The 72089-nt window shown below is 40.5% G+C and overlaps 3 protein-coding genes across 3 annotated transcripts; 1 reads left to right on the forward strand and 2 right to left on the reverse strand.

Annotated features, from left to right (window-relative positions):
- Window positions 1–6865: 6865 nt before the first annotated feature.
- FGFBP3 (fibroblast growth factor binding protein 3) lies at window positions 6866–13450 on the reverse strand. The gene is given in 4 exon segments (XM_075178284.1): window positions 6866–7862; window positions 7865–7959; window positions 8597–8660; window positions 13373–13450. Coding segments are annotated over 4 exon segments (987 nt in total). The 3' UTR covers window positions 6866–7112.
- Window positions 13451–14325: 875 nt separating this feature from the next.
- Window positions 14326–15717, forward strand: LOC142095332 (general transcription factor II-I repeat domain-containing protein 2-like). Its single transcript, XM_075178285.1, has one exon. It carries the CDS (start codon window positions 14326–14328, stop codon window positions 15715–15717), a length of 1392 nt encoding a protein of 463 aa, XP_075034386.1.
- Window positions 15718–18149: 2432 nt separating this feature from the next.
- LOC142160253 (SUN domain-containing protein 2-like) lies at window positions 18150–35393 on the reverse strand. The gene is made up of 11 exons (XM_075215189.1): window positions 35304–35393; window positions 35098–35150; window positions 30889–30979; window positions 29044–29093; window positions 28877–28962; window positions 27818–27858; window positions 25766–25947; window positions 25175–25290; window positions 23005–23172; window positions 19893–19985; window positions 18150–18380 (listed from the first exon to the last, which is right to left on the reverse strand). Exons 4-11 carry the CDS (start codon window positions 29057–29059, stop codon window positions 18255–18257), a joined length of 828 nt encoding a protein of 275 aa, XP_075071290.1. The 5' UTR covers window positions 29060–29093; window positions 30889–30979; window positions 35098–35150; window positions 35304–35393; the 3' UTR covers window positions 18150–18254.
- Between the last annotated feature and the right edge of the window lie 36696 nt (window positions 35394–72089).

The raw sequence follows: 72089 nt of genomic DNA on the forward strand, positions 1-72089 counted from the left end.
AAGCTAACAAACATGGTCAATATACAGTAATATAGCCATACAACAGTGAACTTTAGACAATTTTAGGTTCAAAACTTATAACGCTAGTACTAGTTTAATTACAAAGGGGAAAAATAGAGGCCCTATTGATGGTTATCAGTCTGAACACATGTACTTGACACATGGTTGGCCTAATGTGGAGCAACAGTAATGCAAGTGTCTATTTGGACACATGCCTTTATAGCAATGCTTGTGACTGGGTGTGCAGGAAACAAGGAGTTAAGCGCATGAGATTGTGCAGCTGTAATGACAGTTTTGTTGTAGAAAGAACCTTTTGGTATTGCTTAAACATAATGTATAAATAAGTTTGAAATATATAGTGATGTAACTTTTGTATTAATATGCTCTGAAATGGACATGGCAATCATATGTGTGACAAAGATAAGTATATCTTTCACAGCAGTTTTATACAAGTATTCACACAAATCATGTATTATATAAATGTGTACTGCAAAATAGTATTTTGGAAAAGTCTGCAAATCACACTACAATGCAAAGCGGATACAGTGTAAGTATCAGTCCAAATGTTTTATCTCATACTTTTAAAGGTTTCTGGTCTAGCGTTGTGATCATAGCCGGATTAAGGGGGGGACACAGGGGGCACGTGCCCCGGGCCCCCCTCTCTCCGAGGGCCCCCCGCCGCCGCATGAACTTTCCTGCTGTCAGTTCAACTGACACCAACCGCTCCGGGCCTCCCCCCTCCGTGCCCCCCTGTACGATCTAACCTGCTCCTGCTGACAGCAACTGACAGCAACTGACACCAACCGCTCCGGGCCTCCCTCTCTCCGCGCCCCCCTGTACGATCTAACCTGCTCCTGCTGACAGCAACTGACACCAACCGCTCCGGGCCTCCCTCTCTCCACACCCCCCTCTCTCCGCGCCCCCCTGTACGATCTAACCTGCTCCTGCTGACAGCAACTGACAGCAACTGACACCAACCGCTCCGGGCCTCCCTCTCTCCGCGCCCCCCGGTACGATCTAACCTGCTCCTGCTGACAGCAACTGACACCAACCGCTCCGGGCCTCCCTCTCTCCGCACCCCCCTCTCTCCGCGCCCCCCGGTACGATCTAACCTGCCCCTGCTGACAGCAACTGACACCAACCGCTCCGGGCCTCCCTCTCTCCGCGCCCCCCTGTACGATCTAACCTGCCCCTGCTGACAGCAACTGACAGCAACTGACACCAACCGCTCCGGGCCTCCCTCTCTCCGCGTTCCCCTGTACGATCTAACCTGCCCCTGCTGACAGCAACTGACACCAACCGCTCCGGGCCTCCCCCCTCCGCGCCCCCCTGTACGATCTAACCTGCCCCTGCTGACAGCAACTGACAGCAACTGACACCAACCGCTCCGGGCCTCCCTCTCTCTGCGCCCCCCTGTACGATCTAACCTGCTCCTGCTGACAGCAACTGACACCAACCGCTCCGGGCCTCCCTCTCTCCGCGCCCCTCTGTACGATCTAACCTGCTCCTGCTGACAGTAACTAACACCAACCGCTCCGGGCCTCCCTCTCTCCGCGCCCCCCTGTACGATCTAACCTGCTCCTGCTGACAGCAACTGACACCAACCGCTCCGTGCCCCTCCCCCCCTTCCGCACTGACCATGTTTTTTTTGTTATTTTTGCGGAGGGGGGGGGGGTGGGGGGAGGGTCGGGGGGTTTAGGGGCGGGTTCTGGGCTGCTCCTCTTCGTTGGTGGGGGGAGCAGGGTGGCAAAAAAATAAAATATAGATTTACTCACCTGATCGCGGCGCCGGCATCCCTCCTCCTTCCTCTCTGCTCTGTTAACACTGAATGACAGGCGTGACGTCATCAAAGCATGCCTGTCATTCAGTGAGGAGCAGCGCAGAGAGGAAGCAAGAAAAGGGAAGACAGAAGACAGAAGAGAAGAAAAGAAAGAAGCTAATAGAAAGGTAAGTAAAAAAAGGGAATTAAGCAGAAAGGCACACTATGAGGAAAAAGGATGTGAGAGAGAGGCACAGTAAGGAAAAAGGAAGGAAGAGAGGCACAGTAAGGAAAAAGGAAGGAAGAGAGGCACAGTAAGGAAAAAGGAAGGAGGAGAGAGGCACAGTAAGGAAAAAGGAAGGAGGAGAGAGGCACAGTAAGGAAAAAGGAAGGAGGAGAGAGGGGCACAGCATGAGAAAAAAGGGGGAAGAGGCACAGATTGAGGAAAAATGGGGAGATAGGCACAGTATGAGGAAAAAGGGCGGGAGAGAGGCACAATATGAGGAAAAAAGGCGGGAGAGAGGCACATTATGAGGAAAAAGGGCGGTAGAGAGGCACAGTATGAGGAAAAAGGGCGGGAGAGAGGCACAGTATGAGGAAAAAGGGGGAGAGAGGCACGGTATGAGGAAAAAGGGGGGAGAGAGGCAAACTATGGGAACTAGTGGGAACTATTAATTTAAGATGGGGTGGTTTGGGGGTGAGTTTGGGGAGAATGAGGTCTCTATTATTGATTTAACGCCGGGGCTGGCTGTTTTTTTATAAAAGTAGCCATTTTCTTTCCAAATAGGCCCTCCAACATTCCAGGATCCAGACAAGCCGCAACTAAAGAAACCTGCAGCACAGGTGGTGAAAGTGAGAAGAACAGGTAGGAGAGAGAGCAGCAGAGTCTGTGAAATGTTGTGATCCTAGTGGGACAATCAATTTTTGGTGACCGTTCAATGGTGTACACAACAATGCAGGTTTTTTGTCTGTAGGAGGTTGCATCAACACACCCATTAGCAATTTTGAATAAATATTGAATAAAATTGTAGTAATATATATATATATATATATATATATATATATATATATATATAGTCAAAATTGGCGTTCTGTTATCAATGTTTATTTTGTACGTTAGTTTTAATGTGCGGTATCATTGCTAATTTTAATGGGCATTATTAATGGTGTTTTTAATGTGCGGTATCATTGCTAGTTTAACCGTGCAGTATCATTGCTAGTTTTAGTGTACATTATCAATGGTAATTTTAATGTGCGATATCATTGCTAGTTTTAATGTGTGGTGTCAATAGCCATTTTAATGTGGTGTTTTGATGATTGTTTTAGTGTACAGTATTTTAGTTTGTGGAAGCAATGATTTTTCTTATGCAGACAACCTAGGCGAGCCCTCTGGGAGAGCTGTAAGTGTCATACTGTGGGCTGTAGGTGATGTAATGCAGGATGTGTTAGTATGCCCTTAATTTTAGATCTTAGGGGCCCCCCTGTCTTAAGTGCCCCGGGCCCCCCAAAGCCTTAATCCAGCTCTGGGTGTGATCCCAGTCAAGTTACAAATTGGAAAGGACTAATCCAGTTATGGCAGACCAGATTAATCATTACTATACGTCAGTTTAATACAATTTACCTCTAATGTATTTTTAGCATTCCAAGTAGGGGGCCCATACCAGTGATTCAATGTAACAACACACATGCTGGGCAGCTGGGTCATTGTGTGAGCGGACATCTACCAATTGCACTTTACACCATACCTGATATTAAACCTGTCAATCGTCTGGCATTTGTGCAGGGCCGGCGCTACCATTAGGCAGCCTTAGGCAGCTGCCTAGGGCGCCTGCCTCTGGGGGGCAGTACTCAGGCCGGGGACCCAATACTAATTGCTAAATGAATGCGGGCGGTGCGATCGCCCAGGGTAGATCGCCCGCCCGCAATAATGCTACAGTGCAGCACCGCATTTTAAAATCTGCCTGGCGCCCCGGCTGCCGGCTTCTGGCAGCGTTGTGACGTTACGACGTTGCCAGTGTAGAGGAGCCGACAAAGACAGAAGAAAGAAACTAGATTCGGGCAAGAAGAGAAAGGAAGAAAAATGAAGAAGCTAAGGTCAGTACAGAAAACAGAGGGGGGAGAACGGATGCTATACAAAGGGGGAGAATGGAGGCTGCGGAAAGGGGGGAGAATGGAGGCTACAGAAAGGGGGTGGATGGATTCTACAGAAGGGGGGTGGATCTTACAGAAAGGGGGGAGAATAGATGCTACAGACAGGGGAGAATGGAGGCTACAGAAAGGGAATGGATGGATCCTACAGAAAGGGGGGAGAATTGATGCTACAGACAGGGGAGAATGGAGGCTACAGAAAGGGGGGAGAATGGAGGCTACAGAAAGGGGGTGGATGGATGCTACAGAAGGGAGGGTTGGATCCTACAGAAAGGGGGGAGAATAGATGCTACAGACAGGGGAGAATGGAAGCTACAGAAAGGGGGGAGAATAGATGCTACAGACGGGAGAATGGAGGCTACAGAAAGGGGGTGGATGGATCCTACAGAAAGGGGGGGAGAATGGATGCTACAGACAGGGGAGAATGGAGGCTACAGAAAGGGGGGAGAATGGAGGCTACAGAAAGGGGGTGGATGGATCCTACAGAAAGGGGGGGAGAATGGATGCTACAGACAGGGGAGAATGGAGGCTACAGAAAGGGGGTGGATGGATCCTACAGAAAGGGGGGGAGAATGGATGCTACAGACAGGGGAGAATGGAGGCTACAGAAAGGGGGTGGATGGATCCTACAGAAAGGGGGGGAGAATGGATGCTACAGACAGGGGAGAATGGAGGCTACAGAAAGGGGGGAGAATGGAGGCTACAGAAAGGGGGGAGAATGGATGCTACAGAAAGGGGGGAGAATGGAGGCTACAGAAAGGGGGGAGAATGGAGGCTACAGAAAGGAGGGAATGGATGCTATAGAAAGGGGGTGGGATGCTATAGAAAGGGGGAGGGAGAAAGGATGCTACAGAAAAGTTAGAGACTATGGGGTCTATGTACTATATTAGTGCGGTGACAAATTGCAGCGATGCATAATGAAGAACCGCTGTTATTCACCAAGCTGGGGGTACTCTAGGAAAGTTGAGGAACCATTTATGTTTTTTACTATTTGCCCTCTATTTGGCTCTCCTTTGTTGCTTTCTATTAGCATAATTGATTTTACATCTACAGAATATATTAACAAATGCAAATAATTATAGAACGGTCTTAACTATCTATATCAATTATATTACCTTTACTTATTTACATGTGTTAGTATATTTAATATTACATCTACAGAATACATTACTAGATAGCAACAGAGGAGAGCCAAGTAGTGGGCAAATACTAAAAAAAAAAATGTTTGCTCAACCATTAAGCATTAAGATGTTTATTAAATGTTTGTAGACAAGATGGTTTGTGGAAAACAATCTGGTTCGCAAAGGGGTATGTGAGAGGAAAGCAGTTTGGCAAAGGAACGTGTTTGGAAAAAGCAGGTGGACACGGGGGGGCATTTTAAAGAAAAGCTGGTGGGCAAAAAGCTGACTAGGGCGTTTAGGATAGCTGTGTATGTGAGAGGTAAGCTGGTGGGCAGGGGGGCATATGAGTGAAGCTGGTGTTATGTGGGTAGTGACAAAAGCTGATGGGCAAGGGGTTGTATATGTGAGAATAGTTAGTGGGCAGATGGGCATGTGTGAGAAAAGTTGGTGGGCAGCCGGGACATGTCAGTGTGTAACAGGTGAGTGATGTAAAGTTTTTTTTGTTTTGTTCTGAAGTCTAACATTTGGAGCCTCCCCTCTAGATATCCTGCATTTGCTCCTGGGCAGCAGTGAAGTCTGGACAGCAATCTGCGTTGGACATCAGTGCATCTGGACATCAGTGCATCTGGACTGTAGCCTAACCTGCCAGCCATGAGGAGGTAGGAGTTATTAATTTTAGAAATGTCAAGTGTGTTAGGGACTGAGAAGAGAGATTTTTGGGGAGAAGAAGGGGGCGGAAAGTTTAAGTTTTGCCTAGGGCGCCAAGCAACCTTGCACCAGCCCCGCATTGGTGTAATTTCCCAAACCTTTACTTGTAACAAATGTGAGTGAATACACCTGTTAGTAACTGTGTTCCCCACATACTCATGTCCAGCTATCTAATAACCACTTATCTTAGATGGTAAAAAAAAAGTGGCTGGTTAAAACGTTGAAAAATAAAATCAAATTCCCAGGGGAAAAGTTAATGAAGTTTAGATAAAACCATTGGCATCAGTGTCCTCCCCAACACCTTGAACAATGCTGCTATACGCCTGATTAGCAATGATTACAATGATTAGCAATAGCACCATACAGCATATGATGCTGTTGCTAATCAATGTAGTGAACAATGACATAGCTACAGAACAAATTATTCATCTACATTGTATTTAATAACATGTATTTTTACAGCTCTGACTGTGCTTTAAAATATGGGAAAACATGTATATTTATATGAATATATATTAATACACACACACACACATACACACACACATATATATATATATATATATATATATTTATCATATATATATATATATGTATATATATATAAATCATCATTTATTTATATAGCGCCAACATATTCCGCAGCGCTATATATATATATATATATATATATATATATATATATATATATATATATATATACACACTGTGTGGTCAAAGTGGATATTTAGAAGTGGTGTCTTTAAGTAATGTTTGTAATAAACAGTCACAGATTCCCCCCCCCCCCCCGTTCCAAAACAACTGATGCTTTCTGTACTTACTAAGCAGAACTTGTGATATTTGTCTTTTTGCCTACTTTTTGTACATTTCTCAGCATCATGCTGTGTCTTGCTCTAGCATAATACTTCCAAAACAAATGATTTTCATGGTACTGAAAGTCTGTGAATGTTACCAAACGCTTTCAATGAAAACCCACTATATACCAATTGTTTTTATTTTTTATGTCAACACAATACAGTGTATGTCTAAATAAAGATAAATAGTTTAAAGACAATAAAATACAAAGCACTGACATTCTAGTTAAATCATAAACACAAGAGAGAAAAAAAAATCATAAACATAGTTCTAGTTAGAGTCAATTAATGGTTTATTAAATTAGTCCAAATAGAAAATACTGTAAATAAGATATGCCTGTAATAATATTGTGAATGCAGACAAGTCTACACTTGTATAATTTTTTTCTTTTAGTATTGGGGGATTTGTAAGTCATGTTAGGTGTCAAGCAGTCCAAAGGAATTAGCGGTGAATTCCTGCGTTAGGGTCTTGAATTAAATAGCTTTAGGCTAGTACATTTCTACCCCATGTAGAGCTTTGATTCAGCCATTCCAGAAATTGACAAAGAAAGAACACACTGAATGCCACTTTTCAGCACAGTAGGCTTCAGACAAATTTTCATTCAACTCTACAATATCATCATTAACTTCTCTGGCTGTAGTGAGTTCAGGCCCAGCTGGTGAATTGGACGGATTTGGTGTCTGACTGGATTTTGTGTCAGGTTTCTTTTTTCTGGAACTGGGTTTCTTCTCTGTGCCAACATTTGCATTCACTTCTGGATCTCTTGGTCTTCCCTCTGGACCCTTTTCAGGTTCTTTAATATGACCTTTCCCTTTGACTTTGCCTTTTTCTGTTTCTACCAGGACATCTCCACCTATTTTTACCAGCTGGGACTTAGTAGCTTCTGCCTTTTTACAGAGTCGTGACTTCAAGGTATTGTCCTCACAGGCGTTTTTCATTTTCTTAAATTTCCCGAGGATCTGTTTCCAGTACTGTTTGGCTTTCGTGGCGTACAATGGGCACTGTTGCGGCTCCCCTTCGTATGTGCAGTTGTAGCTGCTGCTGCTTGGCTGGCTACAGCTTAGTGACAGGCTTACATTTGCATCCCCAACAATTTCCCAAGTGCACTCGTGTTTGTGTTTGGTTGAGAAGAGCCCAGATCGCAGGAAGGCTTCAGATTCTCCCCTCTTGCTGGCTCTCTTGTCATTTTTGCCATGGACTCCTTGTAAAGTGCTCAGGCAGTTGACCAAAAAAATGAATGAAATAATCACACTGGAGTGCCTCATCTCATTAGGTTAGTGTTGCTGGATGGTGTGCGATTCAAGGGCGTCCGAGCATTAGTAATCAGTACCTTACTTGGAGCACAAACTATTTCGTATTCAAAAATTCCTAAAAGACAGGGACATAACACAATGGGTTAGTGAGTGAAAACATAGATTATTACTGAGGTGCTGGCTGTGTAACGTGAAATAGAAAAATAAAGGGATATTAGAAAATCACACCAATCATTCTGGAATTTAGTTCTGTAAGCTGTAGCTGAGAATGTGTAGAAACTTAATGAAAGAGAACAAAGGAGGTCTTTAAAGATTTACAAGGACATACAAATCACAAGCACAAGTAGATCTAAATAAAAAAGTATTTTGTTGTAAAAACCACACAGCGCATATCAAGGAACAAAGTAACAGATTCTCACCGGAAAAATAATGACAAATTCTCATTTATTAAATGAATCACAGAGCAAAATGCGCTAGAACACAACAAATGCAAGACGTACTGAAACCATGCTGCTATTTCTAATTGCGTTGCTTTTCTCAAGTGTACTTTATACAATTTTTTTTAAACAAGCAAATGAATGAATAACATTTAAAATAACACACCATTTAATCTTATTAAACTATATTATTGCAGCTGTGTTCCAAACCCTGCATTAAATAACACAAACTGAGAATGAAATAAATACAACTACACAGATCATCAGGTGTTTAAAATAAACATGCAAAATGCAAGAAGCATAAGCACAGCATACTTATAGCAACGTAGGCAGTCTTACCAGACACTGATGACAAGTTGGAAGGCACCTCTGGAGGACTCTAGAGAAGGGTGCATTAAGAGTGTGAGTTATCAATGGGGCAGGAGGGGCCGTGGTCACTCTCAGCCCCTCCCTGTGATTCTTCATGCACCAACACACTTTTGCAGAAGAGCAAACTATGAAAACAAAGTGAGCATCGATGTTTTGTTTGAGTTGCCTACATGTGTTTATATTCTCTCCACTGAAAACATAAATTATTATATTGACCTGCCTGTGAAATAAAAACAAATCATTGCTGTACACCAGATAGATGGCTGGACTTACAGGTTTCCCTGGTAGAAGTACAATAATTAAGAAATCAACACTGCAGCAGACACACATTTGGGCATCTCTCAAAGCCTATAATTATGACTAACATGAAATTAAATGAAGACCTCAGTGACATTAATAGATGGGCGATTGCTGTGACATATTTTCAGCAGCTTCTTCGACCTGGGCATGTCAGCATGGTGCTCCGTGGGCATCTGAGGTTAACTCTGAAAAGACAATATCTATAAATAATCTACAAGACTTTGATACCTCAAAAAAGTTATCTCCATTGTGTGTACTTGGCAGGTCCACTTTCACACACGGTAGTAAATGGCATAGGAACTGCTCACCTACTAAAAATATCAGTATACATATTTCATAGTATTATATATATATATATATATATATATATATATATATATATAATACTTATATATATATATATATAAAAAATTTAAAAACACATTGGCAACAGCATTGTGGAGCACAAGCAGCTAGTGGTAGTCCTTTTTTGTTTATGGGGGGGGGGGGGGGTTCAGCACGGTGGATAAGTGGTTAGCACTTCTGCCTTAAAGCACTGGGGTCATGAGTTACATTTTTCGACCATACCCTTATCTGTGAGGAGTTTGTATGTTCTTCCTCTGTTTGCATGGGTTTCCTCTGGGTGCTCTGGTTTCCTCCCACACTCCAAAAACATACTGGATGGTTAATCGGCTGCTAACAAATTGACCCTAGTCTGTGTGTCTGTCTGTGTGTCTGTCTGTCTGTCTGTGTGTGTGTGTGTGTTAGGGAATTTAGACTGTAAGCTCCAATGGGGCAGTGACTGGTGTGAGAGAATTCTCTGTACAGCGCTGCGGAATTAGTGGCGCTATATAAATAAATGGTGATGATGATATTCTCATTATTTATCTACATACGCCATAAGATAACATGGAGAGAGCATACCTACATGATATGCACCACTGCTTATTGAACTGTTTAGGTCAGTCTGATAGACTTCAAGTGCCGCATGTGCAGCCCCCTAACCACCACAAGTGTTGCACAATACCCTTCATCTCAGTAATAAATTAAAATAAGTTTATCAAAGAAAGACACATGCCACTCAGGCCCTCCCCACAAGCCCACACTTATTGGGGGCACCAGTGGCCATTGACTATAATTACCAATTAATGGCCACTAATAAACAATTTGCACTAATTATAACCACCTTGACCAGAAAGTCAGTCAGTCAGCTTTGAGGCTTAGGTCTGAATTATTCATTAACAATCAGAGTGGGGGCATAACGCAGGTAAGAGCTGAGGCTGCTGGTGAAGGCTCAGCAGGTCACTGGCTGCCTGCAGACTGCCTGTTGCCCATGATTAGACAGAGTGAGTTGCTTTACTGTTACTGGCATATACTTGGTGAATATAACTATAAGTCATGTGGTTATAGTGTAAAGCTCATTTCGGACAACATTTCTGTTAAGAAATTCGGGACAAAATAGGCCACACCCCAAATGCACCCAAGTCACGCCCAGATCATCGCAAACCACACCCATTACAATTGAGACTGTTCTCCTTCCTGCCAGTCCATACTCATTTCGACCAGTGAAAATCAGGATTGCCCCTAGCAGCAATTCTCCTCGGGTTACTGTAACTGGAAAACAAGTAAGACAAACAGGAGCAGACCATGGTTTATTGGTTTAAACAGCCCATGTTGGATATGATGCAATTTACTAAATGAAACTTTTTTAAAAAAGGGAAGCATAAATATTTTTAGGACTATTAAGGTTATTGCACTCGACAGGGTGCTAGGGAGATACACCAATGTTTAATGCCCACAGTAGCCCCTTTTCTCAAGGATGTTTGCTTACACCAAGGTCAGGCGCAGGCTGGCAAATTTCAGCCCGGGGGAAGGGGGGGCGCACAGGCGGCCGCATCACATGACACGCGATGCGGCCCTAACAGCGGTTGGACTGAGCGGCCCAGGGGGGCGATGACCCCCTGCCCCCCGGCCCAGCCCTGACCAAGGAAGGTTATCTGGTCTAAACTGAATCCACTGGAAAAGCACAGAATGACAGTCACTGGGATAGTTGTTAATGGCATGGGGTCATGAGTTTGACCATGGCCCTATCTGAATGTAGTTTGTATGTTCTCCCGTGTTTGCGTGGGTTTCCTTCGGGTGCTCCAGTTTCCTCCCACACTCCAAAAACATACTTGTAGGTCAATTGGCTGCTATCAAATTGACCCTAGTCTGTGTGTGTATTAGGGAATTTAGACTGTAAACTCCTATAGGACAGGGACTGATGTGAGTGACAAATATAATTTCAGCGCTGCGGATTTGGTGGAGCTATATAAATTGATTATGATGATGGTTACAAAACAAGATTGTGGTAGTAAAGGCAAAATACAAGAACAACTGACTATCAAAAACTGTGAGGAGTCAGCAGTGGTGAAGGGCTTGAATTCAGTATTCTATTATCACCTAAGTGGCCGTTACATAATTCTGCATGATCACATAATAATGAGAGAGGAATGGGCACCCGCCACACTGTTTTGCATGCGCTCTTCCTTTTTCCTTTTATAAATTTCAATTAAATATAACCCTCCACCCTTCTAAACTGCTCTACATGACGTTAAGGTTAAACCTCCTTACATCATTTTGAATTTGTGCTATTAGTTCTGGCAATGTTTCTTGTTGATTTTATTTAGCAAATTCTACTAATTTAAATTGCTTTACATATACAGTAAATAAAAAACTGAAATGATTAATAAATTGTTTGGTAACCCTTAAATCTGCTATGCAGCCTTTCATCCATTGAAGCTTAAGCAGTACTTATTGAGTTTTACCCACTATACCCGTGATGGCGAACCTGTGACACGCGGAGGCAGTTTGACTGACACACCAGGTCAAACTGCCTGTTTTAAACATGCCCAACATTTTTTTCTATACAGCAGCCGCGGACACTTCTTTCACAGCGCCGCGACTGCTGCACATCTCCACGTCGGCGAAATGGAGCTGCTGCGCATGTGCGGTCGCAGCAGCTCCTCCCTTGCATACCTCCCGGCGTTAGTTCAATGGCGCGCATCCCTGGAGCACGGTAGGGCTTGTAAAGCCTATTTATAATATTTAATTGTAAAAGTGGCTCAGATACTGGCCACCAGTAATGTTATGTATTAATAGACAAAAGCCTCCATTTCTGGTGAGCCCTGCAGGGTATGCAGAGCTGTCTGATTATATATAAATATTGTATTAAAGGATTAAAAAAGTAGAGGAATCCTCTACTTTTTTTTTTATCCTATAAATGGAGGCTTTTGTCTATTAATAAAAACAATACATAACACTGCTGGTGGCCAGTATCTGGTTTCACCCTGTAACCCACTAACAAATATATATATATATATATATATATATATATATATATATATATATATATATTAAGCCAGTATTTTGTAGTGCTACTCTTTGCTGCCATGACATCGGCATGGAATTAAAGCAGGCATGGAACTGTTAAAGCAAAAAAATTAAATCAAAACTTTGTATAAAACAAATAATATAATGTGTAAATATATATATATATATAAAAAAATGATGATGATGAGATATATATATATATATATATATATATATATATATGTCCACACTTGTGTCATGTTATCAATGTTTTTTTAATGTACACATTAGCAATGTGCGATATCATTGTTAGTTTTAATATGGAGTGTCAATACTCATTTTAATGAAGGGTTTAGTTTGATTTAATGTACAGTATCTTAGTATGTGGTAGGAATGATTTTTTTATGCTTTATTTTGCTTTCTTCAGAATTCAACTATTTGTAAACACCCCATTAAAAATTTGCCAATGGGTGGTGCGGTAAAACCTCCAGTTTCAGAGGATGCCCTTTGATTAGCTGCGCTCTGCTCCAATCCCTGGTTGTTGCATGGAGGCGTGGTGTCACCGCTAGCACAAGAGTTCTGCAGAGAACCAGTTTAAACTGGCATAAACAGCGGTTTTGTTGTTTGTCATTGCCTTAGGAAGGACCCTACAGGAGCAAAGGAGCCACAGCCCTGAAACGTGAGTCATACAGCTGTGCATCAAGACCGAACCAGGGAGACCAGCGAGGTTCACAGCCCTGCACAATCACCCCAGTTAGTCATAAACAGCGCACAAGGAGAGCACCGCAACAACCAGACACTGTACTCGCGATACGCAGCATTGCAAGTGGCTCTCCTGTAAGTGCAATTGTCTTACATAAAAATAAGATCTGCATTAACGTACTCCACTATTGTTGCCTCTTTCTGTCTTCATCATCTGCTCATAAGTTCCAACCTGAAACACTCTTTCTCACTCGTTCATTTTGGCATATGTATCCTGTATAGATACATACATACCAAAATAAAGTGTACTACCATTGTATAAGACTGTTACTATACAACACCACCTGATACTTCCTGATTCCCACCCGTGTCTCACATCACAAAAATTACCCATATAACTTGCCTCCAGAGCACCTCTTGCAGTTCCTGCTTCGAGAGAGTGTTCTCACTATCCTCAAAGAGCACCATACAACCCCCCCAATTTCTAAAACACCACCCAAAAAAACAACCCTTATTTTGGCCTTCATCTTGACTTTTATCTTTATCCTGGCAGGGTTCTTCTTCTTTGGAGGCTGTGTTTCCCTGTCCTGCCATCTGGAGCCTCTTCTACTGTTCCAAGCCCTGCCTAGTTCCTGCTCCACAGACTTGCTGAGTTCTGCCAACAGTGCTGCAGGTACGCGCCTGCCTACTGCTAGTTACAGAAGGGAGTACGTAGTGTAGTGCTTTCAATTATTTTGTACAGGAGTCTGTCCAACAACACCGTTACAGAGGTAATAAAGCGGTCAATAGGTTTTTAATTACCTCTGTAACAGTGTTGTTGGACTGACTCCTGGTACAAAATAATGCAAGTTAATTTATGAATTAACTTTTTATAGAAAATGCCCTGATTTTTATTTATGTATTGTTGCAGCCCTGAGATGGAGAAACCAAAACATAAAAAAGCAAGTATGAATGATAAAGAGAGTGGTAGTAGCAGTAGCAGACCCTTTCAAGACATATGGACAGAGATATATGGCATTATAGACAGAAAAAACAGATCATTGTGCATACTATGTAATGAGACAGTAGTAAGCAGAACGTGGAACATAAATAGACATTTTGAAACTAAACATCGCCAGCTCTTGGAAAAAAGTCTGGATGAAAGGAAGGAATACATTTCTAGACAGTTACACCTCTATAAGAGCCAATAAAATTCCCTCCTTAAATTTGTAAGAGGCTCTACAAATTTAACATCAGCAAGTTTATGCGTTGCTCACTCCATAGCTCAGCATGGAAAAGCCCTCAGTGAAGGAGAATTTATTAAAGAAACTCTTCTAAGGTGTGCACCAATTTTATTTCACGATATGCCAAATAAAAATGCTATTATAAAGCGAATTTCTGACTTACCAATCAGTAGAAATGTCATCGAAGACAGAATAATGAGATTGAACACAAACATACAGCATCAATTAAAAGGAGACTTAGATAATTGTAAATATTTTTCAATTTCTCTTGATGAAACTACTGATGTCACATCAAATGCTCGGTTGGCCATTATTGCTAGATATTCAGATGGTCTCACAATGAGAGAAGAGTTGATAAAGTTAGAATCAGTGCCAATAAGTACATCAGGGAAGGAAATATGTAAGGTTGTTATACAAACATTCCGTGACCTAAGCATTGATATGTGTAAAGTTGTCTCAGTGACGACAGATGGGGCACCCAATATGGTGGGAAAAAGTGTAGGATTTGTGAAGTTGTTTATGGAAGCTATTGGACGTCCACTTGTGCCTTTTCATTGTATTATCCATCAGGAGGTGTTGTGTGCCAAGGCAGGATTCACAGAATTAAATGATTTAATGTCAGTTGTAACAAAAATAGTGAATTTCATAGCTGCTCGACCACTTCACAAGCGAGAATTTACTGCACTTTTACAGGAAGTTGATTCAACCTACAGTGGACTGCTGATGTTCAATAATGTGAGGTGGCTAAGCCGAGGGAAAGTACTTGAGCGATTTGTGGAGTGCTTTTCAGAAATTAAGGTTTTTCTGGAGAATAAGGATCTTGCAAACTTTCCTCAGCTCAATGATCATAAGTGGGTCAACTCATTGATGTTTTTCACAGATATCTCTGTTCATATGAATGAGCTAAACTTACAATTACAAGGTTTTGGCAAAAGTATTGATGTTATGTTTGGATACATCAAAGCCTTTCAAAGTAAACTTCAAATCTTTAAGCGAGATATAGAAAGTAAAACTTATAAGTATTTTCCTCGAGTAAAAAAGTATTTTGAGAACAACAGTACAACTGTACAAAATGAAATAGAGCCCATGCACATGAAGTACCAGCATATTGTGAACTCGTTACTTGACCAGTTTGGTGAAAGATTTAATCAATTTCGAAACCTGGAACAGACCATCAAAATAATTAAGTATCCGGATTTAGTAGTTTACAGTACTTTAGAATTAAATAGTTTTGAATGGATGCAAATAGATGATTTGGAGATGCAACTTGCTGAATTTCAAGCCAGCATCTGGATTCAAGTGTTTGTCGATTTGGAGAATGAAGAAGACTGCCCCTACGAACAGGAAATTTGGAGTGCTTGGAACAGATTACCAGACACTTTTAGCACCCTGAAAAATCTAGGAATGGCTTTGCTCACAATTTTTCCCTCAACATACTTTTGTGAGACTTTATTCTCAGCATTAAATAATATTAAAACAAATAAAAGAAACAGACTGACAGATGAAAGTTAGCAGCGCTTGCTTGGCCCTGAAGTGCACAAAATACAAACCTGCAATTGAAGATCTTTCAAATGCAATTCAGCAACAGAAAAGTCACTAAGGTAAATCATTATTTGTTTTTGCTTTTCCAACTAATAAATAGTACAAATATATTAAAAATATAACTCTCTCTTTATTAGGGCTGTAAATATCACCAAATTATGAAAATTTCTTGAAGTGACACACGACCCAAGGACGGCAACACTTTTTTCCGATTTTCGACACACCAAGCTGAAAAGGTTATCCATCACTGCACTATACAGTACATGCCTATTTAGTTGTCTGCTTGCTCTCTGCTGCCCCCTAGAGTTTAAAAATGCAATGTACAAGAAACAGATTGAAATAAATAGTAAACAAAAGTTTTTGCTTAATTAACTTCTCTGATAGTCACTGTGGGGAGCTCTGTTAAAATGTAATGAGGGGAATGCCAGGAGCAGTATGGCAAAAGCCTAAGTTCATTTTTAAATGTAATTTAATATATTTTACGTTTTTTCCTTATGTACGGGATGCTGTGTCATCAGATAAATAATGATACATATTGTTATGTAAGATTTCAGCTAATCGCATAGGCATACATTATTCTGTATTAAGGAATAAAGGACTTTTATCTGCATATGCTCATTAATGTGAAAGGAAAATTCTTATTACCACATTTGAGTTTGTTAGCACCTTTTTGTTAATATTCTTTATCTTTATCTTATTCCGATGTCCACAGTAGGAGGGGATACAACTAGCTGCTGATGAGATCAGAAGAATGCTCACAGCAGCACAGAATATTTCAGATAGGCAGTGCCCTGCCCTGGTGGGAGGCAATGAGCTGTTCAATTGTGTAATTGTGTGAGGACAAGGTGGCATGCGACGGGCACAGTGACATGAGAAAGGAGGTGAGGGTGAAACCACAATCTGAGAGCGAGTGTAAGAAACATGGTCCCCTAAGAGCAGAGGATATGAGGTACTATCAAAATTATTACATCCATGTTGTTACTGAAATAGCATCATTATACTCCAATGGAATTGAACAACCAATGCCACATATGTGTCAGACTTATGCTAAAGGCCCACTCTAGACACAGAAATGCATAAGGAATGAAGTAAACAGGTTAACACCACAAGCAAAAATATCCCAGAGGCAGTATATTACATATAGAAGCAGTACTGGTAACGTACAATGTTCCAGGATGGACTATCTAGGTCTTTCCTTCATCAAATGTGACTTCCTTGCCAAATTAACATAGAAAATGGTGGAGAGCCCTAAACAATTACCAATTATATGGAAACACTTTTTAAATATCTGCTAAGTGATCTTTGCATGCAGCTGAAAAGCTACACCCCCTTTTATTGCTTCTCTTTAGGATAGGGTTAAAGTAGAATTTGACCCTAAAGTATACAGTTAACCCTCTTCCCCACAAGCTGGCAGATCTGTGTATCTAGGGTGTACTGGAACCCATTTGATCATCGATACTCACAACACTATCACCTCTTGTGTGTAGAGCAGTGATGGGCAAACTACGGGCCGCGGGCCAGATCCGGCCCACTTAGAGGTTCTATCTGGCCCGCCAATATTTTAAAACATTTCATTAAAATATGCATAAAATTATTAAAATATTATTATTTGTTTTTACATTTAAATAAAAAAATAGATACGAGGAACTTATAGAAATGCAGTCACAGCTTCATTCATCACATTAGTTTAATAAAAATTTGTATTATATATTTCGATATTTGAGTTTTTTAATAAATTATATTGGCTTGCCTAAAGTTTTTCTTTTTTATTTGGCCCGCTCCTGAAAAAGTTTGCCCATCACTGGTCTAGAGTAATGAGGTGCGAGATTACAATCTGTTATATCACTTATTATGGCTTCATATTGCCTATCTCTAGGAGTGGTTGAAAAGTGAAAGCTGAATACTAACATGGCTCAGTAACATTTGTAGCTATGTTATATTTGTATTCCTTCCTTTGAAGTGCAAAATAGACAACAAAGATAAAGCCAGACCATGCCCGTCAGTCATTTGTTGGGCAACATGGCTATGTGACTATTTGGTTTTTTAAAGCCCTCAATGATCTTAATGTATAATATCACTATTAGCTGAGAGTGTATAAATACTGGCTTTGCCACTGCATACAATACTGCCCTGTGCACAGCAATTGCTTTGGATGTTCTATGACCTAGGTATGATTAGTGACTGTCTGATTTCTTTTCATCCATTATTTCTTCCATGCTTTTCCAGGGATCCTTTGACAGCCTTGTGCTTGTAGCAATGGAAATGATTATGTCTTATTTCATATTTAATTACTTGACACTGGTATAGTAACAGAGCATTGGATGATGTATTGAGTTACAACACCCAGTCTACACTTGGAAAAACATTATTTCTTATCGTGCAAACAAAGAAGAAAGACAACACGCTGTTGAATATATTTATTATATTGCTGTGTGACGTGTTATAAAATGATTGAGGTGATAACAATATCTCTGTGAAATCATGATCGTCAGGTGCCAGGGTCTCCTCTAGCTGTACAGCTGTCTGGGTATCTCCTGGTGCACCCGGAAACGGTATATGCATGTAAATTCAGCATTACCCCAGTTGTTTACGATTTTAAGTTGGACATATCTAAATTTCTTTGCATGTTTATTCTATAAATAAAATAGAGAAACTATTAAGTATATATATATATATATATAACACAATTTCCAAGAAAAGAAAATTAAAGAACAATAATTGCGTCTTGCACAGTTATATCAACTATTTCCAAAATATACTCCTGCATCCCTATTAACCTGGTTTTGGGTTTCTTAGATCAGTTTCTTAAACCTGCTCCTCAGAACCCCTAACAGTGCATGTTTTCCATATCTCCTTGCTTTAGCACAGGTGTATTTATTACTGGCTGACACATTGTAATAGAGCCACAGGTGGTATAATTATTTCCCTTGTCACCTGGAAAACCTGCACTGTTAGGGGCCCTGAGGACTGGGTTTGAGAAACACTGTATTAGATAGATGATGGTCTTTTGATGATATCAATTTGTAATTAGCAACAGTTTATCTGCTTGTTAAACTGTCTCATGGAATCAATTCTATAAATTAGTAATTTGGCATTTATGACCTGAGAAACATTGGCCATGTTGGCTGTTGGCAGCAAGCAAGGAGAAGGTATGATTTGTCTGGATGCTACAATAATTTCAGACAATGTTACCATCCAGCATACGTACTCATCGAGCCATGTAAGCCACTTTGTGTTATTTTATTATACATTTTATTTAAGTTTATTTCTTCTTGATAATTACAGGTACCACTGGAAAACAAATAACTAAAGTGGGATTTTTACATCAGGTTATCTGGAACAGAGGTAGTGTAAGTACAATAACTGTGGGCAACAGAGAGACGCTGGCATGAACAGAATCATGTTGGACAAGCCTAGGAACCTTTCACTTATGTTGAAACGTAACAAAAGAATTGTGGCAATGTATTGCTCTTTATTTTCTCCTGCCTCTGTGGGCCTCATCTAAGGTCTCATTTAGAGCTAGGAGCAAAATAAAGAATAAAAAGGAGTAAATTTGTATCTTGGCATAACTATGTTACACTGTAGGGGGAGCCAAATGGGCATGTTCTAGCTCAACCCTAAGTTGCAGTGTAAAAATAAAACTGTCCGTATTTGTGTGCTGTATGCAAAAACAGACGTTTATTTCCTGCATGTAAAAATAATAAAAATAAATGCATTTACACCACTTGCAGTACAACATGGTTTGTGCAGGAGCAAATTTGCTCTTCTCTTTTGCTTTGCTCCTAAATGAGGTCCTATATGCTGTTTTGTGATTCTGTTACCATACATGAGAAGAGAGAATTCTTATGTACATAACTACAAAGTCTAATAATAAATTGAAAATCAAGATTCAGTTGACAGTTAATATTAATTAAAAAAATATTGCAGTATTATTGTATTCTAACTCTGTCAGAATATCCCAATGTTTTTCTTCTCTTAGCTATAAATGTATCTACTGATCACATATTTTTAATTTCAATTTTTTTTTGTCTGTAGAATGTTAGAACAGAGTGTTTTAGGGCAGAGACGTTCCAGGTACCATCCTAGAAAACCACAGTGGTTCATGTACAAATACCCTATATGTAGAAATTGGTATTGGTGCTCACTCGAAGCCTGAAGCTCTGGATCAGCTGTATTATAGGATCATATGTGAATTGTCCCAGATTTTCACCTGTGGCATCCACTTCATTATTAAAGCCCTGCAAGATAAATGTTGAATTTTTATTTTAAAAAAATCTTAAGCAGGTTAAATATAATGTTGCTGATAGAAATACATTTACATAATAAGTACATAACTAATAGATAAGCAAACTGAGTGAGCAGGATAATTCATTGGAATGTTAGTCTTTAAAACACACTTTTCTCCTAAACACAGTGAATGTAATTTATGAAGCGCGCTCAATACAGGCTGCAAACGCCGTACACCTGTGTGCCTCGCTAGTCCGCCAAGTACATCTGCTTTCTGGAGAAGGTTCTACAAAGTGCCTTTAGGTGTGAGGATAGCCAGAAAAATCAGAAGTGTAAACATAAGGTCCATCATCCTACCACTTTACCACCTCTTTCATTAAACTAAACGTTTCCATTTTTCTACTAAAATACTGCTTGGTTTAGAGAAGGATTGTGCGCCCTGCTGGCAAGGAATGCACTTTAAATGCACCCTCTTTGCCTAATTGAAATAATATTATCCTGCAAAGCAAAGTCTTCTTTTTGCATGTGGGTACAACTGTTGGCGCACTCATGCACCTGACTCGCACTCTGCAAGTAATGCCACCAATCTGCCCATATAAGGCAGTGCAAGCCTTTGGACCCTTGCAGATGTGGTTATCTTGGCTTGCAAATCCATGTTCTTACCTATAAAAATTAACACATTTGTACAAAAGCAGGCACAGAAGTTAAAAAAACAGAATTTTCATAGCACTTCCGCACATTTGAAAAAAAGTTTAAGTATTTCGGGAAAGTCCACAATTTTGTTTGTTGATGATGTAAAACACTAGTGAGTGAGTGAACAGAACACTTGGTTTAGCATCATTTATGGTTTAATGTAATTATCAAAGTGTCTTATTACATGTGGCATATTTGGGTTTTTAAAGCTTTGGTTTACTTTAGACAAATTGCACCTAGAAAAGTGTTTCTCTGCCTAAGAGCACCTGGAAGGCGCAATATGCGTCACACTGAAAGGATATAATGAGACTCAAACTTCACCAGCTCAGAGCAAGTGCAAAGGAGAGGAAGTTGCTATGTGCTCCTTCACAATGCAAGAAATGCAACTAAAATGTGCCCCCTTATCTTGTTTCAGTAATCAGTCTGTAAATTGAAATGTTGTTTTCTGTATCATCTGATTGGCTCCTGCTGTCTGCTGTGATTGGCCAAAGTGCATAGGTTTATAGAGCAAGGTGGTAGCGGTTGTTGAGCAGAAGAAGCTTCCACAGAGCATGGGGAGGAGGTGGGCTGGGTGAGAGCAGGCCCTGATCAACCAATTAGCTGACCCCGCTGCAGCCTGGGGCGCTGGGATCTGGGGAGCGTATCACCGGCAGCATTTAAGATTTATTTTAATTTATTTTTTTTACAGTTGATTATGTACACACGGAGCTGCCCCTCCCCCTTCCTCCACACAGTCGCTCCCTCCTCCCCTCTCCTCCTCCCCACTCCTCCTGACTGTGTCAGTGAGGAGCTGGAGTGAGAGGAGCTGACTGCCGCCGGAAGAGAACAAGACAGGTAAGTAGATTTGTGTTTATGCAAGGAGACAGCGTGCAGAAAGGGGGGACAGAGTGTGTTCTGGGGGGATAGCGTGCAGAAAAGGGGGACAAAGTGTGTTCTGAGGGGGACATAATGTGTGTTTTGAAGGGGGACAGAGTGTGTGTAGAAAGGGAGACAGAGTGTGTACAGAAAGGAGGACAGAGTGTGTTCTGAGGGGTACAGCATGCAGAAAGGGGAACAGCATGCTGAAAGGGGGTCAAAGTGTGTTCTGAGGGGTATAGCATGCAGAAAGGGAGGGCAGAGTGTGTTCTGAAGGGGACAGATTGTGTTCTGAGAGGGACAGAGTGCAGAAGTGGGGCAGAGTGTGTTCTGAGGAGGACAGTGTGCAGGGGAGTCATGAATTGGCGGCTGCAATTATTATTATTATTATTATTTTTTATTTATAGGGCGCCACTAGCTATCTGCAGCGCCGTACAGGGACAGACAGTGTGATGAAATGGCTGGGGGTCATGAATTGGCCGCTTGTGGGGGAGGTATGATCTCTGTATTGTGTGGTGCTCATGAGGATGCTCTCTAAAGAGCCTAATCAGTGAGGGTTTGTAATGTTTGCACATTTTCAAAACAGGACCCCAACTTTCCTGAACACAGCTTAACGACAACAAAGCTGCAAGAACAAGCAAGAAATAACAGCAAGGTAAGAGAATCTGTCTAAATTTGTTTGCTGGAAAATACTCCTGAATTCTCCTTTAATGATTTGGGGGGGGAAATGCTACAGTTGTATTAGCCTAAAGGGGCCAGGACCCTTAATCAGGCCCTGGATGAGGGTGCTTTAGTAGAGGATGGGGTAAGCACACTGCTGTGCCTACTTTTGCAAAGATTTCATTTAGTGGAGTGAGATCATTTAAATGCGATAAAGGGGTGATGAGGGCGCATTATTCGGGGTATTCCATGCTGTATACAGGTGACCTGTTTTTCAACTTGTAAAAGGATTTTGCAAGGATCAGAGCTAGGAATATAAGGGTCTCGTCCTATACTTTTAATGAGACCCATTTTGCGTCTTTCTGTTGCATTCGAGATGCCTGTAATACCAAACATTACAACAAAGAAAGTGACACATGTTAAGCACAGTCCCACTGTCCTCTCACCTCTTAAATTAAGCAATAAATAAAGCTAAAAGGAACAGTATTTTAGGAGAAAACGGAGCTGTTTAAGTTAATGAAAAGGCTGGTTCTAAACTGGTAGGAGGATGGACTTTGATGTGGCATTTACAATTTTGCTCAGTACACCTTTCAGATTTACACATCTAGTTTGCAGAGGTATCTCCTGAGAGCAGAGAACAGGCGTGCACCTTAAAGTCAGACATCCAAGCGCACCATTGCATAATCAAGGTGCTTTGTGGTGCTCTTCACACTTTGTGTCTACTCTATGGGTGCACTTTAAATCAGTATAACCCACAGATGAGTATAGGCAGCCGGATTTTTTAACATTCTTTTCATGATTAGGAAAACTGAAATAACTCACAAAAACTTCAAAGTCTCGGGGAGCGCTGCTGAAATCCTTTATCTGCGATATAGCCCGGGGCACATGTTGGATGGTGACTGCTCTTGGGATAATTGTATCAGCCAGTCGAATCAAAGCATGACCCGCCTTGCCTGTAAAAGCCCAGCAATTGCCTGGATAAATATCAGGCTGCAAAAGATAAGACAAAGGTAAAATGATTGCAGTTATATAAATGCCCTTACAAGGAGGCCGTAGAATCATTACAACAGTTTTTCATATATATATATAGTTTATTTCTAGACTCATCATCAATAAAATAAATGAGCAATCATTTTACACAGATATAAAATTCTGTATATTTGTATTTCTTAATACAAGTGGCAGCTGCCTTATAGCTTATTGGTCTTGATAAGTATATATGCCAGCTATGATCTCCACTGGAACCGTGCCCCTTCTGGTCAAATGGACCTGGAAGCGATGGACTACTTGCTTGGTTTTACCAAGAACTAACGTTTGTGTCAAGCACATATTGGACATTTGAGCAAGTGAATGCATTTTCATTACAGATGAGTCATGCAGAGAAAATGGGAAAACAATAAGAATGCTGAGTGTGTGAGAAGCAATAATGGCAAAGGGAGGAGCTAAAGTGAAACTAAGTATAAAAGTATTTGATGTTGAGGGTTAATTACACAGATCAGCTTTTTATATTTGGTACTTGAAGCTACAATATTGCTGAGCGAGTCCTACCTCACTGACATGAAGAAATAGACTGCTTGTTTAGTTCAATGTATGCTACAATAGACCTATATATATATAATTTTTTAACATTTGCATTAATTGGGTATTATTCCTTGTTCTCAGAACATATAACACAGAATTGCTCACTTATCTTAGCAGCACTCAATGGGCCTGAGTCATGCGGGAATGTAAGGCAAATAAAGGAGTAAATGTTCTCTGGGACAAACCATGTTATAATGCAAGGGGTGAAAATTGGTTTATTATTTTGCACATAAGTTAAATACTGGCTGTTTTTTCATCAAGCATACAAATACGTGATAGCTTTATTTTTACACTGAAATGTAAAGCTGATCTAGGACATGCCCTACCTCAACTATAAATCTCTCTCAACCTTTTAAATTTACCTCTCCCTCTAATGCAACATGGTTTTGCCCAGGTGCAAAGTTGCTCCTTTTTTTATGCTTTGCTCTTCTTAATGACTCAGACCCAATGAGTTTTTATAGCCTATATAAGTTAGTGTATACTAACAATTTATTACTTTCAGGTGCTCAGTTCTTAGTTTTATATATGTTTTAGGGGGTAGGAGTTGGGGTTAGTGGCACATTAAAGCCGCATTTACTAGATACATTTTACTTTCCTTCTCCTTATCCTAGCAGGAGCACCTGGGGTTGCTCCATGTATCCAAAATTTGCCAGTTCTGTGTTAGAGAACCGGAAGAGCTCTGTAAAAAAACGTCTTCATGGAGATGAACCCAGTGCTCTGACTAGGGCAAGAAGAAGGTTGGTAAGATTTATCAAGCAGGCGGTGGTGCAGCTTTAAAAAAAAAAGAAGAGGCAAAAAACTTTGTCACTGCACACAAGCCAAGAGGGGTCACCTTCCATCGGAATTTACTAACATGCCTGACAATGAACCAATCAATTCACTTGTATTGATGAATGAAATATTTATATCACAATACAAAGATTTGGGGCGGAGTTATGCAGTGCTCAGTTTTCTTTTTACAATTGTGGGAATGTACATGACACAACCTTATTTAAGCATCTATGTCATACTTGCCGACATTTTATAATTTACGTCCGGGAGATGCAAGGGGGAGGTGGGCGTGTAGGGGGCGCGGCTTCGAAATTCGCGTCATTTTAGCCCCGCCCCCGTGACGTGATGACGCAAATCGCGTCATTTTACAGCGGGGGCAGGGCCAAACGCCGCGATTCCCGGTGAATCGCGGCGTTTGAACCGAATTCTGCCCACTTCACTAGGAAGTGGGCAGATCAGGGAGATTGCCATACTCTCCCGGGAGTCCGGGAGACTCTCGCGAAATGCGGGAGTCTCCCGGACATTCCGGGAGAGTTGGCAAGCATGATCTATGTATTCACTGACTTGACTTGCTTATCTGTTCCTAACCATGTGCTTTTCAGGTTCACTCTACACTTCCATTTAAGGTCATATATTTTACCTGAAGCATAATCTCGGGAATTAGGGAGTACCTCCAGTGAATGCTGTTAAATAACATCCAGTTAAGATGGTCTGTCTGGTAAGCTTCGCTGGTTCTGCTTTTGATGATGCTTGCACCTGTCAAGTCAAGCTGCAGATTATTCATCTAAAATCATTTTTATTGATATTAAAGCAGGAAAGATGAAATTAAAAAGATGATTTTGATAATAAGTTGTGGGTGTTTAGTTTGTTTTAATAACAGAGTATTAAATTTGGCATTTAGTAAGTCTGACAGCTTTAATTGCTGAATAGGTTACAGATGCAGAGGGGGTTTAATAAAGCAGGACTTTTTTTGACCGGTATATTAAAAGGCTTTTTATGCACTTTTTGTGTCAGTGACGTTGCCAGGATCATGATGTCTTCTCTATGTGAAATAACTTTTTACGGTGTCTATATTCTTTAAATAAGAGGAGCTTAGAGGATCGTTCCTCTATGGCTCTTAATCTGGCCATATCCTGCCATGTAAACATGCATTTATATCCACTAGACTGCAATAGATCTGCCGGTTGGGATACTCACTAGTCATGACTGTGTTACTTAGCACTCTACGTACCTGCAGACTGCATGGCATAGTCTGTAACTTGAACATGATCTTCTTTAAATTTTCTTATTTCAGATGTTATTATATCCACAATGTCACTTTCGGTAATCTTTCCCATCTCATACTGAGACATGGACTGCTTGATTGTGTTCACCTGGTCTTTGATTAGCTTCACTTGGTCCTTAGTTTCTTTCCTGAAGAAGTATATAATATAACATTGTTTTTCTTTACTGTACTTGACCTACATGTAAGACCCAAAATAACAATCGCAATACCCAATGTAGAAAAACAAGTGTGAGTATCAGAGACTGTCACTAGGTAGTTCAAGTTTGGGTGGATCACTGGCGAACCAGCCTTATCCCAATTTATTTATTGTGAAGACACGGTCTGGGGTGTACCCATGTGGGTACAAATTGCAATAAGTGAAATAAGTGTGTGTATGAGAGAGAGTGTGCGTCAGGGTGTCTATGAAATGTGTGTGTGTATTAGAGAGGGAGTGTGTGTGTATGAGCCAAGCTGTGCAAAATAGTCCCCCCTCCCTGCTTTCAGGTACCTCTGTTACCCCCCCACTCCCTGCTGACAGATACCCTATCTGTCACACCCCCACTCCTTGCTGCCAGACACCCCACTCTCACTCTCCTGCTTCCGGGCACCCCCATTGTCACATTCCCCCTCTCTGGAGCCAGACACCCCATCTATCACACTCCCCCATCCCTGCTTCCAGGCTCCCCCGTTGCATTGCCACATTCCCCCTCCCTGGAGCCAGACACTTCATCTACCACACATCCACTCTCCTGCTTCCAGGCTCCCCCACTGCCACACTCTCCCTCCCTACTACACACCTATCACAATCTTTCCCCTGCTGCCAGACACACTATCTGTCACACCTCCCCTCCCTGATTCCAGACGCCCCATCTGCTACACTCTCTGCTGCCAGATACCCCATCTACCACTCCCCCTCCTCCCTTCTTCCAGGCACCCCCTCTGCCAAATTACCACTCCCCCTGCAGCCAGACACCCCATCTACCACACTGCCTCTCCCTGCTGTGAGAGAGAGAGAGAGAGAGAAAGAGAGAGAGAAAGAGAGAGAGAGAGAAATTTCTAATTCCACGGACATCACTGTAGCTCATGAGCACTGTGCTGCTTCTTACAATAGAGCTGCTGTATGCAAACCTTCCACTGCCTGGCTCATGTGGTGACTTAATCACAAACTTGAGACCAGCAGAAGGGAATTTGAAAGTAGTGTCTGGCCTTGACTCTCTGGTGGCTACACACACAATATTTCATGGGCCACTATCACTGCATTCCCCCGGTGGGCCTTTCATAGCCCACCAGGGGAATGCAGTGGTAGTGGCATGTCTATGGGTAACATGCATGTCTATGGTTCTTATTTTACATAAGTATGCCTAGAAATGTGGTTTTCTGCAAAAGTGTAACTGTAGGGTGCAAAATGCTGTCCACTGAAAGGATAGGATGATGCTTTATGGCACATCAGAAGGAGTGGAAATATTAAGCCCATTTGCGGGGAGAAAAGGGTTGTGCGTCCTCCCGGCAAGAAATGCACCTTAAATGCACCCTCTTCACCACTTTGTCTCATTGAAATAATTATCCTGCAAAGCAAAGTCTTGTTTTTGCATGTGGGTACAACTGTAGGCGCACTCTGCAAGTAATGCCACCAATCTGCCCATATTAGGCAGTGCAAGCCTTTGTACCCTTGCAGATGTGGTTATCTTGGCTTGAAAATCCATATTCTTACCTATAAAAATAAACACATTTGTGCAGAAGTAGTCACAGGAAGTGAAAAAAACTGAATTTTCATAGCACTTCCGCACATTCGAAAAAAATCCTTAGTATGTTGGGAAAATCCACAATTTTGCTTGTTTATGATGTAAAACACAAGTGAGTGAGTGAACAGAACAGAACCAAAGCAAACACTACTGGTCCTGGAGGTGGATTCACTCCTTAACATAAATACCTGCTTTCTTTTCTCCTAATGCATGTGACTGCACTTATTTAGGTATTGTAGAATATACATTATTACTGAAATACTGAAATGCTACATACCTCATTTCTTTTATGCTGTTGCAAAAGATCTTGTACTTGTTCTGTCAAAATAATTAAGATTAGATTTACTGTACTTTTTCAGAGTATATTTTTAACTGGCTTTGTTGTGTACTCAGCAGTAATTTTTTCTCTGTAAGCAAAACAATCAAGTTACAGTAAATTTTAACACATAGTTGCCTACTCTCCAAGAATCCAGGGAACCTGTTAGGGGAAGATGAGACCTCCTGGATTCCCAAGAGAGCAGACAATTTTACCTGATGGGTGCCTTTCTGCCTATGCCCGTGTGGGGGAATGCGATGGAATGACGCAAGGTGTGTCTTCAAGCCCCCTCCACCCCAATGAACACTTGAGTGATTAATGGCATGATTAGGGAATTAGCATCATCATATGCATTTGAAGTCCAACCTCTTTCTCTCATACCTCCCCTTCGCATCTCCTGGAACCGAGGTACATTTAAACATAAATGCCAACAAGGGCTACGGTTAGTCTCTAAGTTTCACCAATAACGTGTCAATCTTTTGTGCCACATGCATTTATGTGCAAGATCAGAGGCTCCTAGGCCAAGATTGTAGAGATCATAGTCTTTGCAATCTGTGTGCAATAGATTTAAGCACGACATCAAAGCAGCCACAGTGAATAGAGTTTGTAGCGTTAAACTGAAAACATAGATTCCTCTTGCACTCAGCTACATGTTGCCTAAATCTGCATAAAAAATTGTCTACACCTCTGGACCAAAATTACCCTGAGATGGCGATAGCGAAAGAAGAACAGAGGCAGTAAATATTCTTCTCCATTCTTAGCAAAGATTTTTCTGGGGGGGTTCTAGCCTTTTATAGCTAGGAAGAATCCCTAATAAGGGCCTTTCTCACCTTCTTAAATAGCCCCTCCCCCAGGGTGCATAATACAGGGTGTATGGAGAGGTGTAGATGTCATATTATTAGTTGAAACTATTTTAAAAACACAGGTGTAACATCTTGATACCACTAAGTAGTTGAGCACACAAATGATCTAGACACTGTCACAGTGAATGTGATATTTCATACGGTATATTTTACTTGCCTTTATTTCTTTGTCAAGTTCACCTTTAACTTGGTTATTATATTGTTCCATAATGTTCATCACTGGGTTCCACCTTATCCACGTAACTGTAAAGAGTTGAAAATAATTATGGGAGAAAATACAATGGGTGATTGCAGGTTTGGCAGGTAAAGATGGAAATATCTTACCAGTGAGGATCAGCATGATAAGAAACAGAAATTTATTTTCCCATGTGTTTCTGCAAGTTGAGAAAACAAAAATGTTATTACTGCAATACAAATTTGCCTTAATAAATGTATAGTTTCCTGTAAATAATATCAGTATAAACCATTCCTAGTGATGTAATCACTTTACCACTAGAAACTATTACTGATTGTAACATGCTAATTGATTTAACAAACCACTATCTGTGGCCCTTAGGCTTTTCTTAGCCTCAATGTGATATGTGGCCCAAGGAAACATTATAACTAGCCAAATTTCTGATATCATATAATTTTTCCTGCAATAATGCTAAAATTAGTTCAGATAGACATTTTATAGCAAATAATTGAAAAAGTGTAAAGCTGGGTACACACTACACTGTTTTCGTCCAATAGTCGTCCAAACAGCCGACATACGACCGCTCGTTCAAAAGTCGGGTCAGTGTGTGCAGTGACACGATGGTTGAAAGTCTGCCCAAATGGACGATTATCGCCTCATTTGGTTGGTCGTACCATTTAATATTTTCGTTCCAATCTCGTTTCCGCTGTGTAGTGTGTATAAACTTCCGACCGATCTACAACAGTGAGTACGAAATTACAGTCGTTGCTCACGACAACATGGCTGTAAAAAGTCGCTAAAGGGACGTCCGCTCTTCCCTTTATCGTTCTAAACAAGGCTAGTGTGTATGCAGTCCATGGACCGAGCGATCGGACCATCGATCGCATGTAAAATCGCTCGGCATAAAAAGTTGGTCGAAATTTCTGTAGTGTGTACCCAGCTTTATAAACGTATGAAAACAATGATGAGCTGAGTGTCTGTAACCTGTGCAGTGATTTGCAAAACAAATGTTTGTATAAAGCTTCTATGGGTGATTTGATGGAGGGAGAAATGGACCAGCCAAGTGTGTCCAGTGACACAGTGACACATTTTTAAGTTTTGTTCATGGAAATTTTTGTTGCAGAAAATGTCAACCACATACTACACAACATGCTATTCCTACAATTATGCTTCTCACTGGGCATCTGACCGGCTCAATGGTCCCTTTTCATTCTATAGTCAGGGCCATGTTTTCTATGAGGCTCAGTGAGTAATTGTGCGTAAAAGTATTATCTGAGGCAAGGTTTAGAGGCAATGGATATCGCCCTTTTCAAAGTCTTCCAATGCTGGTTGGTGGATGTCAGTGGGCTGTATCATGCTAACAATTCATCTCAAAGCACTAACCAGTCATCTGCCACCTAGATCTTCAATCATCATCACCATTTATTTATATAGCGCCACTGATTCCACAGCGCTGTACAGAGAACTCATTCACATCAGTCCCTGCCCCATTGGAGCTTACAGTCTAAATTTTCTAACACACAGCAATAGAGAGAGAGAGAGAGAGAGAGAGAGAGAGAGAGACTAGGTTCAATTGGATAGCAGCCAATTAACCTACTAGTATGTTTTTGGAGTGTGGGAGGAAACCGGAGCACCCGGAAGAAACCCACGCAAACATGATGAGAACATACAAACTCCACACAGATAAGGCCATGGTCGGGAATTGAACTCATGACCCCAGTGATGACAGCTGCACTAGACATTTGGGTCATAGATGGGGATGGCCTATTAGCCCACCTCACAAAACCTCCCTAAGAGAACTCTGTTAATGGTCCACCTACCATGGCTTCACTGTTGGTGAGGAAGTTGAGCTAACAATTCTCAGGCTGTCTGAGTGATGTCAGTGATCTGAATACAGACAGCCCAAGCAAAGTGTAGCTGAGGCGAAGCTGAGTGAGGTAGGCTGGCAGCTATAAATTGGAGTTGGTGAGATAAAAACATCAATCCACACTCACCTCAGAAGTAGCAATAAGGACTTGTGTAACAGGGAGCCACTAGATATAATAAAATGAATTATACATGACCATGAAAAGATGCCAATGAAAGCTGAAAAGAAAAAGACATTCAGAATGAGATTTCATATTTTAACTTCATTTTTTTTTTTGTTTGCTAAGATGCAACATCAAAATCATAAAACACAATTTCTGATCATTTATGACTGTTATATACCGTACTGTACCTTTAGAACGATCAAAAGCAAATACTAGGTTAAGAAAGATTTAATGATCACAGCTTGTCAGTGTACGGTAACTTGTTAGAAATATACATTTTGTCTAAAAGAACGCCTCTGTGTGTAGTGGTAGCAATAGAAATGACACAATTAATTATCTAGGTTTTTTGATCCAACGTCCCAGTCTTTAGGTGATGTTTTTCAGCCTCCATCAGAGAATTGTAGAATCTTACTGGAGTCATTTACCAAGTTTTTCAGATACTTTATAATGTATAATTAGGACGATTCTTACATACAGCTATCTGATGGAATCATAGTCATCTATACTACACAGGAAAAGGATTACAAAAAAACTTAAACCTTTGGAAAATAACTAAGTTCATATCTCACATGAAGACAAACAATATAATAAAGAATATAGATTGCCCATAGATATGAAACAGGAAGCTATACGAGACATTTCATTCCACCATCAGGAATGTGCTTACAATGAGGCTAATAGGGGTACTTGGTAAATATACCCCCAACTAGCAGATTGCCTCAGACAACTTAAGAGTTGACCTCAATCATTGGTCTGCTAGACATACAAGAAAACCCACAGGTGCATTATTTATTAAATATCATTTTTGTATAAGACTTACTCCTAACGTTATCTCCATTTCAGGAAGGAGATAGCAGGGGGAACATACAGTATTTATTTACTTAAATAAAGTCTTTCTCTTGAAGCTCATTCTTTCTTTCTGGAAGCTCATTCTCAGACATACCCTTCACTGGCTGGTGAAGCAGTAATAGTCTTCGTTCCGCTTCCAGCCAGTGTCTCCAGGAGCTGATCACTGTTCAGCTGCCCCAGTGACATTTAAATAGTAAATAGCGGCAGAACTAAGATGCTCTCTCGCTGCGATAAGTAGCAATAAAAAAAAAATCTGTGTTTTCACTGCTGGATAATAAATAAACCCCTTTAACTTGTAAAGCAGGGTAGATCAGGTTGTTCTAAATAGAATATGGGGGGCCATAATGTGCCCATTGTGTACAGAAATGCAAATACAAGATATTTATTGAAAGATATTGTAATTCAATTCCATGGGTGGAGACTTTGTATATCTGTGTTAGGAGATCAGCGCTATTCTCTGTCTCCGACTTTGTCCCCGGTGGTCTAGAGACGGGAGAGCAACACTGCCGGGTTCGGTCTGCATCGACCTACTGAGCATGTGCAGAGGTCTTTGTTCAAGTTCCCTCTCTATATATCCATCCTGTGTTAATAAGCAGCGTGTACGCTGTGTACAGTATATACCTACTATAACAACACTAGTGCATGGATGTGCAGTGTCTGATCCACATGTGCTGAATAGGTAATAGTACTACACGGATGTGCACTGTCTGATCCACATGTGCTAGATAGGTAATAGTACTACACGGATGTGCATTGTCTAATCCACATGTCCTGTATAGGTAATAGTACTACACGGATGTGCATTGTCTAATCCACATGTCCTGTATAGGTAATAGTACTACATGGATGTGCATTGTCTAATCCACATATGCTGAATAGGTAATAGTACTACACGGATGTGCATTGTCTAATCCACATGTGCTGAATAGGTAATAGTACTACACGGATGTGCATTGTCTAATCCACATATGCTGAATAGGTAATAGTACTACACGGATGTCCAGTGTCTGATCCACATGTGCTGAATAGGTAATAGTACTACACGGATGTCCAGTGTCTGATCCACATGTGCTGAATAGGTAATAGTACTACACGGATGTGCAGTGTCTGATCCACATGTGCTGAATAGGTAATAGTACTACACGGATGTGCAGAGTCTAATCCACATGTCCTGTATAGGTAATAGTACTACACGGATGTGCAGTGTCTGATCCACATATGCTGAATAGGTAATAGTACTACACGGATGTGCAGTGTCTGATCCACATGTGCTGTATAGGTAATAGTACTACACGGATGTGCATTGTCTAATCCACATGTGTTGTATAGGTAATAGTACTACACGGATGTGCATTGTCTAATCCACATATGCTGTATAGGTAATAGTACTACACGGATGTGCAGTGTCTGATCCACATGTGCTGAATAGGTAATAGTACTTCACGGATGTGCATTGTCTAATCCACATGTGCTGAATAGGTAATAGTACTTCACGGATGTGCATTGTCTAATCCACATGTGCTGTATAGGTAATAGTACTACACGGATGTGCATTGTCTAATTCACATGTGCTGTATAGGTAATAGTACTACACGGATGTGCATTGTCTAATCCACATATGCTGAATAGGTAATAGTACTACACAGATGTGCATTGTCTAATCCACATGTGCTGAATAGGTAATAGTACTACACGGATGTGCATTGTCTAATCCACATGTGCTGTATAGGTAATAGTACTACACGGATGTGCATTGTCTAATCCACATGTGCTGTATAGGTAATAGTACTACACGGATGTGCATTGTCTAATCCACATATGCTGAATAGGTAATAGTACTACACGGATGTGCAGTACATTAGTTCTAGTGACATATCTGTAATATACTTATGCCTGGGTTGCACAATAGGGCCTGCTGTTTATTTACTTAACAGTATCCTGTATTCTGCAGTTACTTCTCTGTATCCTGTTATAAATAAACCAATGTTCCTGGTTACATTTACAACGTGTGGCCTAACCTCCTTCCCACATTCTGCCTGACACCTATTACAAGCATCCGCCAATAGGTTATGCCAATAATCTGGAGATCCGTATTTAGCTGATATTTTGTCTTCAGCTTTTAGCTTTACAAATTGGCAAAGCAGTAATTAGTCTGTATCTAGATATATTTTATAAACATACATAAACCAAAATAAATTCCATGGTAAACGATTTCAATGGGGAATGAACAAGTTTATACATCAGTCCTCAGACTCATTCTTTGAATGAGCAGTATGACAGCTATTACAGGGGTGCTGATTTATTTTATGTAAGTTTTTATTTGAAAGAAAAAAAAATCAATCTCTATCTCTATAAATATATAAATTAACTTGTGGCAGCAAATAAATGAATAAAAGCACGCAGACATGGTCAAGAGGTTCAGTTTTTGATCAGACAAAACATCCAGATGGTGAAGAAATGTGGTCTAAGTGACTTTGACCGTGGAATGATTATTGGGTTGGATATCTCAGAAATTGCTGATCTCCTGGGATTTTCATGTCCAACAGTCTCTAGAGTTTCCAGAGAATGATGCACAAAATTATAAAACACCCAGTGAGCGGCAGTTCTGTGGTTGAAAATGCCTTATTAATAAGAAAGATTAGTGGAGAATGGCCAGACTGGTTCAAGCTGAAATGATGTTGACAGTAACTCAAATAATCATGCGTTACAGCAGTGGTATGGAGAAGACCATCTAGCACGTTGAACCATGAAGCAGCAGAAGACCCCACTTGGTACACTCCTGTCAGCTAAGAGCAGGAAACTGAGGGCACAAGCACACCAAAACTGGAAGACCGATACCTGGTCTGAGGAATCTCAATTTTTGCTGCAACATGCAGATGGTAGGGTCAGAATTTGCCATAACAATACGAACCTTTGGATCCACCCTACCAAATGTCAATGGTGCAAGTTGGTAGTGGTGGTGCAATGGTGCCATGGTACGGGGAATGTTTTCTTGGCACAAATTAGTTCTCTTAATCATTATTTAAATGCCACAGCCTATATGTTGCTGAAATAGAGCACCTTGGGTATGTGGTGGAATATATATATATATATAGTAGAAAGGTACATTGTTGCCCACTGCTTCTTAGTTAAATAGTTGTTTGTAGTGAAAATAATCTTTGAATACAAAACTTTGATGCCTCAGAACAGTTATCTCCACTGTGTGTACTTGTCAGGTCCACTTTCACACAAGGTGGTAAATGGCATAGCAGCTGCTCAGCTACTATAAATATCAGTATACATATTTCATAGTTCATAGTTTGCAAAATATTTTGAAACTCTCACCTAGAAAGCTGAATATCCTGATTATTTTGAATTCATTGTTTCCAGGTCTTTCACTAAGGAAAATGACAATATCATTAGGAAAACACAACCACCAATTAAAACATTCTTTACATAAACTTCATCATTTCTTTGTAGTTCCTCATTTTCTAGGAAGACAATACAACTTACAGCTGAATTTATTAAACCCTAAAATACAGCTTTCTTACATTAGGTTCCTTGATTCACTTCTCTCTCTTTCTCTTCCATTGTCTTTCTTTTCATTGTCACCCGCAGTAGTGATTCTAAGTGCTATGTTCTTCCGAAGCCTCCTACTCATGGCCCATCGTCTGGAGCACTACCGTGTTATGCAGGAGAATCCTGACGGATAGAAGGTATTATGTGTTCTATGTGTGACATCACAATGGATGCAGGAAGAGTCAATAGAATACAGCAACATCGCGATCATTTTAATGGGTGTGTTAACACATAGGGGCCGATGCCTCTTTGATTATTGTAAAATATGCTACTTTGCACTGTCCATACGTCCATATCCAGAGTTGGTAGCATCTGGCACTTATTTGCAGCAAAGGAAAAAAAAGCACCAGGTAATCCATACACTTCCTCACAGATATATATGACGATCTAGCTTTAATAGCATTAAATATACACCTTGAGGACAGGTGCATCCGATCATTATATAAGTGAGCCCTAATAGGGCTCACTTATATTTAGAATCACACAGAGGCTCCAAGTAAATAATCAAACACTCTATCCTTATACATATGGCATTGTCTCCTTAACAAGTAAGGAGATAAGTTTGGCTGTACTACTCAATGATTCCAAGAGGTTGATTGGAGGCCAATATAACTAACCAGAGAATAAGGCAATTATATTAACTACTGTAATCAATCCTATGAAATATGTGTATGTAAATTAGAATATGTTCAGTAGTCTGTTGGAGTAGTATCGTGGCTGGACAATTAACACTGTCTATTTTATCAGTTTTATTTGTAATCAGTTTGATTCATTACTCACTTTTTATATTTCGCTATTAGGGGCATATTCAATTGTTGGCGGAAACGCTGAAAATCTTGCGCTCGTCGCACTATTACCGTTACTACGGTAATAGTGCGCGTAAAAACAGTTAATACAGTAATTTTCTCGCTGGATTTCCACTCGCAACTCCCTGAGCCGCGAGCTGAAATCCAGCTATCTATTACCGTATTAACGGTAATAGTTTTTCCGCGGAGCGGAAAAGAAACAATTGAATATGCCCCTTAGAATGTTTTAATAATTGTAACAAATAAAGGTTTATTTACCAGAATTTAATAAATCATAATACAAAAAAACAAATTTTTGTCCATTTTGAGTGCCCCATAAGATCATCTCTTTTCTCTTTTCTCTACTATGTTCCTAAGCATCTGGCACTCGCAGTCTTACCACTAAAGAGGCAGAGCAGGGGAGGCAAGGGACAAACAAAAGTTAGTGCAGTAAAAGTGTAATTGAGAATGATGCTGACCTGCAGGGACACACACAGATACACCTGTCAGTAACTGTATCTTTTGCGAGTGCCTGAGGACTGGTGCAAAGATTTTTGCTGTTGAGGCTGAATTCAATACAAGTGACAGCATACCCATGGCTGCCAGAGTGTACTGGCACTTGTAGAACTATAAACACCAGCATGCCCTGGCATGCAGGCCCGCTATGACCTGAAGCTCCTGTCATGGGGTAAGTGATTGTGCACCTGCTCCCTGATACCAGCCGCCACTGCCATATACTAACAAAGGGACACAATCTGGGGACTGATAAAGCAGACACCTGCTCTGTTCATACACAATTCACAGTATTTTTGGACAGTATGCACAAACTTGGATAAAAGTGTTACTTACTTCATCATAAACATTTTGGAAACCACACTTGTCAGCACCTCCACAACAGGTTATTGTTCCCAGCAGATCCTGCCTTACATCAACTGTGGCTGTACAGGATTGGGATTATTAAGACAGTACACATTGTGGAATTTATGGTGACCCAAGACTGTTCTATTATCATTGCTGTGTCACTCAGCTTCTATCAATTATTAAGTCTAAATAAAATCTGTTGTTTGAGCAAATCATTCACTTGTTTTCAGTTTAACCCATTGGGTAAATATTATATTTATCTACCTGCATATACTTATTTTATCAGTACACTGATGTTGTTATGATATGTTTTGGTTGTAATATATAACCATTGAGATTTCAGCCGTCTGTGCATTTGCACCTAATATTCAATACTCATTCAACATCCAATTTGCTCTGGCACCTAGGGTTTTTTCTGTACCACCATGACCTGTATTGCACCTGCAAATAAATACTCTAAAACAAACATGCCAACTTTTAAAATTTCTCCCCGGGGGAATTCTTCTCCGGGGGAGAAGTCATGTGACAGGGAGTAGGAGGGGCATGGTGACGTTGTTGCATGACCATAGCCCCCCCCACCTACTATAAAATGCAGATATTCACGGTATTGAATAGCGGGGGCGGGGCATAATGACGTGATTAAGGGGCGGAACAGCCCACAAAACAAGACAGATGCAAGCGCTAAGCTCAGAAATATTATATTTTCTGTAAATAATATATGTGTGTGTATTCTCCTCTGCTGCTGTTTAAATAGAACAATGCCTCTACCTTACATACAGAAAAAACTTTCAACAAAGAGGAAAACAACACTGAAAAGTGGCAAATTAAAGGCAGTTGCTTCAAAACACATCTATTAACTTTAATGATATCACTTAAAAAAACAAATAGACTACAGATAAACAATAATTTTAGATATAAAAGTATTCTAAATTCAGTAGTTTACTCACAATTACCCTTGAAACGTTAACACTATATTGTCTTTACAACACAAGGAATGGATACTTCCAATTGCACTATAACATGCAAATCTAATCAGGGACCTCACTCAAGGTCAATATAAATTAGAATCTTATAATCCCCAAAGGAAACCTATTTAACACTATGTTCCAAGTTCCAGTAGTTTAAGCAAACAGTCAATAGATCACCCGGATACTTTGATATTGATCATAGGCTGTGCACGGATAAAAACTCCAAGCAACACTGTCACAGTTTAAAGTAACATGATTAGTATTGGATCAGACTGCTGGCATTTAGTAATCAGCACTAAGACATTTAGGCAACAGACTGTGAAAACTGAGCCTTAAAGTATTTACTCTTTGCTGGCCACCTGTTTGCAGGGTTTTAATGCTTTTATTCCTCCTATGAAGAAGTGTGCTCTGTTGTTATTATTATTTATTTATTTATAAGGCGCTACAGATTCCTTAGCTCCAGATACATAAGCACGTAACAAATAGATGAAGACATACATGTCAGTAGCACAGGTGAGTGTGAGTAATGCTATGAGGACTGTCAAAGTCGTATAATTGGATGAACGAAAGTATATTGGTTTAATATTGGTTTGCCGTGCGTATTGCGAAGCACACACTCGCATTACAACAGTTAGTTATTTATATAATTTCATATTGGTTCTGTTACACTGTAATTCAGGAGCAGATAGTATTCGGTTTATTATTAGTCTATATATATATATATATATATTGAAGTCCTAATCATCAGCAGCTGTCCGGTGCAGTCGGCGAAGAGATCGCACATTGCATACTTTAGTTATTGATATTAGAGAGTAAACTTTTGTATGATACTTGCTATGAAAAGGAGCAGACCCCCTGGAGAGAAGACCCCCACCTTTGGATTCCTTAGATTGAATCAACCTATTACCTGTCTGGCCTGGACCCACCCAACGTCTGGACCTATAGAAACAATCTACGTCATCTCTATTGTTCACAATGAAACACTGACTGTATATATATTAGCTGCATCACACTGGGGCTTTAGTCAACTCTGACACAATATTCTATACAGAATATTGTCCATCGGGTCCCGTGGTTGCGCAGCGTGCGCAAGCGATTGCAGCGGTATGTATGTACTTAACATTTGGTATTGGCTGTGCTGTACTGTACTTTTATCATGATATAATAATGTATTGAATTGTTGACTATTTACATCTGTTAAAATAAATCACTTTGTGCTTTGGACACACATTCAATTGATTGGGCAATGCTTATTTTAAAACGATAAAATTACTTTAATAGGACTCTCACAGAGTGCAGCAAAATACGTGACAGGACGTACAAAGGACAGTAGACAGACGTGGGACAATTGTTAGGCTGCTGGTCTGATCACCAACCCACAGAACTAGATGACGCAGGTTTTCACCTATAGCAGCCGCCTTTCCCTTAGAGCTAGCTGAGCTCACCGGTACTCAGATGCCCCCAGGACTTAGCTGCAGATGTAGTGTGGGTTGGTCATGCAGACAACAGTGGTAGGCCAGGAGACTGGATAGAAAGCAGTGGATAGTCAAACTGCAGCCGAGGTCAAGGGTCACAGGCAAGCAGGGTAGTCCATAAACACACCAAAGGTCGGGGTCACAGGCAAAGTAGCAGAGTCCAAGATACAGGCCAAAGGGTTAGGGTAATGAGCAAACAGGCAGAGTCCAAAGTACAGGCAGGGGTCATACACAGAAAATCCAACAGAGTATCCACAGGACAGGGTACATCAAACAGACACAGGTCAGCAAGACTTGGTCAGAAACGCTATAACCGGCAGTGAGGCTCAGTCCTCACTGCCTTAAATACATAGAGCAACCAATCAGGGCTAAGCCCTGCAACAATACACATGCCTGGATTAATTAATCAAAGCCACATTAATCAGCCCACATGCTGGGGAGAATTCAGCGCCTGTACCCGGCTGTGCTGTTTGCTGGGGCGCTCTGTGCAGGGAATCGGCATCCGGCCGTTGTCGTGGCAATGGTCGGACCAGCTGGCGGAAGGGACTTCCCGGTCACTAAGGAGAGGGCCGGGACCCTCAGTGGAGTAATAGATGAGTCACGGCGGTGCCTGTAGCCGCGGCGGCTCCTAACAACAATAGACAGAGATGACCCTGTCCGCGAGGGCTTACATTCTATTACTATTACTACTCACTACATTTCATCCCAGGAATGTAATGAGTAGTAATACAGTGACGTTTTTCTTCTAGATTAACTAGACTTTATCAAAGCTGTATAATTATCTGCAGCATGGCCTTAAATAAAACTATGAAGATACACACCCCTTCTACGTCATATAATTAATTAATGCACTCCTGTAATAAACCTGTTAGGGCCTGATTAAGGGTTCAGGCCGCAATAGGCTAATACGCTCGTAGAGCCCCCAAGCCTTCTATGCCAGACTAATATGCATGCGTTAAAAACAAACTCATCCTTATTTTAAAATCCTTCCTTCATCTGCGCCCACCACCACCATCAATGTTTATGTTCCTGTATTTCTGAAACAGCTTCACTTGGCTTTTTAAAAAGGTCACGGACATTTTTGTCATTCATTTAGTTTCCATTAAAATCTGAACTGCAGAGCAGAACGGACACATGAACCAGCGCTACTGAGTGTGAAGTTGGGGGGGGGGGGGCTGTCACATCTGCCGTCTGGGGGCTGTCATGTCAGACATTTTACAAAGTATTTATATAAATATATAAACAAAATGTTTTCCTTATCAAAGTAAAGGAGTAAACATGAAACAGCAGGGGAATAAGTTGTTTTTTATTTTTAGAAAAAATTGCCACAGATATACAGACAATAGGAGAACTAAGCATAAGAACTACTATTCCCCAACTATATATATTTAACATAAGCAGAAAGGTCCAATTAGAAGACTATGTAATGTTACTGGAAAAACCATCAAACCCATCATCCCCTACTCTTCTATTGCTTGGTATTTTCTGCCAACCTAAAAATCTATATTTTTTTGTAGCAATTGGCTTTCTAAGTGTGTTGCCACTAATCAGTGTTGTTTTCCTTATTGTTGAGCCCCATGGTAAAATTTAAGTAGGGGCCTGGCAAAGCAATTCTTCCCCCCTGGAACCCAGTCCTGCTCTCCATAGGGCCTCTCCCGAGCATGGCAAGTGTGCATGCACTGAAGCAATGAATGCTTAGAAGAGGTCTCCACTCTGCTCTTTTGAGAGTAGAGTGGGAGCCTCAGGGGAAAGCAGGTCCTCAGAGGTGAGGTGGTTAAACCAGGACCGGATCCTGCAGCAGCTGTACTCCCTGCACCCACTGTAGTTCCGCACCTGCACATACATGGTTATTTGATCCAATATAATACCAAATGAAAGACATATCACTTCTGAACAAAACAATGTTACATTTAATTGGTCTAACAAGTTAAGGCATAAAATACCACTAATCAGAGGCGGAACCAGCGAGCTGTGGGTCCCAGTGCAGGGAAGCGGGGAGGAGGGATTCGAGGCTCACAGCTGGCTAGTTCCCCATGCAGTGGGCCTATTATCTCTACGGGCCCTGGTGCAGGGAAGTGGGCAGGAGGGATCCGAGGTCCACAGCTCGCTAGTTCCCCGTGCAGTGGGCCCATTATCTCTATGGGCCCTGGTGCACTTCTCCTGCTGCACCAATGGTAGTTCTGCCACTGCAACAAATCATTAAAGGAATAATTGTTGTTAGTAGTTTGTTTAATATTTTCTGTATATAATTTGAGCACAGAAACAGTTTATAAATGGGATTTGCATTTATAGAAAAGAGAACATTTGCATATTCAATTTCTTTATAATAACCAATTAAAAGCCAACAATATTTAAACAAATGTACAAATAAAAATCTTGATTAACATTGATGTTTGAATTTTACTACATTGCCAGGATAATTTCCAAATAAGAGAAACACATTTTGGTCAAAGATATTTTAAGTGAATGTCCTTGACTCCCAACAGTTGGCCATAGGTGAAAAGAGGAAAAAGAAGTTCTAATATTGGAGGCACATTATTTATATTTATTACCAGTATTGAGATACTAAAATTTCATATTCTAACTTCTATCGTTATTAATATAATTTTTTATTTATCATTATAAAAACCATCTCTTATAAGTTGATATAGTGTCATATCGTCCCAAGCGAAATATTTAAAATATAAGTTTTTGAAAGAATTTAAAATTATTTGTGAAAGAGTTTGGAGGAGAAGAAATTCCCCATGTTGAATAACAGATGGTCTCTATATTTCTTGTCTTTAATTTTGATAAATTTATTTCATATATGATAATTTTAAAAAGACACTAGCACAGGGGTGGGCAAACCAGTCCTCAAGGGCCATATAACAGTTCATGTTTTTAGGATTTCTGTCTGTAGAAACAGCTGGGATAATTACTGACCCAGCCAAATAGATTAACTCAGCTGTGCATGATTAAAGAAATCCTAAAAACATGAACTGTTATATGGCCCTTGAGGACTGGTTTGCCCACCCCTGCACTAGCATAATGTACGGCTTAAAATCACATACCTGAGAGATGTGACGGATGTGTGTAGGCTCAACCTTGGCACGCACTTACTATGCATTGACTATGTGTATATCCTTCCCTCCCATTTTGCCCTTCAAATCATAGGCAGTAGTAAGTGTCATTTGTGTTCAAAGATGAATTTCATGCACTTGTGTTTACTGGCGTATAATCTGGTTCTGAACAAGCGCAGAGCAATATACGCAGGCTCGGACTGGCCTGCAGGGCAGCAGGACTATCCACCGGTAGGCCCCTCCACATTATAGCCACGCCCCCTCCATTGTTAGGGAGGAGCTAAGAAAACAGCTGACTCCCGACTTGCATACAATTCATCTTTTGGACATATGCGAGAACAGGAAGGGACAGATGCGTTCCACAGTGGAACGCAGGCACCTTCCTCTCCAACAGTAACAAGCACGGACCACGAGAAACATCCTCTGATTTCAGCACACTGGGTACCCGGCCACCATCTCTATATACATCGAAACTGCAAGTAAACAAAGTTAAATTTGAAAGCATCGCAGCAATAACCATGTGATATATGTGGACAGTGATCTGAATATTTATATTGCACTAGCAGAGACTTAAAGAAATACCAATTCCCATCTACTGGACTTGTATGCTATGAACATTATTTTATTGAGATATCAGTGACTGTGTTATATCTGGATCAATGCAGCATTTATACCCACTGCCATTTGCCTCCCAGTAGCTAAACTAGTCCAGGTATATATACCTAGGTTTGTCTAATTTTTTATGTATGTTCAATTGATGCCATACCATATGTATGTATATAGAATTCAATGCCTCATAATATAAATACTGTGGTTTAATTGGAGTATTTTATTTGTCTATATTAATGTATTTTTATGTATTTTAACCAGGATTCAATAAATTGTGATAAAACTAACATTAAATGTTATCCCACTAATTGAACCGAGCCTCTTGCTCACAGCCTAATACAAGATCTAGAAAAATACGAATTGTATTCAAGATAAAAGAATACAAATTTTATTATTAGCATTACACTTGGAATAATACATAAGTCAATGAGCGCTTAACTTTCAGTATATTATTAGTTCGTAGAGAGGGATAACCTGTGTTAATGCTGCTCTTGCAACAGTAGGGGTAGAGCGCAACTCCTCCCCCCCCTCCCCGTTTTTGCCAAACACTCCCGTTAAACACACTACCACACAGGTGCAGAGAGTCGCGTCTGGGCTCTCTGAACCTGCGCGGTAGTGTGTTTTTCACTTTGAGCAGGGCAGATGAGAGTAGGAGTTCCGGATATCCAACCGCCCAGAGGAGCATAAGCAGGTTAGTAACTAAGTGCGCAGTCAGCCTGTCATTTTAAAAGAGAAGGATGAGCACACTACATTCTTTATATACTACACTATGGTGCTAGCTGTCCTTCGTGGGCTGACCACTCTCCCTTTAGTGTCTGGTCTCGCCTCTATGATGGCTGGCCACACCCCCTCTGGTGGGACCCTAGCGTTGCAGTCCCCCGGTGGGCCCTTCATGCCCCAGTCCGACACTGAATATACGGCACGTATCAGCATTTACATGTCTTAATAAATCAGGCCCACTATGTCTTCTATTTTGTGGCAGAGTCCTGAAAATTATGCAGTACCTCTAACTTTTGCATACAAAGTTATATATGACATGTGACTCCTTTATAACCAAATCAGCATGGGAAGGAGCAAGTGGCATGTCATTACATGCCGAATGCACATTCTACTAAATGACATGTTCAGCTTAATATGCATTTGAAGACCTTCCTATGTAAATTAAGTCCTCTTTTGGATTAAATTAGATGATGATTCAGTTCTCCTCCATTCGCAGACCCATTGGAGCCATTTTAAGATTGCTTGAACTGCCATAGGTTCTACTTCAATGGCAAAAAAAATGTACAAGCTATCAACAATTTTACTAAATCAATAAAAAAAGTTCTTATAGTTGTAAAGCTTAGAACCACTTCTAGGTGACATCTGCCTCTGGGTGTGCTTGGGAACCAATATATAGGCTTTCCAGGTATTTCATATGAATTGCTTAATCTCAATAATTGTCATCTTTCCAAGAAGTAAATGGAAACATAACTTGTTTTTTTAAAGAAAAACTTAATGTATTTAACATTACTATTTTTCAAAAACAATTTCTTAACTTCTTGTTATAAGCCAAGCTCCACCCTTTTTTCATATATAATACTATATATTTATATATAATACTAACTATTTCTCTTAGATTTCCTATCTATACTATACACACAACTACCGTAGTTATAAGTTGTATACTTATTATCAGAAGGCATTGACAACATACTGAGAACATTTATATTCCGTTTAGGAGTATTTTTCCCCTTAACCATAGAAACAATTAACAAATTTAATTTAAAATTTGCATCCAAATTCAATGTTTTGCATGATAAACTAGATGGTAAAGTGGCAGATGAAATATATTGTAGATAAATGTAGGCATTTACGCTGTGACAGAAGCACTGGCAAATTAGTAAATCACAGATATATATGTCCCAGACTTTCTGTCTTATGTACTCTAAAGCCCCAGGGAGATTGTTTGTGGTTGGGAAAAAATACAGAGAGTGTGTGTTTAGCTTTAGATAATGCTTGTAAGGGTCCCTGGGGTATAAATGGAGAGAGAAGGGTGGGCTACATTTTTAAGACCCATTTCAGGTTTTCCAATCAGCAAGCAAGTGCTGGTAATCAGGAGTTGCACCTGCAAAGTGCTGATAAAAAGCTGCTAGGCAGTTTCCTCACTCTCTCAGACCTGTGGAGGAGGACGGAGGCCTCCTGATAAACAATGCAAACTGTGACCAGTAAATCCTGTATTTTGTATGTGTGTGGGACACAAAGTCCCTCACTTGAGAGAAGGAGTTGCAGTTGCTGTGCCTTAGTAAGAAGTCAGACATTCAAGGTGTTTTTGTTTTTGTTTGTTTTGAACATGGTGAGTAAAATTAGCTGTGGCTAGTTAAACCAAAAGATTTGACTGGTGTGATATCCTTGGCTGATATGTCTGAAGTGCAGCCCTCTTCCCTTAGAAGATGGTAACTTAAAATTAATCTTATGACAGCACCTAGACAATAGTAATAAATATTGATCAGTAAATTGAATTGAATTGGGATAAATGGTGACATGCGAAGGCAAAATCTGGGATGTAAAACTATGCAGGCTGTAAACATAGTCCACATCTTCAAGACTGGGTACAGTTTTTTCATCTCACTGTAAGAAGTACAGAATGTGAGGGTGGTAAGAGGTAGGCAAACTCATTAACTTTAGAAATAGAAATATGGAACGGCACTCAACCCCAACCCGGCAAGAGCAGCAATACTCAGGAATCCCTTCCTGTGAAAAGACCAAATACAAAAACCAACGTATCGCGCTCAATTGCCTAAGGTACACTGATAGTTGAATGAAAAAAGGGGGGGGGGATGTTATTGGTGAATATGAAGATCTGGTGTGATGCAATAGTGCAAAAACTGAATCCCTTCTTGCATAACCAGGGATAAACATATATCATTATATAGTGCACAAATGACTGAAGTGCATAGGTCTATGATTAATTATGAAAATGCAGCTATAAGGATAGAAGTATGTATCAATGGATATATTGCAACCATACAAAAAAAGCTTCCAGTAAGTGGATTTGATAGCTAAACAAACAGTACAAACACCTAAATTAAACTAAAAACAACAGAGTAGATAATTAAAATATCTTGGTGCTAAATGTCCACAATAAAAAGGGCTATCACAGGCAATCCTCAATACAAGAAAAAATTGTCCATATAAACTGTCCATATAAAATCCTCGACATCCCAATTACACGAATAGTGTCAACTGCAACTGTTTGGAGGAATTACCGCAATTGATTAATGCCACTCTACACGCGGCGATTTCAGTCGGGATATAGATATACAGTCTTGTACCTGATACCAATGAGTTATCCAGGGCGGGTTGCGGTATAAACGAAGCGGTGGCTAGCGGTGGAGCTCGTATCCCTAGATGTCAGCTCGTTCCTAGCAGTAGTGGTGCACGGAAGAAGCACGAAGATGGCGTGTGTTCCAGAATGTAATGCAAACCGGAAGTCCTGTGTAATTTGGCGGAAGTGGATGTGACCCAACGCGTTTCATCTGCAGGGCAGATTTCCTCAGGGGTTGTCAGTTGCTGTGCTTTAGTAAGAAGTCAGACATTCAAGGTGTTTTTGTTTTTGTTTGTTTTGAACATGGTGAGTAAAGTGCAGCCCTCTTCCCTTAGAAGATGGTAACCTAAAATTAATCTTATGACAGCACCTAGACAATAGTAATAATTGATCAGTAAATTGAATTGAATTGGGATAAATGGTGACATGCAAAGGCAAAATCTGGGATGTAAAACTATGCAGGCTGTAAACATAGTCCACATCTTCAAGACTGGGTACAGTTTTTGGCATCTTACTGTAAGAAGTACAGAATGTGAGGGTGTTAAGAGGTAGGCAAACTCATTAACTAAAGAAATGAAAAAAGTTAAAGTACTCAGACGTTAAAAAAACTAGGTTTGTATTCATTGGGGAAAAAAAGATTGTAAGTTTGTCTTACAAACTTTTTCGTAACAAGGACCATGCAAAAGACAAAGGTCATATCAATTAAGAATGGAATAAAGACTGTTTTTCTATGAGGATACTTTACTGTTCTTTACCAGCCTCTTTGGGGCATATTCAATTGTTAGCGAGACGGGTGAAAATCCCGCGCTCGTAAAAAAAAAAAAAAGGCGCTCGTTTTTTCCTGTTCGAGCGCTCGTTTTAAAAAAAACCCGCTCAATTCAATTGTTAACACTGCATCCACCCCCTCGCGCTTTATTATTGGTCCTAGCGAGTTTGAAATGAGGAGTGGTTAAGGCAGTCATTTTAGTATAAAAAAATAAAAGAAAATTAATGCAATCAAGAAGGGCCCCAGCACTGCAAGCAACAATGCCCCCCCGCCTGGACAGCAGATACAAGTAGGTACATTTTTTGCCATTTACAAACATTTCGTGAACACTGGCCAAACATGGACATTTTTAAGGTACAAATATTTGTTGGGACTTTGCGTAAATGAGTGTGTGTAGGTAAAGCATCAGAAAACTGAGGATTTCGTCCATGGTGAGTATTATGTTTTCTTTTGTTTTTAATTAAAATCTATGGTGTACATGAGGGTGTTTACTGTATTTCTTGGGGTTTTATTACTTTTAATAAAGATTTGTGGTTGTAATGAGGGTGTTGTGCTTTAATTTAACATTTTGCTTTGTGGAACTACAGATCACAGCCAGTCGTGGGTGTAAGAGCATTTTGGCACTTGTGGTTCTACAAGTGCAAACATGCCCTGGGTGCCATGGGTACGCTGGTGCTTGTAGTTAGACAAGTAGCAGCATGCCCACACTATTTAGGCCAACATGGCTGGCTGGGACATGTAGTTCCACAAATCAAAATTTATTTTTATTTTATTTTTTTTTCATACAAAATCCCCATTTATTACCCTACTACCCACAGCCCAGGGGTAGTAGGAAGAGCCCTAGTGCTATTGGCACTGGGCTGGGTGTCCCTAGGGGGGTGGCCCGCTTACATTTTTCAACGGACCACACTCCCTAGGGAATCCAGGCCAGCGCTGAACAATCTGTGGGTGTTTAGTCATTATGGCCGTGGGACCCAAACTGCGTTTCCCCCCCTGCTATAGTGCCTATCACCCCGGCTGGTTTGCCTAGTGCTGGTTCAATTAAAATAGGGGGAACCCTACGCAAAAATTTCAAAGATTTTAACACACACAGCAATAGTCTGCCAGCACTAGGGTTAAGACTAAATAGAGTGGGGAGCAAACGCTTTTGGTTTTAAAAAATAAATAAATAACATGCTACTTTTCACCGAGAGCTGACTGAGGTCAGGCACAACCACCCCCCCCCCCCCCCCTTAAAAAAAATGAAGTTTAAATACATGCACCACTAATGTTTTTTTCTAAAGGGGGAACTTTCCAAAAATTATTAATTATTATTACACTTTTTTAAGTACTTTTCAGTGTTTAGGTTATTTTTATGAACTTTTACACCTATTTTTTCAGTTTAATGTATATTTTTCTTAACTTAATAAAAAAAAAAATTCTTTGAGCAGACCAAGGAGGTGCGAGATGAAACAGCAGATTTGCCTGTTTCACCCACAGCGCTAAAAAACAATTGAATAGCTTTTTCTGCTGAGGGTTCGCATCCAGCCTATACTTTAACATTGACAAACGGTTGGAGTGCGATAACACCGTTTCGGTAAAAAAAAAAAAAGATTATAATTGCGGGAGAAGTTTCCGCGCTCGAAAATAAGGAAAAAAAAAAACAAAAAATGACTTAACGCGCTAGAACTTCTAAACTCGCTAACAATTGAATATGCCCCTTTAAGTTTAAGGCATGACGTTTCTGTTAATGTGCTGGTATGGGATTTTGGTAGGTTGTGTATTAAGTTTAGTCTACTAGAGCTAACCAAAACCTCACCCAACTGCCTTATTTAAAAAAAAAACAAAAACATCTACTGAGAGGCTGGGTGAACCAATGAGTGGAGAGTTTAAACTCAATATTTCCTGACTCAAAAATATATTATTGCTATATTCAGGAAATATTATAACTACATGTGTGCTATTCTGTGTCAGATGTGCCTTAAAGAAGTCCTACTCTGCTGGTACATTGCACATTTTGAATACTTTGGCAATAAAGAACTATGTTATGGGCATTTGAAGTCACTGAGTACAGTTTCCTCGATTTAAGATGCAGGTACCCTTAGTGTTGTTGCTTTTTAGTTCTTTAGCTTGATATTTTTATGTAGACTATTTTATATGTCGATAGTATCAAAAAAACAGGGGCGCTTCCATAGTGTATTATCCAAGTAAAATGTTTTATTCCAAACATTAAAATAGCACGTACCAGATGGTAAAGGTATTCAGGCATAAATAGTACAACAGTTCAATTCTGATATTCACATACGAACGGCACTATTTGAAGCAGCTCGAAGTCAGAGAGTCTCCACGATCACCTCTACGCGTTTCATCCCTTAGGACTTCGTCAGGAGAAGTGGATCATTGGATCACAATTCACCTATTTCTAGGGAGTGACTGATTTATTCACAGGTGGAACACTCTCCACTAATTTGATATTATTTCTTAGTAAGTGCACAAATTAACAATCATTTCAAGATCTATTATATAACAGGCTAATATACCAATTCGTACATACGCAATTTAAAACAATATAATATAACTTATTAAAAATAGCCATAGTAATAAAAAATAGCCATAATAATAAAAATAATAAAAGGATTTCTTGAAAGGAATTAGTAAGTGCACAAATTAACAATCATTTCAAGATCTATTATATAACAGGCTAATATACCAAAAAAAACAGAAGACAGAAAACAACCGGCGGGCCACAAAAAAGACACATTACTTTCAGATATTTTAGAGGGCAATTTAAACAGATGAAAATTCATAGAAATGGTGTTATTTCACATCCTTCGTTTAATCCCCAAGGTGTAAATGTATTAAGTGTATAAATCCAGAAGGTCTCCCTCTGGGCTAATTTTAACAATCGGTCTCCTCCTCTAACATCCATTTCTACATGTTCGATTGCCTTAAACCGTAATGATTCAGAGTTAGCACTGTGACAGGAATAAAAATGTTTCGGTACACTATGATTATCAATCTTGTGCTGAATATTTTACATGTCGCACTGTTATATTTTGACAATTTTTAAAAGAGATGACATAACTAAAACCATATAATAAATCAATAGCTATATTTAATATTAGCATACTTCTGTTCCTGCACTGCTCAATATCCTGTTTCACAGGGTTCAGTTGTGTTTCTGGGACATAAAATGGTTAAGAACAAACTATTTACTACAGGTGAAGATGGGATGTTCTGATCTTTTAACTATATCTCTATAATTTGATTCCTTCACAAGGTTCTGTTTCAATGAGTCTTGTTGTTTCTGTTTATGTCAACAATACCATGTTAATTTCCTTTGTTGACCTTTATAAACATATCCTAATCTGCATCCATTACTTCACAGACTGCATCATTTCTAGTTTATTACCGTTATATTGGACAGCTCCTACAAGGTAAAATATTGTTAAATTGTCAAAGTGGTCAAATCCTTTTCAAAAAATGTCTCCAGTAAATACAACTCCCCACAGCGGACTGGATGACATGTAATGTACTTGCTTCTTCTTCAGCATTGCTTAAAATTAGCAGCACTACATGCAGATCAGCCTTTGGCCTCTTTTGCTATATAGAGTTGGCATGTAACCACAGTAAAACTCAACAATACGAATATGACAGCGCGAATAAGAGGCATCCAAAGGGTCATATGTAATAAGGAATATCCATTAAGAATTCTCAACTGGACATATAATCTACATTGATTGCAAAAGATAAATGCAAAATTGCATAAAATCAAATGTTTAATATACAAAATAAAACCTGATACATATAATCACCAATAACAAATGGTATAAAATCATATATAATAAGTATTTGACTCAGTATCAATTACTATAATTGAATCTTGTGTAGTAAACACATATGCAGCGTTGTACCCAGATATATGTCTTTTAGACCGTCAAATAATCCAAATGTCCAGTACATAATAATAATAATATCAGTTTGCCAAGATAAATGCCCGATAAAATTTACAGAGTGAAGTGGTTACTTGGTGATATTCCTCTTGTTGAGTATTGATGCACTTGTTCTGTGGATAAGTTCTGAAGTAGTTTGTCCTCAACCTTGCACAGGGATGTAACTGCAGCAACCACAATTAAACATCACCACTGCTTTGCAACCTTGCAAATTTGTATACAATGTTATTGGAGTCAATAAATTAAAATACGTTTTTGTTAAGCACACCTTTGGTTATGAACACAAGATTTCATTATTTTCATTGGCTTACTGGTGTACATGAAGGCTAACTTTCCCTCTGTGCATGTAGACAACTTTATGAGGCTGTATTGTGTTTATATAATTCTCTCTTCTTTTTCTGCATAGTATTGCTTACATAGATGTAAATGTAGCTGTCCATGTTCTGCTACCACTGGTGTGGTATCAGCTTCCAATCATTGCCACCAGCATTGTCATGAGCTATTAGGCGCACAGCATGAACAAGTCATCTGACCTCTAATTAAATGATTCTGCCCTTTGAACAATGATTGAACAAAGAATTCTGAACCTTACTGTCACTTTCTGAATGTCTCTACTCCCTTTTTAAATTACTGTGTACAGAATTGGCTTCTTCAACTATGTTACATTGCTTGCGACAATTGCTTGTTATTCCACTTATTACTTCTGATACAGGGCATTGACTTTGGATTAAATTCTTATTTTGCACCTGAGCTGCCAGCCCTGATCTTGGCCTGTTGCTCTGTAAGCAGTCACCTAGTAAGACTAGCAGGGGGCCGTGACCTGTGGTTTACCTGCAGCTAAGTACATCACTCTCCTGCGGTGTTCTCTATTGAAAACGTTATCTTCCTATTAAACTCTGTGCTCTGAGTTTAGCTAGCACCAATTACTAATGGTATATCGAGTCCTCATATGAACCCCCATTGTGACACTGGCCTATCCGAATAAGGGTTACTGTTGTGGTTTATAAACTCAGTCTTACATTTCAGTGGATGCAGGGAAAGTATGATCTTAACTGCATTTATTGATCGTTCTAGTATATTTATGTGGATCTAGTATAGTAGAGGTTGATGACCTGTAATGCTGTAGCCGGCTAACATATGACCCTAATAGTCCATGTTTTCAATTTACTAGATATTTATTTATATTGGCCAGTATAGGCACCTTTTCTCTTTTTTTTTGTCTCTATTGCCCAAAAGTAAACTGCCCCTTTAGAAAAGTAGCATGACTACATCAACCATAATTAAACATCATCTCACCTTTGTAAACGTGTAAAGCTGCATACAGTGTTCTTGCACTTAATAAACATACTTTATTTATTCTTTACCATGTATAAAACGTAAATCTTAGTACACAAAAGTGGATTTTAAGAACGCACAGAAAAGATAAAAAATGAATTAATGTCACCTGTTGATAATATTAGCATTAATGATAATACATAAAAAAAAAAGTATTCCCCCCAATGAAATACATTTATTTTTGGATATTTTTAAAGTCTACTGACCATAAAATACATTTCACAGTTGGATACATCTCTGAGAGGAATTCCACTGTTCTTCTGTACTGAACTTACACATGCACGTCCTGACCCGCCTATCCAAGGGCACATTCAGTGGCGCACGCAGGGGGGGTTTCTGAGTCTCCAGAAACCCCCCCTGCGCTAACTCAGTGCCCACCATATCGGCACTGTCCTATACAGCAGCCGTGGCGCTGTCAAAGAAGCGTCCGCGGCGGTGCTGTATTGTATACAGCACCGCCGTGGACGCTTCTTTGGCAGCGCCGCGGCTGCTGTATAGGACAGCGCTGCCGAAACGGAGCTGCTGCGCATGCACAGCAGCTCTCTCTCGTGGTTGTTTTTATTTTTTTTTTGGTCAGGGGGGAAGGGAAACCCCACCCTGACAATCCTGCGTGCGCCCCTGACATGGACACAAGTATTATATGTGCTCAACTTAGTTACAAATTTTATGGAAGTCATATTTTTATAGGGCACAAGTGGACTAATGTCCAACTTTAAAACAGCCCCTAAATGTGAAATGCAGGAATGGTTAATGTAAATGATCAAATAACTTATTTTTGTGAAATAGTCAAGTAGCACTACAAATAAATAGTTCCACACTTTGTTCTGCTTTACTTGAGTTACTTTTTCTAAAAGTAACATAAGGTCACATCACAGCTCTATTTGATCTGTATTTTCCTTTTTTAATAGTGCAATTAGGTGTTCTCTACCAGCCTTGTACAGACAGAGAATGAGGACAAACCTGTAATTTCAACTATTTCACAGTGTGTTTGGAGCATCAGGGTGATTAGGATATAAAATCAGGATTCTGTTTTTTTACCACATACTCAGTCATTATTAGAAATAACACATTTTTGGCTCAACCCAATTCTCTATTTTGGTTATTGTAGTTGGTGTTTTTTTAAAGCTTTTTTAATGTAATAAATAGTGTTGGATTATAAACTAGTAAGACATAATAGAGGAAATTTTGCAAACAAACTGGAGCTTTGATAACAATATATAATGAGTTGGCATCAAATATATATCTTTTAGTACACATTGTGGAGGTCATTTCTGCAGCGCATAGGTCCTGATTCAGAGTGACGCATACGTCCGTTTCATAATGTTTTCTTTGCATTTTTGCTCACTGCGCATGCTCAGAAATTGAACCTGCGCAACTGCAGCTATTCAGACCTTAGATTTTTAGGCACTTACAGCTCTGTGTTCGAGCAAATGTGTGCAGATTCAGACGGGGATGTAGCCGCAGATAAGTTTGAGAAAGCGGGTTTATTCGCAGTTGTTCAGGGGCAGGTGTAAGTAACGTATATTCATCATCATTATCACCATTTATTTATATAACGCCACTAATTCCGCAGCGCTGTACAGAGAACTCATTCACATCAGTCCCTGCCCCATTGGAGCTTACAGTCTAAATTCCCTAATATAGACACACGGATGATGATAACCACCCGAACTAGCTAACCGCTTGTATTTAGAGGTTTGCGAATGATTGGCAGATCATTTTTGAGACTTTAGAAGTCGCTTGGCCATAGATAAGGATTTGCTGAATATGTCGTAGCAAAGATAAAAAAAAAAATAAAAAAAAATTCTAAGCTTATCAGGAAGCTGTTCCTGCTGTAATAGCAAAGTTCTTTAAGTTTAATTGATGCTTCATAGCAATTGAGTTTGTAACACAATAAAAGGTTTTTGTATATGTTCGCAAGTTGGACGTTAGTGTCTGAGGGGTCTGTGTGTTATCAACCAGACGTATCTGCTACTCTTTCAGACTTGGACACATCTTCATCTTTGAGTACATATGCATACACTTGTGTGTGATTTTTTTTCAGTTGCAAGTCACGCTTTTGCAGATTTGCTACTTTGGATCCATCCATCCACTTGCACAGATGCTGCTAGATCTCCAACACACCCATAGGTGTATATAGAGAGATGGCGGCATTTGTAGAAGAGCAGAAGTTTGCACAGGAGGGGAGGAGTTGGGTTGAGTGCGGATGTTTCTTGGAAAGTATTAAGTAAGTGCCACAGTATAACTTGTTTTATAGAGCTTTCTGATATTTTATTTTTTTGGGTCGTGATTATTGAAATGAGATAAAAGGGTGCATTTTTAGTAGAGGTGCTCAGGATTAGTTTTCTGAAAACCTAACCCACCCGAACTTAGGGGATCCGAGTAGGCTCGCGAGCCGGCTCGGTACTTTCGCACATCCTCGGATCTGAATCGAGGCAAAGCGTCATTGTTGTGTTGTCAGATCTCGTGGGTTTTGGATTCCATAAGTACCTCCCTCCCCACTAGATCCAGTGCCATTGCTCACACAGAAACAGGAGTAGCAGTGTTCTTGTCACTCTCCATTCTCCAGTGACATTGCTCAGTGCCATTGCTCACACAGAAACAGGAGGGGTAGCAGTGTTCTTGTCAATCTCAATTCTCCAGTGACATTGCTCAGTGTCATTGCTCACACAGAAACAAGGGTAGCACTGTTCTTGTCACTCTCCAGTCTCCAGTGACATTGCTCAGTGCCATTGCTCACACAGAAACAGGAGTAGCACTGTTCTTGTCACTCTCCAGTCTCCAGTGACATTGTTTAGTACCATTGCTCACACAGAAACAGGGGTAGCAGTGTTCTTGTCAATCTCCATTCTGCAGTGCCATTGCTCAGTGCCATTGCTCACACAGAAACAGGGGTAACAGTGTTCTTGTCAATCTCCATTCTGCAGTGCCATTGCTCAGTGCCATTGCTCATACAGAAACAGGAGTAGCACTGTTCTTGTCACTCTCCAGTCTCCAGTGATATTGCTCAGTGCCATTGCTCATACAGAAACAGGAGGGGTAGCAGTGTTCTTGTCACTTGACAAAAATTGACTGGAAATTACTGGAAATTAATTTTATTGATGTTAATAATAATGTAGGAACAAAAAAAGAGCCACATTATGTGATTTTAGCAAAAAGAACAACTCGGGGAATTGAATTCCCCCCAAAATCTAGATTATCTTTCATTTGCATTTGTCTATTGAATAACTGAGCTTCAGACATCTCTGATGTTGCTGACTGAATTCCATCAGTTGAATCCCCCCCTATATGCCTATTATTTCTTTAGGTGTAGCACCTCAGCTCTATTAGACAGCAAATAAGGTAAAAATCCCTGATAGGAGACTAAACAATATTATTGAGCAGTGTTTGTTTACAATGCTATTAAATGTCTAAGGGTAATTCTGTGAGGTGGTTCATCAATTTTCTAATGTAGTAAATGCAAATGAAAACAAGAAGCAGTTTAGAAACCGTGCCTCTTAGCAATGCAGACTTCTCGAGTCCTCAATCACAGACTTCACACAGCTAGAAAGGAGCGGTGCTGGGAACATTATGCAGCAGCAGAGGTGATGCTGCTGGGTGAGATAAACCAGGAAGGTCTGGAGACTGAATGGGAATGGATAGTTTACTAATTTATAGATTGTGCAGCAGGGGCAAGTGTCAATCATAGAAATCAGTCCAAGGTTACGATATAACTAGTCAAAAGCTGGTAAATGAGAAATCGGGAAACAAAATTTTTGAAATATCAAATGGAAACTCAATATACAGGGAAACCTTTATTAACATGTAGGACTTCCTGAGCAAGCATTAAATTGATTAACCCTTTACTGACAATAATGGCTTTTATGGCTTCTGATTCTAACAGGTAAACCTTTTCTATCAAAAGTAGCTTTCACAGCTTCAGATCCTAACACCAGTGTGATAACCACTTCTAGATTCTGCCAACAGCCATCAGAAGACCAGATGCAAACAGCGCTATGTTAGTTTCAGTATGGATTGCTCTTTGAATATGAACTTCTTAGGGACTATCAATTTTGGTAGGAGAAGCATTACAACCCTGGTAGTGGTGAATTTTTCCCAAACTGAGTGGTTCCGGGAAGGAGAGACATTTTCAGATTCTCCAACTGAAGCTGGTTTTTAGAAGGGCCCCTCTTTTTATTATTTATTATTTATATGTACATTACTCTAACAGTTCACCGCCATCTATCAATGTTCTCTATCAGATTTATACTTGCCCTAGATCCTTTGACAATGTTACTTGTACATCTCCCTGTTCCAGCACCGCGATCTCCGCAGTCCTGGCTCTCACTTCTGGGTATCAGCAATAGTCACATGATTGCGCGGCGGGGCGGGGAATTCAAATCCACTCTCAGTTTAAACCTTGATCTGACGCTTTGTCAGCGTCAGAGCAACTTCTGTATTCCTGACTCTGTGCCTGCACTGAGCTTCTCTAGTCCTCCTGTGTACCAGTTCTCTTTGCTGACCATTCCTCGCTCTCCTATCCTTGTGTACCACACTCGGCTTCCTGACTACAAGTATCTGCTGTCTTACCTGTGTACCAGACTCCGGCTTACCTGATCACGAGTATATGCTGTCATACCTGTGTACCAGACCCCGGCTTACCTGACCACGAGCACCTGCTGTCATTCTTTGGTTTACTAGACCTTGAATATCTCCCTCACCTCACCTCATATTGGGTGTCTTGAACTTGTACACAACATAATGAAATCTTGAGATTACAAGCTATTTTGGTGCACAATGTTGAACCCAGTGTCAGAAAACTGGATCTCCATCGAAGGTCGTGGGTTTGTCATCAGGACAATTACCCGAAACTTACTTCTAAATCCTTTAGAACACCTGTGGAGAGATCTGAAAACTGCAGTTGGAAGAAGGCACCTTCATATATGGAAGAACTGGAACAATTTGCACAAGAAGAGTGGGAAGGAGCAGGTAGCTCAACTATGTTTTGTTAGGAACCCCAACAGCCAGCACCACAAAACCCGGAGTCTTCTCCGAAAGTCTAGTTTTCACTCTTGCCCCTAGTGGTGGGGACAGACTTGGCTGCAGACAAATGGAGGGTCGTGAGATGGGAACTGGCTGCGGAGAACCCAGGAAGGCGGAGTGAGGTACAGGCGAGGGTCAAGGGCCGGCAGCAGACAGCGTATCCAGTAAACAATCCGAGGTCAGAGGTCACAGGCAAAACAGCAACGTAAGAGCCCAGGCAATAGGTCAAGGGGCACAGGCAGTCAATCGTAGTCAAATATCCAGGCAAGGGTCGGCAATAATAAACAGGTACAATGAAAAGCAGGTACAGAGAGAGCAGGCTAAAGCACTGGAGCAGGAACTATAACCGGCAGGAAGGGCTTGTCCTTATAAACATGCAGGGGCCAATGAACAGTGCCCTGCACAGCAGGGAATACTTAGCCCAGCTGGACTATAATTATATTGAATATGCGCACGCGCCCGACTGCCCTAGATGCCGGGACGCGGCGATGAGAACTGAGGGTGTGCCGACCTTTGCCTAGGCAACGGCCGGTGGCAGCAGGAAATGACGTCCCGGTCATCATGACGACGGCCGGGACTCTGAGGCTGGGCAGGAAGCTAGTCGCGGCGGTGCCCGGAGCCGCCGCGGCTCGTAACATGTCTATAGGAAGTTATTTTGGTCAAAGGCTGTGTTACCAATATTAAGTCTAAGGTGTTATTAATGTTGTCAATGTAATTTCTTTGATTTGAAAGTATATACAGTATTAAAATGAGTATAATTTTTTTTATTTTATTTTGATGTAGCTATTGCAGTACCTCTGTTCTATCAGAAGTACTGCTTTTGTGAGCTTTGGACCTTTGCATTGTATCTGTAGGAGTCACTAGACATCCTTTATCTTGCTCATCTGCACCTACTTCCCTGACTTAATATTTGTGCCTCTAACGCTGCACTTTTCTGGTCATTAATTGTTACGTGTGAACAGTGTTCTGCTGATAATCCACCCTCTTGCTATTCTGAACAGTGTTCCTGTGTTTTGGACATTTTGTGATACAGTTTCCTGTTTACCTTGAGTTTCTCTTGTGGTCCTGGCTGTTACTATCATATCAAGCTCACCGTTTCTCTGCAACTTCCAACATTCTAAGTGTGCAGCTCCTCCTGTTAATTTGGCTGCTGCTCATTGTGTATTACCTGCCATTCAGAGACTGTGATTCTATGCATATCCTGCCACAGCCTGATTGTGCTACCTTGTATACCTTTATCCTGTTACCTAATGTTTTATCCTGGACAATACACTGTTCATCATTATTTATGTCCTGTTCCACTGTCCAGCCTCAGTGTGAGTTTGTATAGAAACAAACTGCATAATATTTCACCTACTTCTGACTTTTCATCAATTATTACAAACTTACAGTTTATTATCGCACTCAGGTTCTGTACAGTAACAGAGAAAGAATTGTGGAGACCAAATACTGTTGTTTATTTCACCTTATATTTAGTGGAAGTTGTGAGTTATTTGAAAAAAGCTCAAGGGTGACAACAGCTGTATATTATTACCCTTCACAATACTTAATTGACATTTCCCTTTGGACTGATTCAGGGATGAAGATTCACATTTGATTTCTAAAAGGGTAAAAAGCACATGTGAAGGTGTTTGTAATTATTTTTATTTTATATTGAAAATGTGGCATTCACATTTATTACCTGCCAAGACAGTATTCTCTCTTGTGTATCTGACATGTCATTACATTATTACATTGTGTATAATTAGGGTAATGCCACTTTAGCCCTTACTGCTAAGACTGTTAAGCCAAATCTCTATGCTACCCTTAGGTGTAAGTATACACAATGGTACGATTGCCATACACCTGGAGCAAATACTACTTCTTCTTGAGCTGGACACATCTTGAGATGCATCCAACGTGAATAAGTATTATTTTTTTCTTTTCTTCTTTTCCTATGTACGTTCCGAGTACAAGTGCATCCATCCACCTCTAATTGAGCCTCTTAGCGTCTCTCCCACTCTGACGGAATTATTATTATTATTATTATTATTAATTTTTATTTATAGGGCGCCACAAAGTATCCGTAGCGCCATACAAGGACAAACAATGGCACAGTACAAGGTGAAACAGCACAGTACAAGTAACAGTAAGCACTATAACTCTGGGGGCTCAGGCACAGCATGAAAGAGAGGGAGGGGAAAAGTGTGTATAGGCAGGTAACTATGACCCAAGAGGGTGGGCACGGATGACAGGTTGAGAGTCACTGAGGGGAGCGGAGAGAAGCGAGAGGAGACAGAGGGCAGAGGGACTGAGAGGAGGGGAGCTGAGTAGCTGGAGAGCGCAGTTAAAAGTGATGGAAACAAAAGGTAGGAGAGCCCTGCTCAAAGGAGCGAACAATCTAAAGGGAGGGGAAGACAGACAGACACATGGATGAGACGGAGAGACAGGAGAAACGGAGACGGAGTCGAGGAAGGGGGAGAAGGGAAGAAGGGATGAGAAAGAGAGGTAGCCGACCGGTGGGAGTTTAGGCATGAGACTGGAAGGTTAGTTCTGCCAATTTTAAATTTATATTTGTTTTCAGTTTATTTCAACTCGAGTAATTAGTTTATTACTTTTGGTTTTATTTCGCTACTAGTAGTACTATGGTACTAATTTGGGACTCTAACACAGTTTTTAAATGAATCAATAAAAAGTATGTTTTATATCAATAAATAATCAAGAGTGCCCCTACTAGACATGTTTTCCTTTCTCTCTACCTTTATATGCGGATACTAGTTTCACATGTGTAGGGTGCACCAACCCAGCTAAATTGACGATATATATAAATAACAATAGACTGGGTATTTGATTACCTGGTGCGTCGGTATATCTTTCTTCTACATGAGACTGGAAGGCTTTAAGGAAAAGGTGGGTTTTTAATGTTCGTTTGAAAGAGGACAGATTAGGGGAATTTCTGATGGAGCGGGGGAGCTTGTTCCAATGGAGGGGAGCGGCGCGGGAGAAGTCTTGAATACTTCAAGGCTCTGTGCTAAGTCCTCGTCTCTTTTTAATATACAATATTTTCCTGTGATTTCTAGTACTACCATTGTGCTGACAATGCAAATCCATTTCTATATTGCACAGTTCATTCATTCCTTACCATTCTGTATTTTTGAATGGTAAAATTCCGTGCCAGTTAGGTTGTCCCACCAGCATCCAAAGCACAACTGGTTATGTGCCTCATCTCCCTGAATTTTCTATTGCTGACCACATCACAATCATGTCAACTATTTCTGATGCACATTTTACGAGGGTCATTCTAAATACTAACTTCTATTATGCAATATGTCTAAATAGTTCCCTTTCTGACACACAATGCCATCAAGTCCATGGATTTATATCAGCTTGACTACTCTAAGTCTCTTAACTGTACTTCCTTTCCATATTCTGTCCATACTCTGGCCCATTATACATGCCACTGCCAAAAGTATTCACCTCAACAACTCCACAGCCTCAGTTGCCCTTCTCTGTCACTCCTTGCACTAGCTCTAAGGATCACATTAAATGTATTGTACATAATCTATAAAGAAATCCAATTTTTTTCCCACACTTCATATTCAACCTCACTTCAAAGTACTCTACCAACTGCACACACTTTGCTTGTTCTAACACGTGTTACTCATCTGCTATCTTGTTTCTGCTGATCCTTGGAATACTGTATAATAATCAAGAAACTGATCTGTTTCAATGTTAAACTAATTGTTTCTCAATATAAACAGAAAGAAATTGGGAGTTTAAAGAAATACAATGTATCCTTTAAGAGAACACATTCCTGACCTGACACATTGGGCGCATAATTGTTGAGGAAAATGTAGTGCTAAGCTAGTGCTCTCCTTAGGTGCCCTTTACAGACCGTTTCTTTTTGGGCACCTGCAGAATGTATTCAAGTTATAACATGTATCAGGGGCTTCTATAAAGAAAGAATGACTAAAGTCACATTTATTTGGAAATAAGGGATGTATTCATGTATTCAGGAGAGTATTCAAACTAGCATAAATTCATCATGCCGATAACTGAAGATTCTTCCATTGAGAGGTACCATCCTGAATATCAATGCCCATTCACACATAAGATCACATATTTAATTAAGCACATTCCCCTATGCAACTACATAATTTCTTCCAGCAACAAGTACTGATTGTGTCAGTAAACATACATACTCATTTCATTTTTGAAGGTTTGACTTCAGCATTCTTATCTTTTAAGCCTTTTCTAAGCCTTCTTGGCTTAACGTAATTGAATTTATTTTATAAACTGTAATTTATATAGCACCTACACATCATGCAGCACTTTACAGAGAATATGTAACCATTTAGTCCCTGACCCAGTGAGGTTTACAATCTATATTCCCTACTAGACACTCACACCTTAACTTCATTAGAAGCCAATAAGTCAGTATGTCTTTGAATGGGGGAAGAAACTCAAACAAACATGGGGAGAACATAAAAGCTCCACACAGATAGGGACCTGGTAGGAATCAAACCCATGGCCCAAGTGCTGTGAGGGTTCAATGATAACCAAAGTGCCACCATGCTACAATTAGGAAGTTAATTAACATGCCTAATTGCAGGATCTATATATATCCTAGATGGTAGCATCCTGACCAGTCTGTTGATATCCATAAGTAAACTTTTGCTTTGTAAATAAAATGATATCCCTGGCAAGTATCTATTCTTTGGGCTAAATCGTAAAAATATCATTTAGATTGGTCCCCACAGAGATCTTGATAGGAGCTGGCATGGCTCTGATTAGCAGTTGCCCATATGAAGAGAGCCGCTGCCATCTGCTTCTTTGTTCCGACTGCCATTGCTAAGCAGCGGAGAAACGTCTTCTGGGTCTGCCAGTGGGTCACAAGACCACAATACAGTTACTGCTCTTGGGGAGGGCTTGCTTCTTTTGAGCGTTCTGATTGGATCCTATGGATTTAAAAGGCAAGGCATAGTCTCCCTGCCGGTGATAGTGTCCATGCTGTGTGTTACATAGCATTGTCTCTGCTGAACCTCTGCTTGTTTTTACTGTTCTCCTGGTTTCTGAACTCTGCTGTTTTCCCTGTGTTTTTCTGTGTGCTGCCTTTGTTGATCCTTGGCTAATTTATCGGATTCTCCTTGCTGGCAGCCCATCCTGACCTTTGGCTTGTATACTGGATACCCTTTGCTCACTGCCTATGCCAACCCATGGACTGTTCCCATATTCTTTTGCTAAGTTGACATTCAGATTTGTCCATTCTGCCTTGAGCTCAAGTCCTGGGGGCATCCTAGTACCTGTGAACATACAGGAATGGTGGCTTGCTATAGGCTAAGAGCTCATATATCCCATCATGTTAGTTCTATGAATTTATTTTGTTTCTAGCAATACCTATAACAGACATTACATAGGCTCTCCGTATAAAGATTGACACCTGATATTGCTCTGCATATTAGATTTGGCAGAATAAATGGCTCTGCGTATTATAATAAGTTATCGGTTATCACTCAATTTAGTATACTTGACAACAGTTGTGGCTTCACTTTGTTTAGTTGACTCTACATATTATACCTGGCAGAAGTAGGGCTTTGAATGTGTTGGCTTATAACTTTTGGGACTGGCCCTTACATTTTTAGGCATATTTGTCAATGGCTTTTTTGCATTGCAATTGTCTTAAACCATCCCTAGAAAGAAGGGATGTTGAGATGTGTGACATTCAAACATTATATCAATGTAATTGTCTTGGTTAGGTAAGACTGAAGCTCTGGGAGAGAGAAAAATCAGAAAGCTGAAACAGATTAAACTTCACAATAACCTACTGTATAGAAAAGACTTGTGGATATTACTCCATCCTAAATGTTTGACATATATAAAAGCTGATGACACTGGAAAGAGCAGATGACTCATACAGCAGAACTTTCGTTTGCAATCACAATAATATAATCTAGGTCTCCATTATTTTATCCTTGAAGAGTGCTACAATCACGCATAATGACCACCAAGTGCAGTCTACCTTCAAAATGAAAAGGATAGAATCTCCATATAAAGTCTTAAATAAGTTGTTAGAAACCATTTCTCATTCACGCAAGTGGTCTATTTTGAGAACCTCAATCATAAGAAAGATAATGGCATTGCCATATTTTAACCTTTATATATCTCATTTCAACAGCTGTTTTGATAGAAAGAGACAGTAGATTATTAAAACCAACATTTCTGTATAACTGGTGAAAATAGAGCTGTGATTGAAAAGATCTCACTGACAACAAATTGATTTATTTGAAGGTATGACTTGGGCAGTTTGTCTCCTGAAAAGGTATTTCTTTCTCCTTTCAGTTTCCTTACACTCTTCAGTAGTCTAATGCATTTCGGTAGTAATTTTAGATGTGTTTGACTGAATGGATTCAGAGCACCTACTGTACCAGAGATAAAATAGACCTTATTAGAACAACCATAAACCAATCACAGCTTTAGAATGTTATTGGCACTCAAAGATATATTTCAGCTCAGTCAATTACTGGGTGTCAATCTGTAGGCAGGTTTGAAGTAGGATTGCCAACATGTTACCAAATTGAGCGTCTAAATGTTTGTATCACAAATCAGTATGGTCCTGTCAAAGCTAAGCTGGAAAATACATCCAACTTGCCCTGCAGTGCTAAACTGCTGCTGCTCTCATATTCATCTGTGTTGCTGTCTATCTAATGTGATGTTTGGGGGATAATGCACATTTTAAAGATCCAAAATATTGCTGTGCAATGTAACATAATTTCCTATAATGATTGATCTCATTTAAGAGAGTAAAGATACAGTCACTTCCAAAGAAATTGTTATGACCTGTGTATTTTATAGAATATACTGCTGATGTACTTGTGGTGTTGTGTATTCTTTTGTACTCATATGCAGTGCGTCGATAAAGTATTCAGCCCACATTTCTTTTTTATTGCCTACGGCATCCCCCAACTTGTTTTTTTAAAAATTTGTAAATCACACAATCATATTCCAGAGTGCCCTTATCTCCAAATAAAATAGATAATGGGACACCATAAAATGATTAAAAAAAAATGCAATAAATAGGTATTCATTCCCATTGGTCAATAAGAAATTGAACCACTGCTGCATGCTGTTACAGCAAGTAATCTTTTGGGCTAAGTCGGTATTAACTTTGAATACCAATATTTTTTTTACAATTCTTGTTTGCAAAATTACACAGGCTGTGTTAGGATGGTTGGACTAAGACAATGGGCAGCAAGTTTGATGTATTGCCACAGACTTTTAGTGGTATAAGGTAGAGACGAGGGATTTGCATTTAGGGGAAATCCGACAGATACGAATTTTAGAGTCATGACTCGGTTTCTTGTGCCAAAATCATATGTGAAAATGAGGAAAGACTTTGTTTCTGGAAAAATGTCAAATTTGCAAGTTTTGGATCGATATCTTCTGTTATCAGACCTCCCACTTATTCTCAGGTGCCATTTTGGAATTGATAGCTTGTGGGTAATACGTTTACAAGTTCATGCTTGCAGCAGAAGGTTGGACAGGGTGAAATAGGAAATGTATATTGAAATAGATGTGATTTTACTGCACAGATGTTAACAGTTTAATTACAGATCAGTCTGCTGGGAATGTGTGCTGATGAATTGGGTGTGAGAGTGAAGAGTAGACAATCAGTGACTATTGGTAGTAATTATGTACTCGTAAACTAATTAGGAGTGGACAAAAAAATTTTTTTTTAGCTTTTAAATCAAAGAGCTTCAATCTAAAGATAGCTGTGCAAGGGTCAGTATCACTGACATCTGAACTAATTAATGGCCAAAAAAAACAGGATAGTCAATGGCATTTTCTAGGGACTGAATTATTGTTTAACCTCCTTGTTCAGCTCAGGAATTGCTTTTTGGAAGAAATGGAATCTAGATGGAATTTGGTAGCTTGGATACATGGGGGTAAATGTATCAAGCTGAGAGTTTTCTGGCGGGTTTGAAAAGTGGAGATGTTGCCTATAGCAACCAATCAGATTTTAGCTATCGTTTTGTAGAATATACTAAATAATTGATAGCTCGAATCTGATTGGTTTTTGAAACCCAACGGCAAACTCTCAGCTTGATACATTTACCCCATGATCTTAACTATTCTGCTAAAACCTAATGCATTGATGGCGGAAATTGGAAGCACATCCAATGCTAACATAGGTGTCATCTCTTTAGTGATCAGCTGTGCAACAGTATCCTAGTTGTCATACTTGGTTCCTCTTGCAAACACTTGCTTCACAGACAATCGTGGTTTAAATCTATGCTTACTCTTCTTGGTCCCCTTCTGTATAGAAGTTTCACTCCCAGCAGCAGCAGCAGCAGCAGCACCACCACCACCAGAGGTGCTATTGTGCCTTTTTTCATTTGTCATTACTAGGGTTTAACCTGTGTCACTAATTATCTCCTGCACCTGATGATTCCCTATTTATACCTACCTCTCTCTATTACCTGTGCTGGTCATTGTTGTTTTGTTGCCTTTCTTTATGGTTTTGTTCTCCTGCTTCTCTTGTGCTCCTGGACTTACACATACTGCTGCTGACATCACTACTCTGGATATTTCTCCATTTAACCATTCTACCTGCATCCGCGGTATTCCTTGCTGCCAGTATTCAGCCTTCTCACAAATCTCTGCGCAGTATCAGCAATATTTGGATCATACTATTTTTCTGTATTTTCTGATCAATAAACACCTTTATTCTTTCATCACATCCCGGGCTCCATAGCTGTGATTTACATTAAATCATGACAGTACCTTAGATAAGCCCAAAGCTTGAATGGGGACTGTTGTGTGCACTCAAGCTTGGCACCCCCTTACTGTAAATTGACTATGTGTATATTCCCATTTCCCTCCTGGTTCCGACCTTGAAATCGTAGGCTGACATAAGTGCCCTTTGCGCTTGAAGATTAATTGTTCTCTGGGGTATAGTTAATTTTTGCGTATGCGCAGAGAAATTTCACACAAAATACGGCAAATGTCAGCATTTATATTCCTTAATGATGAACAATTGTGTAGCGCACTGGGTAAGCCCACTGAACTAGTGATATATTATTTTGTCATCAATACCATATGGTTTATTATATAATCCTCTATTGATTCAATATCACTGGTAGAGGTGCACCCTCACATGTAATACCATGTAGCACTAAGAGGAAGAGATAAGAATATGTGTAGCAGGGCACTCAAAGGGCTAATTACATGCTGGCGTCTCTGTGCATGTTGTTCTTTCGCCAGTCACATTTTTCACCCAGCGTCTTCAATAGACTATTATAGCTATTAGACAGACGCTGTTTCTGACCAAGCAATCTATGTTCATTGAAGAGTATGTGCTTGAGATATTATATTGCAGGTCACAGCGCAAAACTATTATATCAGCGAGTTCTTTTCTGGGGGTGACTGATTAATTGCACATGATATTTTAGCTGGCAGCAATAGGATTTAACCTATGAGGTACTAGATAAACACAGTACTTAGCGTCTAACATTAAACACCAGAATGACCTCCTTCGGGAATGAGTGATTATTTTTAACTCGCATATATGACACTTATACTAGTAACCTATCTGCAATATCTAAAATATATAGAGATATTATTATTATAATCAAATGGAAAATTGAATATAAGGTCCAGTTATGATCAGCCGATTCTTAGGGTGTGATATGTCATTCTAACTGGTTTGAATTCCAGTAGATTAAGGTTTATTCCTCAAATCTGGGAATTAGTGATAAATAGACTGGACAGAAATAACTGGTAATTCACGGGTAAACAGCGGCACAGTCTAGAATTAATCTCCTACTTTTAGCTGTATTTGATTACCTGGTTCATGTATCTTTACTTGTGATTTTAATATTTCGCTAATAATGTTGATTTCCAATGAAGATTCTAGTTCTTATTGAACATAAACTATAATTTTAATAAAATTATCAATAAAGTGTTTTTTTTTTTAATTGGAATTAGCCCTTTGAGTGCCCTACTACACATATTCTTATATCTTCCTCTTAGTACTACATGTACCTTAATGAATCTGGCCCAGTGTGTGCATTACAGCTGGGTGAATTTCAACGCATACCAAGCATTGCACACACAATTAACTTGGCTGTTCAGGATATCTTAAAAAATGAGAAGTCGGTGCAGTCGATGCTGTCTGTGGGAGTAAAATTTCTGGGCATTTTATCCATTCAGTGGCTGCATGTAGATCATTGCAGCACTTGCAAAAAATGACCTGCCATGCCACCAACTGAAGCAACAGGCAGCAACGAGGATTCCACACTTTATATGCTCCAGCGACTGGAAGAACAACAACAAGCCAAGATCAACACATCAAGCCATGGGATAGGGAGGGGGACATGTTACGTTTCTACTGCACACTGGAGAATCCTTTTCAGATTTTGGGCTTTGGCCACCTTAATGTGTCTTCTTTTTTAAAATTACAATTACAATTTATTACTGTCCCTCTTCAGTGTGTTGCACATATTGTCCAACGTTGGGAATAACAAATGCGTTCATTGTCTTTTTCAAACTATTTCCCTTCTGGGTGAGGCCACATTGGTCTATCTTCTTTTCTAAAATTACCTTTCATCAGGAAGCTTTAGCTCATTTTTGCACTGGGGTATACAGCAGGCACGGGACATCACCGGATTGCTCCTTACTTAGACGACTTCCTTATTATTGGTAGAGCAGGATCATGACAGTGTAGTGTCATTTTACATGCATCCAAATCATACAGTGCTAGGGGTTCCCATCGCCCACGACAAGACGGAGGGCCAAGTAGAGAGGTTGTCTTTTCTCGGGATCGAGATCGACACCACAACCGGTGTTTGCCATCTTCCGTTAGATAAAATAGAGAATATGAAGGAAGCTATAGCTGCCGTTCAGAGTGCTCAGTGCACCCAGTTGCCTAAAGTACAATCCCTCCTAGGCCTTTTTAATTTTGCATGTAGAATTATAACCATGGGCCGGGTTTTCTACAGAAAACTCAAAGAGCTATAGTGGGCAGATCAATACCTCATTCATCGATTCGTTTGTCTCAAGAAATTAGAGAGGACTTTACGATTTTAACGGTAAATGAATTTGGCCCACCCTCCGGCCCTAATCGACAACTAGAATTGTTTACGACGCATTGAGATCACTAGGTTTTGGCGCTTATTGGAATGTGAAGTGGTGCGCAGCGCACTGGCCAGAATCGTGGCACCGATGTGGCATTGTAACAACTTATTAGTCCTGGAGCTCTTTCCAATAATCGTAGCATTAGAATTATGGGCCCCAATGTTATGCAATCAGCAAATAGTTTTTTGGTATGACAATATCGGTGTAGTTCATGGGTTAATAAACATGGGTTTATAAACAGAGCGCTACCTCCCCTAATACCATTGCCTTGATTCGCCATTTAGTTCTCCGCTGCCTAGAATATGACATCTCGTTCGGGGACGTGTTGTGCTCTGGAGATAATACCGACATTGCAGACTCTCAGTCACGTTTTCAATGACGTCAAATTAGGACCTTAGCACCACAGGCAAATCTTACAGGGACCCTGTGTCCCTCTTGTGCTTGGCAGATTATCAAGCCAGCATAATAGGATTGGCGGAGCGAGACCTGGCCCCGGCAACAAGACAAACTTATCAGGCGGATTGGAGTCAATGGTCCAATTTTCTGAATATTAGGGACCCGCTACACTCAGGTCAGATGGACGCCATCGCAGCTTTCATGTGGGAGCGACATGTGCGGGGACATCTAAGACAGCCATGGCCTTCACGTTAGCTGGAATATCATTCATGTCGCGACTATATGGAAGGGTATATATAACAAAGAGCTTTATTATAGCCAAAGCTCTGAAAGGACGGGAGGCGCGACAAACCATTAACTGAAGACACTAGGAGTCCAGTAGATGGCCAGATGTTGCGAAAATTGTTTCACGTGATAGCCACAAGTTATTGATTTTTAGGACAGCCTTTGCGCTAGCAGTTTTTGACGTTTTCAGATGATCGGAACTGGTAGCACAGTCTAGGCAAAGAACCTTCTCAGGACTATTAGCTCGTCACGTGATAATTCAAGAGTGTCAGATATTATGTAAATTCTCCAGGTCTATGACGGACCAAGCCGGTAGAGGCTCATGGGTTCACATTCTGCCAAATGCAGATCCAGAAATTTGTCCCCTAACACTTGCAAGACAATTTCATAGTACTAGACCCACTATTTTTAGTTCACAGTGACCATTCAGCTCTCACCAGATTTCAATTCCATTGTCACGGGCACTAGGAGTCTTTACCCAGGGATCACCAGGTGATAGGCTTACCAGAGCAGTATAGGTGGTAATATGGTACTCTGGTAGCAGGGTGATCACGGAACAGGAAATAGCAGATGATGAGATGCTCAGGAAAGTCTATGACTAGCAGCACAGGCAATATGGAGGTAGTAATACACGAGGAACTGTATGGACAAAGGACACGTGAAGGTAGTCAGTGGTCTGCGGTAGCAAGTTGTACCACTGCTATAGTGAGGAGGAATGTCCAACAGAAACGAGGAGGTGATGAGAGTCAGCGGTCTGCGGATAGCAAGTTGTACCGCTGTCAGAGTGAAGGAATGGAATCCAAGTGGAGGTATCCGGGGAGTCAGTGGTCTGCGTTAGCAAGATGTACCACTGCTATGTGAGAGGATACTGGAACAGGTGAAACTGTAAACAGGGGTCAGTGGTCTGCCACTAGCAAGTTGTACTACTGAATATATATGTGAGGAGGTGCACGGGGAGAGGCTGCAACACAACATATACACGGGCACCTTGACTTTGATCCACAGTAATATGCACAATATAAATGTATAAATGACTGAACAACACTGCCAATATAGAAAGTCTCTTGAAGTAATCCGGCATAAGATAACACAGTCAATGATGGCAGTAGAGTCAGCAGATAGTACACTCCAGAGGAGAACCAACACAGTCCAGCAAGGTATGCAATACACAGCACAGTCAATGGGAAGTATGCATACCGTGGTTCAGGAGAAGGCAGTCAGACAGGAGTGCAGAGATACCTGAAGGGCAGGAGGCCAGCAGGATACAAGTCCCTGGATGGGTGAAGCAGGGGTCTAGCAGGTGCAGCGCACAGGTAGGTAGACCAGCAGGGAACACAGGAAGGCGTGGAGAGCGGATCAGCAGTAGATGGATGAGTAGCGCTGAGAAGTAACAGCAGCGGGTCTCTGCGGGAACACGGAGGTAACCAATAGCAACCAGCAGGTGCAGTAACGATGGGACACCGGAGCAGAGTTGAACTGGAACAGATGATCACGGAGAGTAGCGGGTAGCAATAGTGGCAGCAGACTCAAGGAAACACGGTAGAGTAGACAAGGACTGAGGACTGAAGCGCACAGAGGCAGCGGATAGGAATCAGCTAAACAGTCACGATGAAACACAGACGGGTTGCAGGTTGAAGACTGTAGTGCACGGAGGCAGCGGATAGGAATCAGCTAGCAGTCACAATGATGAAACACAGACGAGTTGCAGGTTGAAGACTGTAGTGCACGGAAGCAGCGGATAGGAATCAGCCAAACAGTCACGATGATGAAACACAGACGAGTTGCAGGTTGAAGCCTGTAGTGCACGGAGGCAGCGGATAGGAATCAGCTGGCAGTCACAAACATGAACAGGTGAGTGGATGTGGTTGAAGCCTATAATGCACGGAGGCAGCGGATAGGCATCAGCTAACAGTCCCAATGATACATGGTAGAGTTGAAGTGATTAGAAGACTGTAGTGCACGGAGGCAGCGGATAGGAATCAGCTCACAGTCACGATGATACAGTAGATGGTAGAAGTGGTATGGGAACCACAGTAGCAGAAGTGGTTTGGAAACCACAGAGGTAGAAGTGGTTTGGAAACCACAGGAATCAGCAGGGCTGAATAAACAAGGAAACACAGGAACACCTTCAGAGACTCATGGGGAATGAGACTCCAAGATCAGGCAACGTGGTGTTGACCACAGGTGCTTAATATAGGGAGGTTGCCTGATCTGCCAATTAAGTTAAAGGAACATACACTGAAGGTTTGGAAAGGGCTGCGCATGCGCAGTCCCTCAGGATAGAGGACGTCCACGGTTCCTAATAGTCCGGGAAGAAGCACTCACAGTCCGGTGAGTGACAGTACCCCCCCTTTTAAAGGTGGGCACAGAACGCCTGGAACCGGGCTTGTCCGGATTTTTGGAATAAAACTTCTTCAGAAGGGCAGGAGCATTAAGATCTTCAGCTTTGATCCATGAACGCTCTTCAGGACCAAAGCCCTTCCAATGAACGAGGAAACGGAGGACTCCTCGCGAAATTTTTGCATCCAATACCTCAGTAATCTCGAAATCCTCCTCCTGATGAACTTGAACTGGCTGCGGTGCTGAGGGAGGAGTCGAGAAACGATTGATAATAAGAGGTTTGAGTAAGGACACATGGAAGGCATTGGAAATCCGAAGATTCTTAGGAAGAAGAAGTTTAACACATACTGGATTGATAACTTGAATGATCCTATATGGACCAATAAAACGAGGGGCGAATTTCATAGATGGAACCTTCAAACGAATATTTTTGGTAGATAACCAAACCCGATCTCCAATTTTTAGTGGTGGAATAGCCCGCCTCTTCTTATCTGCGAAAGACTTATATT

This window comes from Mixophyes fleayi, chromosome 6, assembly GCF_038048845.1.
Source record: "Mixophyes fleayi isolate aMixFle1 chromosome 6, aMixFle1.hap1, whole genome shotgun sequence".
Taxonomy (NCBI): Eukaryota; Metazoa; Chordata; class Amphibia; order Anura; family Limnodynastidae; genus Mixophyes; species Mixophyes fleayi.

What these genes read in the sequence shown, in the direction of transcription:
- LOC142095332 (XM_075178285.1), top strand. Translation starts at nt 14,326, where the DNA reads ATGCCAAATAAAAATGCTATTATAAAGCGAATTTCTGACTTACCAATC.
- LOC142160253 (XM_075215189.1), bottom strand. An exon ending in TTCCCGAGATTATGCTTCAG is followed by an intron (nt 23,173 to 25,174) that starts GTAAAATATATG and finishes TATCTTTTGCAG; the next exon opens with CCTGATATTTATCCAGGCAA. An exon ending in TCCAGAGCTTCAGGCTTCGA is followed by an intron (nt 18,381 to 19,892) that starts GTGAGCACCAAT and finishes TTTTATTTATAG; the next exon opens with AATAAACATGCAAAGAAATT.